At 48.0% G+C, this 60948-nt stretch overlaps 2 protein-coding genes across 2 annotated transcripts; one reads left to right on the top strand and one right to left on the bottom strand.

Annotated features, from left to right (window-relative positions):
• The first annotated feature begins 21518 nt into the window (after positions 1 to 21518).
• JAK3 (Janus kinase 3) lies at positions 21519 to 42821 on the top strand. The gene is made up of 24 exons (XM_033136736.1): positions 21519 to 21728; positions 21994 to 22117; positions 22390 to 22501; positions 22673 to 22818; positions 23585 to 23876; positions 24524 to 24646; positions 25342 to 25499; positions 27538 to 27649; positions 28801 to 28987; positions 29164 to 29288; positions 29652 to 29816; positions 30807 to 30891; positions 32292 to 32425; positions 33206 to 33344; positions 33828 to 33979; positions 35602 to 35752; positions 36278 to 36402; positions 37047 to 37236; positions 37987 to 38111; positions 38452 to 38624; positions 39877 to 39994; positions 41249 to 41359; positions 42429 to 42548; positions 42726 to 42821. Exons 1-23 carry the CDS (start codon positions 21524 to 21526, stop codon positions 42543 to 42545), a joined length of 3369 nt encoding a protein of 1122 aa, XP_032992627.1. The 5' UTR covers positions 21519 to 21523; the 3' UTR covers positions 42546 to 42548; positions 42726 to 42821.
• Positions 42822 to 44474: 1653 nt separating this feature from the next.
• B3GNT3 (UDP-GlcNAc:betaGal beta-1,3-N-acetylglucosaminyltransferase 3) lies at positions 44475 to 59167 on the bottom strand. The gene is made up of 2 exons (XM_033136801.1): positions 59151 to 59167; positions 44475 to 46092 (listed from the first exon to the last, which is right to left on the bottom strand). The coding sequence occupies exon 2, from the start codon at positions 46084 to 46086 to the stop codon at positions 44941 to 44943; it is 1146 nt and encodes a 381-aa protein (XP_032992692.1). The 5' UTR covers positions 46087 to 46092; positions 59151 to 59167; the 3' UTR covers positions 44475 to 44940.
• Between the last annotated feature and the right edge of the window lie 1781 nt (positions 59168 to 60948).

Here is a 60948-nt window from a genome sequence, read left to right on the forward strand (position 1 = left end):
CTGTTATGTACTGAGTTGAATAGGATCCAGAATGCAGCAGTCTGGTTTTTTTTATAAGAAATTTATTGGTATTTGCACAAAATACAAGAAAAAGAATACACACACAATACAATACAACCTACAAAATACAAGACAAAAGAAACTAATACAATACATAAAAACGAAAAAATGAAAAACCTACCTTACATTTAAACACTTATTTAACTATTTTAATCTTATTTATAATCTTACTTGGGGGACTTCCTCACGCCCTCTCTTCTGCGTTCATTTCAAATATACTGTAGTAACTTTGTAACTCTTCTTTTACAACTAATCTTAATCCTTATCTAACATTTTATATCTATCACCTTAATCTTAACAGAAATACAAAAAAAATCACAATTCTTTCTTCTTATATTCTATTTTAAACTAACATTTTAATGCTATCGCCTATAGTGTCCACTGATTTCAATTTCAGATGTTTAACTTTTCACGTCGTTTCAAGTATTCTTTAAACTTCTTCCAATCTTCTTGCACCTTCTCCTCCCTCTGGTCTCGGAGTTTTGCGGTCAGTTCTGCGAGTTCCATATACTCAATTAACTTCATCTGCCAGTCTTCCACTGTTGGTAATTCTTCCCTTTTCCAGTTTTTAGCAATTAAAATCCTAGCAGCTGTTGTGGCATACATAAAAAATATTTTCTCTTTGTTGGGAATGTGAGGATCTGAAAGGGTTACACACAGATCAAGCTACGCCGTCCCACAGGATCTGACATTATATTTTGCTTTGTATATGGGACTTCTGTAATTCTCAGACCGAGTGTGTAAGTTCCTTTGTACCGGAGAGGAGTCATGAACGCTTCATCTCCTGGCATTTGATTTATGCTACGCTGTAATAAATCTGCTTTGCTGACAGAGAAGGAGTCAGTGTACGTTTGTCAAAGACTGCTGTTTTTACAAAGACGATATTGCAGGAGGCTGTGCTTCGGAACGCTGTGCATTTCGACTCTGCTGGTGAAAGTGAAAGTATTTTTGAACTGCGTAATCGGGAAGCCTACCGGACCCATTTTGGTGATTTATGGCTTCTGAACGCGGGGGTTTTATTGCTCCTGACCCCTCGCAACACAAAAGGGAATCTCATGATTGGTCATGCCCAGCAGAAAGGCCTCTGGTTTCTTAGTAAATGTGTTTTTCAACACTTTTTTTTTAAGTTCATTATAAATTTTCTCCCAGAAGTCCTTTACCTTTGGGCACGTCCACCACATGTGATAGAAGATACCTTCTACTTTTTTACACTTTAAGTTCAAATTAAGCTCCGTACTTACAGTGTCCTTATTTTGGGTCCAGATTGAAGAAAAGCGGAGCGCTCAAAATCCGACAGATCCCGCTGCTTCGTGTCCTCGGTTAGAGATGGCTTCTTCAGCGCCGTACCGGAGCCTCACTCGCTCAAGCCTCCCTTTTACAAGGGTTGCTCGAGAGTGAATGCAGCAGTCTGATTGGTCCGCAGGAGCCACCCAATCCAGCTCCAGGTGGAAGTGAATCCGCAACCTGATTGGCATACAGGAGTATCCCGGAATCAGCCAATCACGTGGGGCCCATTGTGTAAATAATGTATATAAAGCAGACGTTTTGGAGGAACTTCTATTCCTTGCTACTATAAACTGAATAAAGAGCATGAAATCCACACTTGACTCCAAGTATATTTCAATCCCGCTTTCCCATTGGACATCCCTATTTTCATCAGAGAAATGTTGGAGGGGATGGAGTTATGTGACCCCCAAACCAAGGAGATAAATAACTGTACAACCTTTAGAAGACATCTGAAGGCAGCCCAGTATAGAGAAGTTTCTTAATTCGGTTGGCAGCCACCCAGAGTGGCTGGGAAAACCCTTCCAGATGGGCAGGGTATAAATAATAAGTTGTTGTTGTTGTTGTTGTTGTTGTTGTTGTTGTTGTTGTTGTTGTTGTTGTTGTTGTTATCTCTTATATATGTTGGAAGCCACCCAGAATGCCTAGGGCACGGGCAGCTCAGACAAATGGGTGGGTATTATTATTATTACTATTATTAAAGACATCCCTGTTTTCATCAGAGAAATATTGGAGGGTATGGAGAGAGTAATAGAAACAATTAACTTGACCGTACAGAAAAATTATTTGGTGTTAATTACTTTATTTATTTTTTAATCTTAACCTTTCTTCATAGGGGAGTTGCTCCAATCCCTGGATTGTTTGGCTTGCTCTCTTCCAAAACTTTTTTCAGATCCTGAATATCCTTTTCAAGAGGCGGCGACCAGAACTGACCACAGCATAAGTCCCAATGCGGCCTTGCCCTGTAGATTTGCATAATTGCATTGCTGGGCTGCCACTATTTGTTTTTGATTCCTTTCCTAATGAAAGAAAAACGCCTTTTGCAAACCGATCAGATCAAACAATGGCTTCTTCCTGGTCTGTGGTTCAGAGTCAACATGGCAAGGTGCACGCACATAACAGGCACAAACTCCGCAGGAAACCAATCCTTCGCCTTTCAGAATTTATGAAATACTAGCTGCCCGGCCATGCGTTGCTGTGGTTTTTTTAGGTTGGTTTTTTTTTTTTGCGTTTTTAAATTCTGACCCCGAAAGTATTCTGGAAGCTCCTGTTTTCGTTCTTCCCTGTCCATGTAGAGTAGGGGTCAGCAAGGGGCCAGGCCGGTGGTATTGCATCACTTGGGACTGTGTGTGTTCATCATGCGAAGTTGCAGCGGCCATTTTAGATGAGGGCACTTGGGAAATATTAAAATGCCTGTGAGTGTGCAGCGGCCATTTTAAGTGAGGGCACTTTATGGAGGCCTACTGCGGGCCTTGCTCTGGGTTTTTTTATTGTAAAAGCGCACCCCCCACTAACAAACACCCCCCTCCTCACAATTAACTGGCCCCATGCTCTACGCCACTAAAAAGAGCATTCTCCCCCACCCCAGTCCCAAAATTACGCACCCCAGCGACAAAATCCCCTCAGAGCCGGTCTTACTCACTGCGACCTCTCAGGCAGCCTTCGGCTTATTTCGCTCCCCCCTCTCTTCCGCAACTGCCCTGACTCCTGCTCCGTCTTTTCCCCACATTTCCACTAAGCAGTTTGTGTCAGAAAGTCCTTGGGTGCTTTCAGATGGCAGTTATAAAATGGTGGACGGGGCATTATTTGTCGGCGCAGGTCTGATGACGTCAGCAGGCAATCCGCCTTTCTATTGGATGCTGTTGGAGTCTTCATTCCTTTTGCTGGTGAGGGATAATAGGCACGCCATTTTTATTTTTTATTTTGCCTTTATTCTATATTTTAGGCATGACAGGTATGGTTTTTTATTTTTTATTATGCTATATCCTTCCTTGATGGTCATGTTACGCTTTGTCCTAAATTTGATGCGCTTTGTTCCAGTGGTTACGGAGCAAGGTGCTGTCGCACGCGCACGCAATGGGAACATTTATATATATATAGATTCTCTGAGGAAACCACGCTTTATTTTAGCACGCAGAATAATCCCAAAAGCTGTATTGGCACTCCCAGACCTTCCAACGTTTCTCTGATGACATACCATTCCATAATGATAATTTTACTATTTATACCCCACCCATCTGACTGGGTTCCTCAGCCACTCTGGGCAACTTCCAACATATATAAAAACATAATGAAGGAGAATGTGCATTGAAGGAGAACTATGTGAAAATAATGTACCAATGGAGTACCACCTATAAAATTAGCAAAGATGTATAGAATTGCTTCAAATGTATGTTGGAAATGTAAGAAGAAAGAAGGCACGTTCTACCATATGCGGTGGACGTGCAAGATAACAAAAGCATTCTGGGAAATGATTTATAATGAGTTGAAAAAAATGTTTAAAATAATGTTTGTGAAAAAACCAGAGATACCAAAGGAGCAGAAATGACTATTTATGTCTTGTCCTTCTTTCTTTCTTTCTTTCGCGATCACTCATAGCCGAGTAAGATTGTCTTCCATAAACACGGTTTTAAAAGTGAGTCCATAAGTTATTGTGAAGGCCAATTCTGGATCCACACATCCTTCCACACTGGGGACATAGGTTTCTGGGCAGGAGTTGATCACGGTTTGGATTTGCCAAAAGTCCTTTCCTTTTAGCACGTTTCTCCCTTGCGTCCTGAGTTCGAATGTCTTCGAAGTCCACAACACCTTTGGTAAAGGCTGTTCTCCAATTGGAGCACTCACAGGGAAGTGTTTCCCAATTGTTGGTGTTTATACTACATTTTTTTAGATTTGCCATGAAAGAGTCTTTAAATCTCTTTTGTTGACCACAGCATTACGCTTTCCATTTTTAACTTTGGAATAGTTGCTTTGGAAGACGATCATCAGGCATCCGCACAACATGACCAGTCCAACGAAGTTGATGTTGCAGAATCATTGGTGATATTTGCTTCTTCCAATACACTGGTATTAGTTCGCCTGTCTTCCCAAGTGATGTGTAAAAATTTTCAGAGACACTGTTGGTGGAATCTTTCGAGGAGTTGGAGATGGCGTTGATAAGTGGTCCATGTTTTACAAGTAAGGTTAGTAGCACAATAGCTTTGTAAACAAGCATTTTGGTTTCCCTGTGAATGTCCCAGTCCTCAAACACTCTGCACTTCAATTGGGAGAGTCGCAGAGCTCAGGAGATGCTGGATTTCAGCATCAGTGTTGGCCCTTGTGGAAAGCTTTATCTTATAAAGACTATTTATGTACGCAGCACAGATGCTACTGGCCCAGAGTTGGAAAGAAAATACAGTCCCAACCAGAGACGAATGGTTGCTGAAGATGATGGACTATGCCAAAATGGCGAGAATAACCGGGCGGGAGAATCAGAAACCAGGAAGAGAAGAACTTTAAGAAGGAATGGGGGGAAATTTTAAGGTATTTAAGAGAACACTGTAAACAACTAAAAACTTTGGCAGAACTTGAGTAACACGTATTGTGTTATAAAAAAAAACTAAGGGAAAGAATGGATTATTATTTTTTAAATAGAGAAAATAAGTGAAGTGGTTGAAAAAAGATTGATAATGGTAACCATGGAAGGGCGGGGGGGGGAGTCAAAGGATTCAGGGAATCCATGAAGATGTTGATGTTTAATGTTTGAGTTTAAATCTGCAATGTAAAACTTAATTAATAATAATAATGAAACATGAAATGTTTTTAAAAAAAAAAAAAAAACCCATCTCTATACAGCACTACCTTTAGATGGCTCAGTGCTGGATAACTCCAGACCCTCTGGGTGATAGGCTGATAAGTGTGGAAAACCTGTTGACGACTCTAAACGGCTGCAATTAGTCTTGCAGGGAAAGGCAAGGGGTGAGATGGCTAAAGATAGCTTTGTCATGTATAATGAGATAAGAATCCAATGTCTTTGTTCAAACCAGGTTTCTCCATGGTTTTAAGTTTGGTGATTAGTTGCAATTCAGCCACTTCTCTTTCCAGTCTATTTCTGAAATTTCTTTGTATTAAGACAGCTACTTTGAGATCTTTTATAGAATGTCCTGGGAGATTGAAGTGTTCTCCTACTGGTTACTCTGTCTTGTGATTCCTGATATCAGATTTATGTCCATTTATCCTTTGGCGTAGGGTTTGGCCTGTTTGTCCAATATAGAGAGCTGAAGGGCACTGTTGGCATTTGATTGCATACACAATGTTGGAAGATGAGCAATTAAATAGTCCTGAGATGGTGTGTTTGATGTTGTTGGGACCAGTAATGGTGTTATCCGGGTTTATGTGGCAGCAAAGTTGGCATCTGGGTTTATTGCAGGCTCTGGTACCAGTGTCCATGTTGAGTCCTGTTTTTGTATTATTGTGGGTGAGGAGCTGTTTGAGATTGGGTGGCTGTTTGTAGGCGATGAAGGGTCTTCCTCCCAGAGCTTGAGAAAGAGAACTGTCATTGTCTAGGAGAGGTTGTAGATCTCTGATGATGCGTTGTACTGTTTTAACTTGGGAGCTGTATGTGATGACTAGTGGTGTTCTGTTATTTTCTTTTTTGGGTCTGTCTTGCAGCAAGTTCTCTCTGGGTATCAGTCTGGCTCTGTCGATCTGTTGTAATACCCCTCCCCACTCCCCCACTATATTTAAGGATCTGGTGACTTCTGTTTCAGTGTATCTGAAGAAGTGTGCATGCACACGAAAGCTCATACCAGGAACAAACTCAGTTGGTCTCTAAGGTGCTACTAGAAAGAATTTTCGATTTTGTTTTGACTATGGCAGACCAACACGGCTACCCACCTGTTACAAGAAAGAAGATTCCATCTAAACATTAGGAATAACTTCCTGACAGTAAGAGCTGTTCGACAGTGGAATTTGCTGCCAAGGAGTGTGGTGGAGTCTCCTTCTTTGGAGGTCTTTAAGCGGAGGCTTGACAGCCATCTGTCAGGAATGCTTTGATGGTGTTTCCTGCTTGGCAGGGGGTTGGACTGGATGGCCCTTGGGGTCTCTTCCAACTCTAGGATTCTATGAAATCAGAAACCAAAACGGCTTCTATAAATCTGGGTCTGTCCCTGGAAAATAGGAGCACTTGGAGGGTTTGCTGTACTAATAACTCCAAATATTTTCACTGCAGAAGGAAATATTTTGTAGAAACCTTTCCCATTAGACAAATCCTTCAAATCTTGTCTTACAGCAGTGTTTTTCAACCACTGTTCCGCGGCACACTAGTGTGCCACGAGATGTTGCCTGGTGTGCCGTGGGAAAAAATTGTTTATTTGATTCCTATTCAAGAGAATTACTTTATATATAGTCAATATAGGCACAGAGTTAAATTTTTTAACATTTTCTAATGGTGGTGTGCCTCGTGATTTTTTTCATGAAACAAGTGTGCCTTTGCCCAAAAAAGGTTGAAAAACACTGTCTTACAGGCACATTTTGTGTATGAATAGGGGAGGTCTGTTACCTGAATTCCAGAACTCAGGTACCGGTATTTCCCATCTCAAAAGACTGGCCAGGTAATGTAATGAGTGACCATCAGGTATCTTGACAGACAGGAGGCAAACCATACTCTCAAATTTCTGTTGCAGGTGCAGATTTCTGTGTGGTGCTTTTGGGTGGTCTTTGGCTAAGGGGCGGGACAATTTCCCAAGTCTTTAAATGTTCCTGCACAGCTTTGTTGGGGGTCATCACCTCATTGCAAAAGAGCAGGAGACTCAGTTGCAACAGGAAAATAAAGATCTTCTTTGCTTTCCTTTGGCTGGTTCCTGCCTCCAGAGTCCCTTGGGGAATTGGGCTGCAAAAACGAACCACTTTATTTCTATAATGGAGCCTAGCCAAGAAGAGCTATAAGCAGCAGCTGAGAATTTGAAGAGGACCTGGGATGTCAGAGGGGACTGCAATAATTAAATTTGTCACCTCCATGACAATAAGCCGCAGATCCTCCAAGTGTCCCTATTTTCCAGGCACAGTCCTGGATTTACAGAAGCCATCCCAGTTTCTGATTTGATCCCGCTCTTTCCTTAGGATATCCCTATTTTCATCAGAGAAATGTTGTAGGGTACGAACTAGCCCTTCATAATTTCTGTTCCCAGGGTGGCTTGCCATCCAAATTTAAATGTTCAGAAAGTGGAGGACTCTCACCTCTCACACCTTTTCCCACCTTGTGAACGGAGCTCCCTGCCAGCCACAGATTTTAGTCCTGCACACCCTTTGAGCCCTCCCCTTTTTAATCTTATCCAGGGCCAAATTGCACATGGGCTTGTTCCTTTATTTGCATCCTGATTTCTCCGAGCCAAGCCCAGATACAACAACTGAGCGGCACGTGGCTTGAGGAGATGAAATACGGAGTCGCGTAGTGATTTCATGCTCTTTATTGCAGCTCATAAAACAGTGAAGGAATTCCCCCCCCCCAAAAAAAAAACACCCCACAACCTCTGGCTTTATATACATTATTTACACAACGGGTCCCATCTGATTGACTGATTCTGCTTCCCTCCTGGAGCTGGATTGGGCTGCTCCTGCAGGCCAATCAGGTTGTTGCGTTCTAGGACCCTACCTGCCTATTGTTCTAGGATCCAAGCTTAGTACATAACATGAGACTTAAACCGTTTCATCGCAACACATCATGTCACTTAGGGAGGTTTCTTCATGCCATTTGAAGTTTGCAGTGCCCATCAATCTTCCTTTAAAGCACAATGGTCGGTGGTGGTAACCTCTAGTCTGGACTACTGCAATGTGCTCTCTGTGCGGCTGCCCTTGAGGTTGGTCCAGAAGTTGTAGTTGGTGCAAAATAATAAGAATTTATTTCTTATATCTGCCCATCTGACTGGGTTGTCCCAGCCATTCTGGGGGATTTCCAGCACATAGAAAAATATAATAATCCCTAAGATTGGGGATTAAAGGGACAGAAATTCCAAAAAAGATGATTAAATTGTCTAGGCACAAAAGTGGAAGGAAGAAGAAGTTCCCACCAAAGAAGAATGGATAAGTAAGGTTGTTTCATTATGTTTTGATATATGTTGGAAGCTGCCTAGAGTGGCTGGAGCAACCGTCAGATGGGCAGGGTACTCGTAATAAAATGGCTGTTGTTGCTGCTGACTGTAAGGTCTTTGACCGCAATAAAGATTGGTTGGTTGGTGGCGGTGGTGGTTTCCTATGCTGAATTGGCAAAATTAACAGCCAAAATAGGAGAACCAAACAATTATTGCTTTGTGGAAGGATAGAACCCTTTTTGGACTATTTAAGGAAATATTGCACTTTGATTAATTCACAGGCAGGATTAGAAATGAGAGAAACAGAAGAAATTAAAGATTACAGTATTGAGAAGGAAGTGCGCAGCAGAGGGGAAGAAGTTAAATCACTGTGGAAAATGGGGTGGAAGTTCGAAAAGATTAATTTATTAGTTGTTGGTATATGTTAAATCTTTGAAAAATTAATTAAAAAATTATAAAAATTAAATAAATACTAAACATTGAAAACTTCCTTATACAGATCTGCCTTCAATGTCTTTGAAAAGTTGTGTAGTTATTTATTTCCTTGACTTCTGCTGGGAGGGTGCCACCACCGAGAAGCCCTTGATTCCTTGAAACCTGACTTCTCGCATGGAGGGAACCACCAGGAGACCCTCAGAAAAAGGCAGAGTATAAATAAAGATATAGCGAGAATGATAAATACAGAGCACAATTTATTAGTAGCATTCTTTGTATTCATTGCATGCCCAAGATCCCAGGCAGGTTGCAACATTTAAGAACGAAATTAAAACAAGGGAAACAGGGAAAGCACCAAACAATGAGATGTTTCATAGGTTGCTGGGTTAATCTCCTTTGGGTGAGTAAAATCTGGGTGCCTTCCCTCAAAATAAATCCCTGCCTGCGCCAGGATATTGGCAGGGTGGCTCTGGGCATGTCCCCACCCCTCTCTCCTTCTATCTCTCTGTCATTTTTCACATGGTTATTGCAAGGAGAAAACAGATACAGCTAATCCCAGGTGCCTAATCTATAATCGCGAATTCTTCCAAGGGACGGATGGTGATTTCCCAGTCAAGGCCCTCATAGCAGGAAAGCAGGAAACTGGAACAAGGAGGAAGGGTGAGGAGAAGCACAGCCTCCCTGCCACTCCTTGTCTCCCATGGAGCAACTCTGGCCTCTCTCCTTCCGCCTTGGCACATGCACAGCAATTTGTAGGAATTTCAGGAGAGAGGCTGCAGCACCCGGATCAGGCCAAACGGGTCCCGTCAAATCCAGCATCCCCCATCTCAACCACATGCCTCTTTTAGGAATCAGACAAGCAGGACTGTTTGAATGCAAAAGCTATGGTCACGGGGGGGGGGGGGAGCAGGGTTTCCTCTGGGGTAGCCCCTCAATTGGTGGAAGCAATCTTTATATAGATATAGATCCAGCACTGATATAATAAGCAGATCCTGCTGGATCAGGCCAATGGCTTACTAGCAGTACATGTGAAAAGGTTCAAGGGGTCTTGGTGGACCACAAGCTTAACATGAGTCCACAGTGTGATGCAGCAGCAAAAAAAGCTAATGCTATTTTAGGCTGCATCCACAGAAGTCTAGTGTCCAGGTCAAGGGACACACCTGGAATCCTGTTTCCAATTCTGGGCACCACAATTTAAGGATGTTGATAAACTGGAAGGTGGGCAGAGGAAGGTAACCAAGGTGGTCAAGGGATTGGAAACCAAGCCTGAAGAGGAAAGGTTGAAGGAGTTGGATCTGTTTAGCCTGGACAAGAGGAAACTGAGAGGAGATGTGATAGCCACCTTCAAATATATGAAGGGGTGTCACCTGGAGGATGGAGAAAGCTTGTTTTCTCCTGCTCCGGAGGGTAGTACTTGAACCCATGGCTTTCAGTTGCAAGAAAGGAGAGTCCGACTAAACATCAGGAAGAACTTACTGACATTAAAAGCTTTTCTACCATGGAAAGGAGGTGGTGGGTCCTACTTCCTTGGATGTTTATAAGCAAAGGTTGGGTGGCCATCTGTCACTAGATGACCCTCAGGTCCCTTTCAACTCTACAATTCTGTTATTCTATGACTAGTTAGTCTCTTTGCCACTAAAAAAACTCAGAGGCTCTGTGCATTGCAGGCCTTCGTGGAGGAAAGCACCTCTGAGTTCAATAGGACTTACTCCTGAGTAAGCCTGCAGAGGGTTTTGCAACCTCACTTCTTCTCTGCTCCCTCTCCCCTCCCTTCCACCATGTCCCAGGTGATTTAAAAAAAACCTGGTATTTAAATTTCTTTCCTATCTCCTGGGCAATCTCCCCAAAGATTATGGATTGCATTGCTTATGCAAAAACACCGAAGAAAGCCAAACAAAAGGTGCTGTCATTAGCCTGACATGGAGCCAAATCTCCCAGAAACAGAGATTATGTTGCCTTTTTCATCTCCAAAGGTGTTCAATGTTGTTGCCACATCATTCTTCAGGAAAAAGAGGTTTGTGTGGGGGGGGGGGGAGTCTTCCTTGATTGCTGCATCAGGCAGAAGGACCACTTGGGGGCCCAAATCAAACTCCTGAAATTTGCAGCCCTAAAGTTCAGAAGCCCTGAACTGGAATGTTTGCTTATGATGGATCTGGAGCAGGATTTGCTCCCAGAGCAAGAAATTCGGTGGGGGTTTTCTTGATTTATATATTTTTCCACATTATTTTTATTAATTTTCCAAATTATTAAAAATCAAACCAAATTAATTTAATTGAATACAATTTCTTAAAATCAGGTTTTCCTGCTCCTGTTCCAAACACATCACCATCATTTATTCACATAGTCACGTCATTTCTTATTCAGAGTCCAGTTGACATCCTTCACTTGCCGTTAAACCATTCTTCCAGCTGGCCGCTTTTTCCACCTTACAAACAAGCAATCCATTTCATGTGTGTAGTAGTCCTGGTGTGCTGGGATGGTCAATGACTATCTTCCATTGTCAAGTTCTGTGCAGTGTTTATCTGGATGGTACAGCATCGCATTCCGTTCCTTCCGCTGTTCGCCAACTACTAGCGTATGAGCTGCGGCCATAAATAATCCGCAGAGTGCATCTCCAGTCTCCGCCAATAAAATTCCGCTCTGGAGTTCTTCCTCAGCACACAGTTAGAAACAAGACATTTTCCTCAAATTCAGCCTCTTTGCCAGATCTGTTCTGCAGCAGTTCATTCTTTTTTCACTACATTGCTCCATCAGCATTCCTGGTCCAGTCCAAGAATAATTTAAATTAAAGTCCATTCAGCCTTGGTTAAGGGGGGGGAGAGAGAGAGAGAGAGAGAGAGAGATAGTGTAAAACCTAGTTAAATTCCTTGTTGAGCATAAATCAAAAGCCTCCCCCCTCTTTTCTGAAGTAACCAACATAGCAGCTGCTACACACGTCTCTTTCATTTTGCACGGGAGGACAAGAAGAAAGGAGACCATTTGAAAACCATAGGAAAGCACAAAGCACCTTGTTCTCCCCTTCCTTTCCTGGCTGGTGTCAGGATTCTCAAGCTTCAAAGAAAACATTCAGATACCTTCAAAGAGCCAAGCCCAGTCCTTTCGGCAGCTGACCGATCGCAGCCTATTAGCATATGTCAGTCCAGGAGCGCCTCTTGGTTAAGGTCAATTGTCCGAATTATGCAGGAACCAAGCACAAATGATGTCGGAGACGGAGGGACACAGTCCCAGGTCGTACCCACTGTGCATTTCAACTTGGCAGACATGGGTTTGAGTGGCACAGCGGGATGCAGTGAGTTCCCCAGACCCACTGAGGGGTTTTGCCTCATCAATTCTGGCTGCCCCCAGCCTGAACCTCCTCACTGAGCTATCGCCATTGAGTTCGTGACATGACCAGAAAGCCTCATTGATTTAAATTTATTTGTTGCATTCATATGCATATTGTTATTGCATTGCCATTTATGTCTCACCTTTCCCTTTTCAAAGGAGCTCAAGGGTGACCCACGTGGTTCTCTCCCTCCTCATTTAATCGCCACAACAACCCAGCGAGGTCGGTTGGGCCGAGAGGCAGTGATCGGCCCCCAAGAGCACATCCATCAGTAAGGATACTGGCCTCTTGGGGAAAGTCACATTATTCTTTTCTTAATTTTATTAAGTATCATGTCCCCAAACGCCTTTGCCTTAGTGCAAGATCCACCACATGTGGTAAAATGACCCCTCATTGGCCTTACATTTCCAATACTTATTTGATACATTTTTGTACATTTCAGCCAGCTTCTTTGGGGGCAAATACCATCTATAAAGCCTCTTGTAATAGTTTTTTGTAAGTCATAACATGCCATAAATTTCATTCCTATTTTCCCAAGCTTTTCCCAGGCAGTCATATCTATATTATATACTTAGCTAACTTAACCATTGTTATTTTTAAATTTTCATCCTTCGTTTCCCATGCTAGCAGCAACCTTGTACATTTCAGAAATTAATTTCTCATCCTTTTCACCTAAACCTGTTTCAAAGTTGGAATTTTGCTCAGCAAATTCATTCTTTAAATCTCTTTTATCAATTTCATTTAACTGAGGATATTAGAACCACCAGGTTTTGCACTTCATCAAACTTTTTAAGCTTATGTTCATTCCTCCCTTCCAAACTGACTCTGAAATTCACCCTTCAAAGGTTATGACAGAAAACATTTGTGGCTAATCTGGGCAAGCTCATTCTTGTGTGACCCACTTCCATCATTCATCAGCCACCCAGACCAAATGCCAGATTGTTCCAGCTTAATGGAGTTAGTTTGGGGAAAGTTTTACCCCCAAAAAAAGCAAAAGCAAAAAGCAAAATAAAACCCCAAAATGATTTCTCGCCCACATTTCTCTTCCCATATGTTTCCAGTGTGGGATTAAGCACCCTTTCCCATAGGATTTTCCCAGGGGAGTCCCCAGGACAGTTTTCTGCACGTTCCTTCCTTCCTTCTGCAATCTTCAGATTGGCACCTCCAAAGGTGAGACAAATCTCACTTCACTCACCTTGATGTCTCCACAAGTAAAGGCCTCTGTCTTATCCTTTTTCACACACTCTCTCTCTTTGTTTCCACAAAGCTAAGGATGCAAAAGCAAACAGGGACTTTTGTCTGGAGATGTTGGCTTTCGCGGCCAACGCCCAAACTCCACCCCGGGGCGAAACCTGCGTGCAAAATGGGTAACTGGGTCAGAGCAAAGGGGTTCTATGACAATGGAGCATCTGGCAAGAGCCTCATCCTGCTTCATCCTGAGGCCACAGCAACCGATACGCTGACAGCAAGCAGGCAACTCTCCAGAAGAAAATACCCCCCCCAAAAAAAAAACCCAGTGAGAAGTTTGGTGTCTGTTTTCTGGCTCTGCTGAGTATGTTCATCTGGAAGGCAAAGGAGCTTCTGCTTCCACAAGCAAAGTATGGCGCCTGGGCAGTGGCATAGCAGGGGTTGCCAGAGCCTGGAGAAAGGAAATTATTCATAGAATCATAGAATGGTAGAGCTGGAAGGGACCCCGAGGGTCATCTAGTCCAACCCCCTGCATTGCAGGAATCCTGCCCAATCCATCGTCCAACCCCCTGCAATGCAGGAATCCTGCCCAATCCATCCCTGAGCTGGGCTCGAATCACCAAGCTTTTAATTAACAGCTAGATGCACTTTCTGCTAGCTCTGATGGGTGTTTCATTCCAAAAGAAGAAGACTGGCAAAGCAAGTTGATGGACTACGCCAAGATGGCAAAGCTGACTGGAAAACTCAGAAACCAAGAGGATAAAAACTTTATTAAAGAATAGGAAAAATTTACGGTATAAATTATCTAGGAGACCACTGTAAGCAGATGGAAACAAGAGCAGGATTTTGACATACCTGTAGTGTAAAAAACATTATGGATAACATGGTTCAATATAAAAATTTGAGTACAGACTAATATGAAGAAGAAGAAGAGTTTGGATTTGATATCCCGCTTTTCACTACCCGAAGGAGTCTCAAAGCGGCTAACATTCTCCTTTCCCTTCCTCCCCCACAACATAGTGTGAGTGGGGCTGAGAGACTTCAGAGAAGTGTGACTAGCCCAAGGTCACCCAGCAGCTGCATGTGGGGGAGTGGAGACACGAACCCGGTTCCCCAGATTACGAGTCTACCACTCTTAACCACTACACCACAGTATGCAGTCGTAGATGTTTAAAATAAGACTCCATGGACAGGATGCGGGGAAGTCGTGAGATTCGGAGAATCTCCACATACAGTATGACTTTATTGATGTGTGTTTATTTGTATTCTTTATTTGTAAAACTAATAAACTGTCCAAAAAAAAAGATTTATTAGATTCCAAGTGAGCAGTACAGTAGTAATGTTTCTATCCCACTTTTGACCTATTGCATCCCCAACACAGCCGAGGTAGACTGCTCCTCAACATGGAGGTTCCACTGCTCTCAGGTGGCTCTCGGTAGCTTGGCCTTCCTCCTTCCACACAACCCGAGGGGGCAAGCAAACCTTCTCCACCTGACCGGAACATACCAGAGAGTAAATCCTATTAAACTCCGTGGGGCTAGGTTCTGAGTAAAAATGCTCTGGGTTGCAGTGTAAGGCTGCCCAGTTACTTGGGAGTAAGCTCCGTTGAATACATTCTGACATTGGTCATCTTGAGCCAAGAAAAAAGATGCGAGGGAAGGGACCAAATGAAATAAGATTTCAGCTGTAAGCAGCCTTGAGTCCCTTTTGGGGGTGGGGTGAAGGCAGGAAACAACAACAACAACAACAACAACACTGGAAAGAGAATTATCATACCAGAGAGTAAATGCTATTGCTATTGAACTCAGTGGGACTTAGTTCCAAGTAAAAATGCTTTGGGTTGCAGTGTAAAGCTGCACAATCTTTATACCCAATTACTTGGTTGTAAGCTCCATTGACTACAGTGGGACTTACTTCTGAGTAGGCAGAGTGAGGCTCCATTTGCAATACAGGTAAAGGAATAAACCCTCCCCATGCTTCCTAAGAAATGGCTGGCTGCAGAATGACTTGCAATGAAAGACTTTAAAGTCGATGGGTGACCTTTTCCTTCAAAATTATGGGAAACTTCACCGTTTCCTTCATTTGGTGCAGGAATTTTATTTTCAGTATAAACAGGACTCTGTTTTAGCTCCTGCACACACCACTTTTAATTATTCTCCAAGATGGGGAGGGAAAAAGGAAAGCGGGACATTCCAGGATCAAATCAGGAACCGGGACGTCTTCTGTAATTCTGCGACTGTCCCTGGAAAAGCAGGACCCTTGGAGGGACTGCATGAGATCCCTTAACTTCAGTTTTGCTGGTTAAAACCCCATGTTGGGTGAAATATTCCAGCGTTGCAGGGGGTTGGACTAGATGACCCTCATGGCCCCTTCCAACTCTACAATTCTGTATACTCTATTAGTACAGAACCTCCAGGCTGAGGGGCAGTCTATCTCTCTGTTGCAGGGTGCAAAAGTCAGAAAGCATCTCTTGCCCCCACAACCCGCTGCTGACGTTCGGCGAGTTCATCTTCCGTTTCCACCATTCATTTCTCAGGTTAGAAATAAATAAAGAGATCTTTATCCTGCTGAGAGCTTGAGGGCCCTGCTCCTGCCTCTATCTACCTGGCCCAAGGTGGGGCCTGACAGGCTTCATAATGACAGCTGCCACGGCTCAGCAAAGACGACTCCTTGTTTTAAATTGTTTTAAATTTTTTTTTTTTTACATTATATCATTTTAAATTCTTGGGGGGGGCGTCTTTCAACGGTTTTCAACTGGCTTGCAAGGGCACTTGGTGGGATGTGCCTGGGAGGAGAGGAGCAGGGGGAGGCCCAATTTCAGCGGTTCTGGGTAGGGGGGGCATGGCATGGGAGGAGGGGCAGGCTGGGTGAGGTGTGCCAGCCCCTCCTCCATCCTAGGGAATTGGGTCTGCGATTGCTGCTGTTGGATGCCAGGTCTGCCCAGAATAAAATCTCCCTCATCCATGATCTGATTATGGATGAGGAGGCTGATCTGGCATGAAACCTGGGTGGGTGAACAGGGTGGAGTGGGTCTCACCCAGCTGTGCCCACCTGGGCACTCACTGCAGCATCAGGCCAGAGTTGAGGGTTGGGGAGGGCGAGTTGCTGTGGTCTAGAGATATTCTCTATCTCCAGGATCTCTGTCCAGTTGGGGCTCCCCACCTGTGGGAACGCTCTCCCCAGAAAAGTTCACCGGCTGTTGCCTAGATTATAGGTAAAAAAAGGTAAAGGACCCCTGGACGGTTAAGTTCAGTCAAAGGCAACTATGGGGTTGCGGTGCTCATCTCTCTCTCAGGCTGAGGGAGCCGGCATTTGTCCACAGACAGTTTTCCGGGTCACGTGGCAAGCAGGACTAAACCGCTTCTGGCGCAACAGGACACTGTGAGGGAAACCAGAGCGCACGGAAATGCCATTTACCTTCCCACCATAGCGGTACCTATTTATCTACTTGCATTTTGACGTGCTTTCGAACTGCTAGGTCGGCAGGAGCAGGGACCGAGCAACGGGAGCTCACCCCATCATGGGGATACGAACCGCCGACCTTCTGATCGGCAAGCCCAAGCGGCACAGTGGTTTAGACCACAGGGCCACCCACACCCCTGTCTTCATTATACACCTTTAAGTGCCAGGCAAAACTGTTCCTTTTTAACCAGGCCTTTGGTTGATCTGACTTTGCCCTGTTTAAAATGTGGCTCTTTTTTGCAGGGGGAGGGGGGAGGGATACTGGGTTATTTTTATTTTTATTATATATATTGTGGTTTTTATGATCTTTTCTGTGAACCGCCCTGAGACCTCTGGGTATAGGGCAGTACAGTGGCACCTTTGGTTACGTACTTAATTCGTTCCAGAGGTCCATTCTTAACCTGAAACTGTTCTTACCCTGAAGCACCACTTTAGCTAATGGGTCCTCCCGCTGCCGCTGCGCTGCCAGAGCACGGTTTCTGTTCTCATCCTGAAGCAAAGTTCTTAACCTGAAGCGTTATTTCTGGGTTAGCGGAGTCTGTAACCTGAAGCGTCTGTAACCCAAGGTACCACTGTATATAATTCAATAAATAAATTATCATCATCACCTGCTCCCCCCCCCTCGCCCTTCCCTGCCTTGACTGTGGTCCTCAGCACCTTCTCCGGCAGCAGTGACAGGAAATGGCTCACAGGCCTCTGAAATTCTCTGAAAACAGGAAATGGGGTCAGGTGCTTTTCGATGTACCAGCAAATCTCATCTCCGAAACCAGACGTTAGGAGGTTGGCCTGCACATCTCTGAGCTCCCTCGAAGGAAGCTCAGCCCTCAGCCGGGCGCCCAGCTCTGGCCCCGGACTCTCCTGGGATCCCTGGGAGAAGAACTTTCCCATGAGAACTTCCAGAGAGGTAAGAGGAAGAGACACCAACCGAAGATAGGTGGCTTATAAAATGAATGGATTGTGCTGAAATGGCGAAATGGGCTGCAAAACGAATGGAAAATCACAGAATGGTAGAGTTGGAAGGGACCTCGAGGGTTATCTAGCCCAACCCCCTGCAAGGCAGGAATTGCAGCCAAACCCTGGGAACTGTAGTTTGTACAGGGTGCTGAGAGTGGCCAGGAGACCCCATTCCTCCTCACAGATCTGCAAGAGTGGTTTAGCAGTCAAACCTTACAGCTAACACAACTCTCACCGCCCTGAACAACCTACACTTCCCAACCTACACTTTCTCTGGAGGGAAGCCATGGAGGAGGTCCCAGGTTCGAATCTCCCATGCCATCTCCAGGTGGGGCTGGGAATGTCCCTTCACCGGGACCCTCGAGAATTGCCACTGCTGCCACTGCCAGTAAGTGCAGAGAATACTGAGCTTGGCAGGCTGAATGGCTGGACAAAGGACCTTCCTGCAATCCCAGTGAAGCCAGTCCTTGAGTCATAACCATGAGGACTAGCAGTTTACTTAGGTTTTTGAAAGGAGAACGGTCTCCCTCTGGAGGTTGTGGACTTTCCTTCCTTGGAGGTCTTTAAGCAGAGGTTGGGTGGCCATCTGTCAGGGATGCTTTAGCTGAGATTCCTGCATTGCAGGGGGTTGGACTAGATGAGCCTCGGGGTCCCTCCTTACTCCACCATTCTAGGATTCTAAGGCAGCTCTCTCAGCTCTGGAAGTGCCCAAACAGCAGATCTACCGGCTTCTGCGCAAAATGATGATTTGTATCACTGTTAGCAGAAAACACCACTTGCCTTCTGATGGCAGAGGCAGATCTTTCTGCTCCCACCTCGCAAATTGTCGGGCAGCTTCAAAAGTGTTGGAGGCCAGAGAACACAGCCAGCCAGTGGTGAAGCTACATGCTCTGCTACTGGGGGCGGAGAGCAGACGGGGTGTGGCTGGCACCCCCTGGGGGCATGAAGCAGGCCCGGGGGGGGGGCATGGTGCGCATCCCGAGGGCGTGGCACACCGCCCGTGAGGATGTGACACATGTTTGGGGGGCATGGTGCCCGGGGCGCGGGGTGTGTGCGGCGCATGTCGGGGGGGCCTGCCATGATAGCACCCTACTGGAATAGTGGTGCCAGCACGGCCCGCTCCTCCGCCAGTGCAGCCAGCCCACCTTTCCTCCCTTTTGCAACCTACAGGTGAAACACGAAAAATTAGAATATAGTGGAAAGGTTCATTTCTTTCAGTAATTCACCTTAAAAGGTGAAACTAATATATGAGATAGACTTATGACATGCAAAGCGAGATATGTCAAGCCTTTATTTGTTATAATTGTGATGATTATGGCGTACAGCTGATGAGAACCCCAAATTAACAATCTCAGCTTTGGGGTTTTCATCAGCTGTATGCCATAATCATCACAATTATAACAAACAAAGGCTTGACATATCTCGCTTTGCATGTCATGAGTCTATCTCATACATTAAATTCCAGTAGCTAATGAAAACAATTGCTTACAGAAACAGAATTTTCCACGATATTCTAATTTTTCGAGTTTCACCTGTAGTGACAATCAGAACAGGAACCAGTGATATCCCCGCTTTCTGTCACTCGTGGGAATTTTTATTATTTCATTGGCATCTGTCTGTCTCCAGAGACCATGAAGTGGGCCTCCAAAGGGATCCTTAGTAGTTGTGTTTGTCTCCTACCTTTGCATCAAATGTGCTCAAGGTGGTGTGTGTGGTTCACCTACCCTGCAAGGTAGGCTAGGCTGAGAGAGGCGGGGACCAGCCCCCAAGGTCACCCCCAGGGACATCCATGGGCATTTCATTCTCCCTGCCTATGCCCTGTCTGGCCAGAGAAGCACATGTCCTGCTTATCTCCTGCTTGGACTACTGCCATGCGCTCTACATGGGGCCGCCTTTGAAGATGACTCGGAAACAACAACTAATCCAGAATGCAGCTGCCGGGATCATATCACTCCGGTCCTAAAAGATCTTCACTGGGTCCCAGTACAGTGGTACCTCGGGTTACGTACTTAATTCGTTCCGGAGGTCCATTCTTAACCTGAAACTGTTCTTAACCATAATAATAATAATAATAATAATAATAATAATAATAATTTATTATTTATTATTTATACCCCTCCCATCTGGCTGGGTTTCCCCAGCCACTCTGGGCAGCTTCCAACAGAACATTAAAATGCAATAATCTATTAAACATTAAAAGCACCACTTTAGCTAATGGGGCCTCCCGCTGCCGCTGCGCCGCCAGAGCACGATTTCTGTTCTTATCCTGAAGCAAAGTTCTTAACCTGAAGCGTTATTTCTGGGTTAGCGGAGTCTGTAACCTGAAGCGTATGTAACCCGAGGTACCACTGTACATTTCTGAGCTCAATTCAAAGTGTTGGTCTCAGCCCAGTATACCTGAAGGAGCGTCTCCACCCCCATTGCTCAGCCTGGACATGGAGGTCCAGCTCTGAGGGCCTTCTGGTGGTTCCCTCCCTGCGAGAGTGAGGTTACAGGGAACCAGGCAGAGGGCCTTCTCGGTGGTGGCACCTGCCCTGTGGAACGCCCTCCCATCACATGTCAAGGAGATGTGTTTTTATTATGTCAGAAGCCACCCAAAGTGGCTGGAACAACCTATTCAGATGGGTGGGATATAAGCAATATATTTGTTGTTGTTGTTGTTTTGAGGCGCTTCTTGAGAGGGTGGCAACCCCAGAAGGAGCCTTTCCCACAGTGCCTCCCCCTTGTGGAACGCTCTCCCCAGGGAAGCTCACTTGGCACCAGTCAAAAATATTGTTCTGCAACCAGGCCTTGGGATGATCAACGTTCTGTGTTTGTGGGCGGTAGCAGTTTGCTTTTGTTTTATTATGTAATCTTTGTTCTCATTTTACGATTTTATGAACCACTCCGTGATCTTTGGGTGCATGGTGGTATTCAAATTTAATAACAAAGAAAGAAAGAAAGAGATAATTGGGTTCCCCTTCTCAGTATATTTTGCCGTTCTTCCAAGCCAAGCATCTGCTTCCAGTTTTAGCCCTTGGACAAAGTAGCAGAGATTTGATTTGATTTTTATTTCATTAATATTCACTTATTTACTGCTTAATGACAGAAAGGGCTTGTGAGTGATTTACAATGATAAAATAACAAAAAATCACAAATGTTGAAACATAAATATCCTGAATTAAAATACACAACAGAACAATCCTGTTGGAATACCAAGATAAATCCATAGTTTTTAAAAATGCAAGGAACGGCCCACTCCCCACCCCATAAAAACCACACAGGAGGTAAAACTTGAGACACTTTTCAAGAGACGAAGGGAATGCCTGGGGACCCCGCAGGCATTTCAGATCCCGTAAGGCTGGTGCCGCCAGGGAGATGTTGTGCTGCCCATTGAGTAAAATCTTGGGGAGACTGTTGGTTCTTGCCAAGCCACATCACTCCACATTGGGATCCTAACAAAGACATCGCATGTATTTGAAAAGCTGGCATTAATGAATGAAGTTTGTCCGTTTTCCCCAAATTAAGAGCTTGAAAGGGATTTTGACTAAATTGATTGCAAAAGTTTTGGGTTTTGTTGTACCACCCTCCTCAGTGGGTCGTGCAGACGCCTGTTCTGAATCATGCTTTTCATAGGGATGAGTTTATGGGAGCTGAAGAAAGTTTGGTGAAACACTGATTTCACTTCGCCTCCGCACAGGATCTGAGCTTGAATTGTGACTGAGAGCTGGGGGGGGGGGGGTCCTGTCACCTCCGACAGGTCTCAGCAATGCCTCCCGTCAAGGAAGAAGAAACCCTCTTGATCGGCAACAGAAGCAGCAACCTCTCCTCCTCCAAGACAGACGGCCTCCAGGTATATCTCTACCACCAGCTGAACGTGGCACCATCAGCCTCGGATTCAGCCGGCACCCTAAACTTCACCTTAGGGGAGTACACGGCCGAGGAGCTCTGCATCACAGCAGCCAAAGCATGTGGTGAGTTTGAAAACTTCTCAGCCGGAGCGTCACTTTCTGCCAGCTCTGATGGGTGTCTCATTCCAAAACGCAGAGAGAGTGTCTCAGCCATCAGGAGACTATCTCCTAAGCAGCCCTTTTATTCTTATTATTATTTTAGATTTATTAGATCCCAAGTGAGCAACAGTGATATCACTCTCCCACTTTTGACATTTCCACATGCACCAGTATCGAAACACAGATTCGGAAACCCAACCTTGCTGACACCTGCCCTCTTCTTCGCCAGGAATCCTCCCCGTCTGCCATTCCCTCTTTGCGCTGGCCAGAGAGGACCTCTCAGGGTGGTACGCGCCCAGTCATGTCTTCACCGTGGATGAGTCCTTCAGCCAAGTGCTCCTCTACCGGATCAGGTAGGGCACAGCTGTAGAAACTCAACTAGGCTAGCTGACCCGCCAGCGCTGGTTCCCTCCTGATATTTCAGACTACAACTCCCATCAGCCACCAACAAATATGGCCATATTGAACTACAACTCCCATCATCCACCAACAAATATGGCCATATTGAACTACAACTCCCATCAGCCACCAACCAGTATGGCCGTGTTGAACTACAACTCCCATCAGCCCTGGCCGAAACACCTTCCCAACCTCCCCACAAAAGATTCTTGTTTTCTCCATGCAGATTTTTCTTCCCCAACTGGTTTGGGTCCCAGAAATCATTCCGCTGTGGGCTGGCCAGCGACCAAGTCAGTCCAGTGCTTGATTACCCAACCATAGACTACCTCTTTGCCCAAGTGAGTACAGCTCCTCCTCCTAGATTCGGGGTGGGAGCAACAACTTGTAGGGTCTCAAGATGACCAATTTGCAGCAACCACTTTCCCCAACTGGGGGTCCTAGGAAATGGGCATGAAATTTATGGGGACCCTGGGAACGTTTCTTTCCCATGGACCCCTTCCTCCTCACAGTCCCGCAGCGATTTCATCAGCGGTCGGGAGGAGATATCCCTGACCATGGAGAACCAGGAGACCTGCCTGGGCCTTGCTGTGCTGGACATGTTGCGGATGTCCAAGGAGAGGAAACGGAGCCTGGAGGAGATCTTCCAAAGTATCAGGTAAGGAGGAGAGGAAGCTCTCCCAGCAACCAGGTCAGGGAGGAGGGATCCATAAAAACCGGTGGCCAAACCTGGAATGGGGGGAAGCTGCCTCCCTCTGGGCCAGACCATTAGAACCGTAGAGTCGTAGGGTCATCTAGTCCAACCCCCTGCGAAGCCAAGGAATCCCTGACAGGGAGCCACCCAACCTCTGCTTAAAGACCTCCAAGGAGGGAGAGTCCACCCCCTCCTGAGGGTGACCGTTCCCCCGTTGAACAGCTCTTAATGTTGATTTTGAGTTGAAATCTCCTTGGAACATGAACCCATTGATTCAGGTCCTTCCTGCCAGAGCAGGAGAAAAGAAGCTAGATATTTGAAGATGGCTCTCCTATCTCCTCTTTTCCAGGCTAAACATCCCCAATTCCTTCAACCATTCCTCATCAGTCTTCGTTTCTAGGCCCTTGATCATCTTGATCGCTCTCCTCTGCACACCTTCCAGCTTGTCAATCTCCTTCTTAAACTGAGGTGCCCAGAACTGTACTCCACATCAGGTCTGACCAAGGCAGCGTAGAGTAATAGGACTCCATAGGATCTGAACACTAGACTTCAAGAAAGATGAACCCCTTGAGCTGAAGCTATGGCTTTGGATGTGTGCTGCAAGAGCTGAGCTGCCCATTAAGCTGAGCTTTGCAAGAGGTCATCTGCAAACCCAGCTCCTTCAGCCGTTCCTGGAGCATCTCCTCCAGTCAGCACACACGCACCTGCCCCTCTCGTCTTTCTGTTCCAGCTACAAGTTGTGCCTCCCAGAGCAGATGCGGCTCCAGCTCCAGGCACAGAACTTCGTCACCCGGAAGCGGATCCGGCGCCAGTTTGGACAGTTGTTGCACAAGGTCAGCAGCCTGCAGACCGAAGTCCGCTTCCTCAAGCTGAAGTACCTCATGGAGCTGAAGGGCCTACAGGGGGCCACCACCGAGGAGACCTTCCAGGCCTGGGTCCCTATGCAGGCAGCGACAGGATCTGCCTGGACCATCCACGTCTCCGGCGAAAAAGGGATCTTGACAAGTCACAGTGGCACCAAGGTGAGGTCAGGCTGAATTGGATACCCTCAGAGGCCATCTAGTCTGACCGCAAACTCCGAACAGGGTTCTCACAGCAACACCTTTCAAGACCCTGCCCCACCCCTTTCCTAGGGCCTCCAGAGCTAGGCGCACTCTACCTCCCAGCCCGATCCAAGGCAATAACTCCACTGACTGCACACAGATTTCCCACACTCTTGCTGCCAGGCAAAGAGAGGCCCAGCTTGTAGCCTGTATGGCATAGTGGTTAGAGCGCTGCACTAGGACCCAGGAGAGCAGGGTTCGAATCCCCACTGTCACTCGGGGGACCTCTGGCCAATTCTTGGCTCTCGACTCTACCTACCTCGTCATGGGGGCTCAATGAGGACTAGGCTTTCCCCCCCCCCAAGTCATTTAGTCTCCACATCAGCCCTGTGAGGTGGGATAAGTCAAGGTGGGATAAGACCGGCCCTCAAACAAGCTTCAGGGATGAATTGGGGGATTCGAAATCTGGGCTGCCCAGAGTTGTAGTCCAGTGCTCTAACCACTGCACCGTACTGCCTCTCAATGGTGACAAACCCCATGCGCAGAGCCCACCTGTCTCCTCAAGGTGAGCCTAACCAGATATATCTCTCCTTTTCGGCGCATGTGCCCCCCTTGCAATCCTTCAGGGAACCCACCTGTTCTGCGACTTCCCCGAAATCGCCGACATCACCATCAAGCAATCCATCCGTGATGGTCAACCTGTGAAGAGCCGCCTGGTCAGCATGACAAAGACAGACAGCCGGGTGCTGGTAGGTGAACCAGCATGTTGTTTTTACTCATCATGGAATTAGAATAATGACATTGGAAGGGACCCCAAAGGTCATCCAATCCAACCCCCTGCACAATGTTCATTGTGGGCTCACTTATGACAGGGAAGGGGTGAGCTTCCCTACCATCCATGTAGAAGGTCCTGGGTTCAATCCACAATGGCATCTCTGGACAGGAGTGGGAATATTGCTGCCTGTCTGTGCAGACAATATTGAATTAGATGAACTCTGCACAAGGAAGCTTCATTTAGCTTTATATGAGGACTGCAATCTTGCTTCCTTGTTAAGGAAAGGACCATAACTGAATGCCAGAGCACTCGCTTGGCATGCAGAAGGTTCACCATTCCTTATTCCTAAATTATTCCCCCCAAAACATATTTTTAAGACCCCTCCCCTCATTTGCAAAAAATAAGTTTGACCCACAAAATGGTAACACCATACTGTCTGGTGTCAAGAGGCAGGGAATTCCCAATGCTCACGCCGCCGTTCTGCCCCTGGCCAGTGCGTTCTGGAATGGCTTGCTTTGCCAGAGAAATGGCAAGATCGCAAATTTTGTACTGGAAAATTTGGCTGCGTGGCATTTCAGGAAGCACAAAAAATCCATCTTGGAAATGCCAACGTGGCTGAACTTTCCTGCTGCCTGTCCATCCATTGTGATTTTGCCTCTTTTCCCGCAGGAGATGGAATTTGGCAGCCTGGCAGATGCCTTGTCGTTTGTCTCCCTGGTGGATGGATACTTCCGCTTGACTGTTGATGCTCAGCACTATTTCTGCCTGGAGGTTGCCCCCGCGAGGCTTCTAGAAGACCTGGAAAACCGGTGCCACGGACCCATCACGTGAGCCACCAACAACCCGCAGAGTGGGGGGGGGTGATCATAGAGCCATAGAATTGGAAGGGACCCCCGAGGGTCATCCATTCCAACCCCCAGCAATGCAGGAACCTTTTACTCAACGTGGGCCTCAAACCCACAACCCTGAGATGAGGAGTTTTGTGCTGTAACAACTGAGCTACCCCAGCTTAGAAGGAGTAGATTTCAACCCCCACTAGCAGGTGGGACTCTGCACCACCAGAAGGAGGAAGGACGAGACGTCAGGCAGTGCTGGGCTGGGCTGGCGATGTCTTCAGATCGTCTCTAAGCCGCAGACTGCAAACCGCATGACTCTCTTCCTTCCTCTGAGGGAGTCGTGAAAAGCCAGTGGGCCTTGCCCAGAATTATAAAATCTTCCAAAAAGCACCTCAAGACTCGGGGCCAAAATTGGGCAGGATCTGCTTTCGAATCAACTAGCAGGGCTATTAATAGAATTATAGAATGGTAGAGTCGGAAGGGGTCCCCATGGTCATCTAGTCCACCCCCCTGCACTGCCTCTCGAGGCCATTTATTGCACTCCTCATTTTATTGGTATGCTGCCTTTCCGCAGTTCAAACTTACGAAATTGCAGTTATTCTTTATTAAATTTGCTAGCCACTCCTTCTTGCCCAGGGCCATCCAAAGCAAACCCCACATACAGACATTAAAACCAAGGAGGGGGGAAATGCATTTCAAAAATCCCTCCCAATCTCAAAAGCCACAGATAGTTAAAGGTTTTTACTCATAAGAATGTCGAAAGAGCCTGCAGGATCAGGCCAATTGCACCCTATTCCCCCAGTGGACAAATGCCCCCAAACAACCTCGGGATCTAGGTAGTCTGCTTCTGGGCCTAGAAGCTCCCTAAGAACCCCAGAAGAGCCAAAGGAATGATAGAATTAGAATTATAGAATGGGGCTTGCCGATCAGAAGGTCGGGGGTTCGAATCCCCGCAGTGACGGGGTGAGCTCCCGTTGCTCGGTCCCAGCCCCTGCCAACCTAGCAGTTCGAAAGCACGTCAAAGTGCAAGTAAATAAATAGGTCCCGCTCTGGCGGGAAGGTAAACGGTGTTTCCGTGCGCTACTCTGGTTCGCCAGAAGCGGCTTAGTCATGCTGGCCACATGACCCGGAAGCTGTACGCCGGCTCCCTCGGCCAGTAAAGCGAGATGAGCGCTGCAACCCCAGAGTCGTCCACAACTGGACTTAACTGTCAGGGGTCCCTTTACCTTTACCTTTAGAGTTGGAAGGGACCCTGAGGATCTGCTAGTCCAACCTCCTGCAGTCCAGGAATAGGCAGCTGTTACCTTCAGGGATTAAACCTGCAGCCCTGGCTCTCACCAACATCCTCAGCATCCTCTTCTCGCAGGAAGCAACACTCCTAAGGGAATCCTGCCCCAAAAGGAAACCTGTAATTTGGGGGGGGGGGTTGCACCCAAGTGCGGCTCTGCATTTGCCGCCTTGAAAAGGAAACACATATATACAGGTGAAACTCAAAAAATTAGAATATCGTGGAAAAGTTCATTTATGTAAGCAACTGTTTTCATTAGCTACTGGAGTTTAATATATGAGATAGACTCATGACCTGCAAAGTGAGATATGTCAAGCCTTTGCTTGTTACAATTGTGATGATTATGGCACACAGCTGATGAAAACCCCAAAGTTGAGATTGTGAATTTGGGGTTCTCATCAGCTGTATGCCATAATCATCACAATTATAACAAATAAAGGCTTGACATATCTCGCTTTGCATGTCATGAGTCTATCTCATATATTAGTTTCACCTTTTAAGGTGAATTACTGAAAGAAATGAACCTCTCCACGATATTCTAATTTTTTGAGTTTGTCCTGTAGGCTATACACTCAATAAATGAATAAATAAAAACCCTGAATTTTGTGTCAAATGTGGGTAGGAGGTTTTACCGCCCAGCTTTCAAACCGGCAAACCAACAGTATTTCCTGCCACTAGATCCCAGCTTCAAATGATGCAAATTATTTTTTTTTTTAATTTATACCTACGTTTGAATTGCAGGTCAGAATTCGCCCAAAACAGACTGAAAATGTCTCAGAACGAAGGCGTAGTGCACATCCTTCGACGAAGCCCAGAAGATTTCGACAGTTACCTGCTCACCATCTGCATCAAGGTGGGAGCCCCGCTTTCTTAGCCTGGTCCCACGGGTGAGGTTTGGGGTGCAAATATTGTTTGGCACTTAGCGGCACCCGTAGAGGAGGCACGGATGATGACGAATGAGGAAGTGGGAGAGAAGGGGACACCATTAGCCAAGAGCCTCGGTTCTATAGCCTCTCTGTAAAGTCTGAAATAAAAAAAGGACTGGAAGAAACTTTTCCTTGTCTTTATAATTTCCTGGGCAACCACTTGGGGGCCACTGGCAACACCCTGACATGTTCACACATTACACTGACCTGCATGTGCAAGCTGCCTTTACACATCCACTTGTGTGAATTCATGCATGCCAGTTGAGAAATACAGGTTAGAATCGTAGAATTGTGGCATTGGAAGGACCCCAAGGGTCATCTAGTCCAACCCGCTGCAATGCAGGAAGGAATCTTTCCCCCAATGTGGAGATCGGACCCACAACCCTGAGGTTAAGAGTCTCATATTTTGTGCACCGACCGTATACTACTTGAGCCTTACTTGCTCATAGCCATACGAGTGTGCACAGCTCCAACTGCCTGTGTGCACTTGTTGGATATAACATGAGACCACCCCTCTGAACATGGAGAGCAAGGGGAAGGGCACTCTGCATATGCTCCATTGCAGCCCACTCTGCTCTGTCCTGAATGCACAACTCCAGAATGGAGTCTGGGTCTGCTTCAGAGTACCCACTGAAATACAAGACCCCTCCCTCTGTCCCCCTGACCCCTCCTCAAAGGACAGATCCCTTCCTCCTATTTTACAGGATTCTGCCTCCACTCTGAATCCCCCATCATTGGAGGCAGAATCCGAAAACTTTGGGGAGTCAACAGAGGCATACGTTTTAAAAGCCTGCATAATGTGGAGCTTGGATCTAGTGGCAGGGAGTTCTGTTGGTTCACCCATCTGAAAGCTGAGTGACTTGGGTCAGTTGCCATCAACGGGCATCACTTGCCATTGAAACTCATTCCAAAAACTAACCCAAAGCAACAGCAAGGATTGCAAATCCTTTTGCAACTTCCATTGCACACTAATTTGGGAAGCAATTACCGTTTTTACAAAACCCTTTTCTCTCCCCCTTGCTCCCCGCCCCGGCCTGCCCCACTGCCTGGGGTCACCCCGCTTCCCCAAACCCCACAGACGGACATCGGCAAGGACTTCAAAAGCCTCTTGATCCAGAAGGGCAGTGACGGCACCTTCTCCACTTCTGGGGTGGCCAAGAAATTCTGCAGCCTCCAGGAGATGCTGGGTGTCTGCCAGCGCTTTAGCCTCCAGGCCGATGGAGCCACCATCCAGCTGGGCCCACAGCGCCCCCCACAGCCCAAAGGTAGGCCCTGCAAAGAGAAATTATGGCATTGTACACCCAGCAGCCCCATAGACCCCATCTGTGGGGATCTTGCCCTCTTCCATTTTCCTGAGGCACCATCCTGCCATGGGATGCCCCAAATCTTCCTGGTCCCATAAACTCCATGTTTTGTTCCTTCTGCCTCTGTTTCTCTGTAGAAAAATCCAACCTCTTGATCGTCCGGGGGGGCACCTCCCACCAGCTGCCCCGCTCGCCCGCTGCCTCACGGAGGGCCGTCAGCCAGATGATGTTCCCGAAAATCCAGGCGGAGAATCTGGTGCAGGTAAGAGGGAGAAAGGTGGACTTAGGTGTCGTGTGTCTAAAACACATAGATCTGCCTGCAACTCCCTGCACAAAAAAATAATAATCCTGGGAACTGCAAAGTTGGGAGGAACCCCAAGGGTCATCCAGCCCAACCCCCTGCAATGCAGGAACACACAGGCAGCTCAAGAATCTCTGGCAGGTGGCCAACCAACCTCAAACCTCTATTTTTGGGGGGCTGGCGGAAACCTGCCTGCCTGCTTTGTGATGGATCATTTCTCCCTCCATTGAAGTCACAAGCACAGTCAAGGGTAAGCTTTTCCTGGTCAGTTGGCAACCCCCAGCGGCACCCTGGCAGTGCCCAATCTTCTTTCCCCCTCGGCAGTGTGAGAATCTGGGGCAAGGGACCTTCACCAGGATCTACCGGGGCTTCAAGCGAGATCCCAAGGAAAGCAGAGAGGAGGAGGAAGAGGAAGAAGACGACTCGAGGGGTCGCCAGATGGAAGTGGCCATGAAAGTCTTGGATGTGGCCCACTGCAGCTGGGCTGAGGTGAGGCCAAGGTGGCGGAAGCGGTGGAGTCCTGGGAAATCGGGACGTGGAGAAGCTGAGCCAGGCATATGAAGCTGCAGAGTCAGGTCCTCAGGTCCATCTCGTTCAGTATTCTCTGCACTGACCGGCAGCAACAGGGCATCAGGCAGGGGTCTACCCTAGATGCCAGTGTGGAATATCAAAAGGAGAGGTGAACTGGGGTTTCTTGGGAGGTCATATCCTGCACTTTCCACAGAATATTCTGTACTTCTGTCCAGAAGAGCAGAACAATTCCCAAATACATGTGTTAAATCTGTCACAATTCTGTCGCATCTCCAAGAATGCATTTTTCTCTTTTGGGGGGTAAAACACTTTTATTGAAAGTTGTTTTGTTTTAACATATTAAACACGGAAACGAGCCTTACAATTGTGCAGAAAAGAGGAAAGGGAAAAGGAATAGAGGAAGTGTAACTGAAAAGACCCTGTATCACAATTAGGTCGTGCATCTCTTGTCATTTATCTGCACATAGAAAGGCCGGCTCCCTTATTTTCTCTACCTCTCTTCCCAATCTCCCACCCTGAGAAAACCTTGCAGGTACCTCCCACCTCTGCCTGTGCTCTTCCTGTGTGTGTCCTCCTTAATTCAAAATAAAGGAACCTTAATAAATAAAAAATAAAAAATTACCCCAAGGGTCATCTAGTCTAACCCACTGCAAGGCAGCAATCTCAACTAAATTATCCATGACAGGTAGCCATCTCAGGCTGGCCCTGGGGCCTTCTGCATGCACAGCAGCTGCTCTGTCCCTGAGCTGCACTCTGTTCCGCAGAGCCACTCTGGCAAATCACATTCAGTTGGGAGCGGGTGTCATTTCGCAATCGTCCGCGAGGTGGCGCTGCTGCTGCGAAAAAACCTCCAGGTGCGCAAGGATCGCGGAGAGGCGCGGAGGGGGGGGGGAGGGAGGGAGGATGAGCAGCGTCTGGTTTTGAGCGCGGTTGTCCTTCTCTCCGCAGCCCTTCCTCGAAGCGGCCAGCATGCTGGGCCAACTCTCGCACAAGCACCTGGTCCTGCTCCATGGAGTCTGCGTGGGAGAAGAAAGTGAGTCTCCTGCACCCTTCCCCACCCCCGCCCCGTCTGCACACGGGACTCCTCCGCTTGCTTTGCACGTCTGCATGTGCGCTCCAATCTGTGTCAGCAACAACCGCTTTTCCCCAAAAGTACAAAAGCTATGCAGTTCAGAGATGGGGTGGGGTGGGGGTTGATTTGCATGCAGGATGGAAATAATTAAAGGGGAGGCTAGGATTGGCCTAGAAAGAGCCTGGCGCCTGGATCAGGCCCAGGGGGGCATCTAGCCCAGCCTCCTCACAGCAGTAAAATGCCCCATAGAACCTAGGAATTGAGATAGACTGCCTCTGGACCTGGAGGTTCCATAAGAGTCCAAGAAGAGACTGCTAGATGAGGCCAGCGGAGGCCCTCCTAGTGCAGGAGCCGACCAGGAGCTGACCAGGGGCCCTGCAAAGGGAAGAAGCCCACAAGGAGGACCTGAGCAAAACTCTCTTCACTTGGGAGCCCCAGGAGCTGGTGCACAGATGCATAGAAGAAGTCGCAAGGGACCACGAGGGTCATCTAGTCCAACCCACTAGAAGATAGTGGGCCATGGAGAGCCCGTTTGTCATGCCAGTTTGTGGTCATCACTAGATCTTCGGGAGAGAGAGAAGATGTCAGCCTTCCCAGAGAGCCAGTGTGGTGTAGTGGTTAAGAGCGGTAGACTCGTAATCTGGGGAACCGGGTTCGCGTCTCCGCTCCTCCACATGCAGCTGCTGGGTGACCTTGGGCTAGTCACACTTCTTTGAAGTCTCTTAGCCCCACTCACCTCACAGAGTGTTTGTTGTGGGGGAGGAAGGGGAAGGAGAATGTGAGCCGCTTTGAGACTCCTTCGGGTAGTGAAAAAGCGGGATATCAAATCCTAACTCCTCCTCCTCCTCCAGACGGGCACCCACAAGGTTATTTGCGCTACAACTCCCATCATCAGAACATTCGGAGAGCATTCAACCAGCTGGTCAGCACTGACTGGCAGCCGCTCTCTGGGGCTTTGGGGCAGGAGACATTCCCATGGGGACTGAAGCTGGAACCTTCTTCCATGATTCTCAGCCATTTCTTTAAAAAACAAAGGTTCTAGTCCTCATGGGTTGTAACGAAGGATGCTGGAGTATGGAGCGTAGGAAGCAGCCTTTTGCAAACTCAGACACCTCGAGTGCAGTATAGTCCATACTGACTGACAGACGCTGGGACCTCCTGCATCTGTAGCAGGTGCTCTACCCACTAGGCTACAGTGTCCCTCCATAAACCAGGAGACTGAGACCTCTAATGGGAGTTGTAGCATCCAAAGGGCACCTAGCCTGGGGAGGCGGCTGGGAAATGGTTTGGGAAGTGGAGAGGGAAGGAGGTGGTGCTTAAGACGCAGGACGGCATGATCTGGCCGCTTTCCTTCCCTGCAGGTGTCATGGTGCAGGAGTACGTCAGGTGCGGAGCGTTAGACAGCTACCTGCGCAGGAACCAGGCAAGTGGGAAAGTGACAGCCACCTGGAAGCTGCATGTCGCCAAGCAACTGGCCTATGCCCTCAACTTCCTGGTAGGTCCCTCGGCAGAGAAGAGGTGGCTCAGTGGGGAGAGAACGGGGCTCTGAATCTCAGGGTTGTGGGTTCAAATCCCATGTCGGGGGAAAGATTCCTGCCTTGCAGGGGGTTGGGCTAGATGTTCCCTGGGGTACCTCTCAACTCTAAGGTAAAGGTAAAAGTAACGAGACCCCTGACCGTTAGGTCCAGTCGCGGGTTGTGGCGCTCATCTCGCTTTACTGGCCGAGGGAGCCGGCGTACAGCTTCCGGGTCATATGGCCAGCATGACTAAGCTGCTTCTGGCAAACCAGAGCAGCGCACAGAAACGCTGTTTACCTTCCCGCCGGAGCGGTACCTATTTATCTACTTGCACTTTGACATGCTTTCGAACTGCTAGGTGGGCAGGAGCAGGGACTGAGCAATGAGAGCTTACCAAGTTGCAGGGATTCGAACCGCCAATCTTCTGATCGGCAAGCCCTAGGCTCTGTGGTTTAGACCACATTGCCGCCCACGTGCCTTGCCTCTCAACTCTACAAGTCTATGATTTTAGCCTGCCAGTCAGAGCCTAGGGTCCCTTTGCCGGACCAAACAGGGCTTTCCCTCTCCTGTGTCATTAAGAAGGCAGCAGTGGAGCACTCTGTTGGTCAGAGTGTGGCACCGATAACGCCAAGGTTGCAGGTTCAAATGGTTAGAGTGGGCGCCAAAAAGAGGTGCTTTGAAGATGTCAAGAGGCAGGGAGTTCCACCGTTTGGGTGGTGGCTGCGTGCACACCCTTGCTTTTTCTCTCCCGGCCACAGGAGGACAAGGCCATGGTGCACGGGAATCTCTCTGCCAAGAAGGTCCTGCTGGCAAGGGAGGGGGATGCTGCCAGCGGGTGCCTCCCCTTTGTGAAACTCAGCGACCCGGGAGTCAGCGCCGCCGTCCTCCCCAAAGACTGTGAGTGGCTGAGTCTCCTTCCTCCTCCCACTGCACTCACAAGAGATGTGGGGGGGGGCTGTCTCCTTGGCCCCCTAACCCTGCCCCTACTGGGCGCACCCACCCCTGCCCTAGAAAAAACATTATTCTGATTTAAAAACACATTTATTCCAAATAATATTTAAACACTTTATTTATTGACTTCTCTCACAAGGTTTGCTTTTGCTTTAATTTTGGTTTTACTTTTAATTAAATAATAATAATCATTTTAAGTTGACATGCTGCTGGATTGCAGGGGAACCTCAAGGCTGTTGTAGGAAAAAGATGAAAGAAAATTGATGACAATTTCAAACATGCAGAAAGTTTAAACTGCCGGAGACTGTAGACTGCAACAAATTGCCCGTTTCTGCTTGCCAAGGCAGACCAAGCACTTGCATGCGAGGAGACACCCTGAGATCTCTGAGGAACCTGCTCATTTCTCTCTTTCTCTGTCTCCCATCCCAGTGCTGACCCACCGGATCCCATGGGTGGCACCGGAATGCCTGGAGGATCCCAAGAACCTGGCGCCCGAGTCGGACAAGTGGGGCTTCGGCGCCACCTTGTGGGAGATCTTTAACGGTGGGAACATGCCCATGAGGCTGATGGAACCCGAAAGGGTAAATTCCCTGGGTGACACCGCCAACCTTTGAGGTTCAGGAGGGGGGGGGGTCTACACCAGCGGACGCCCTTTGCAAAGCCTCTGAGGTGTTAGAAACTCAGATATATAATCTAATTGCCAGATGGCACCTTAAACCTAGGTTGTAGTCACCACAATGTAGTAGTAGTAATAATAATAATAATAATAATAATAATAATAATAATAATAATAATAATAATTTGTATACCACTTTATATTTATAGAATATCTCAAAGCAGTTTTCAAAACATTAAAACACCAAGTATAATAATAATCATAATCATAATCATAATAATTTATTTATACCCCGCCCATCTGGCTGGGTTTCCCCAGCCACTCTGAGCGGCTTCCAACCGAATATTAAAAACAATACAGCATTAAGCATTAAAAACTTCCCTAAACAGGGCCGCCTTCAGTTGTCTTTTAAAAGTAAAGTAGATGCTTATTGCCTTGACATCTGCTGGGTGGGTGCCACTACCGAGAAGGCCCTGTGCCTGGTTTCCTGTAACTTGGCTTCTCGCAGCGAGGGAACCGCCAGAAGGCCCTTGGCGCTGGACCTCAGTGTCCGGGCAGAACGATGGGGGTGGAGACGCTCCATCAGGTATACTGGACCGAGGCCGTTTAGGGCTCTAAAGGTCAGCACCAACACTTTGAATTGTGCTTGGAAACATACTGGGAGCCAATGTAGGTCTTTCAGGACCGGTGTTATGTGGTCTCGGCGGCCACTCCCAGTCACCAGTCTAGCTGCTGCATTCTGGATTAGTTGCATTTTCTGAGTCACCTTCAATCCAGCATAAAACAAATTTAAGGAAAATATTTCAGATTCTTCTCTAAGTGACATTTGGCTTTCCTCAGTCCCCAGTCCGGTGTCCAGAGATCTCCACATGGTTGCAATAGATTACAGTGGACGCTTGGGTAGCAAACATGATCCGTGCGGGAGGCACGTTCGCAACCCACAGCGCCACGTCTACGCATGCACGTGTCGCGATTTGGCACTTCTGCGCATGTGCAAAGCATAATTTAGCGCTTCTGCGCATGCGTGAGCACCAAAACCCGGAAGTAACCCGTTCCGGTACTTCCGGGTTCAGCACGGAGCACAACCCGAAAATGCGCAACCTGAAGCGGCCGTAACCCGAGATATGACTGCAGGGGGTTCAACTAAATGACCAGTGGGGGCCCTTCCAATTGTATGATTCTGTGGTAAATCGCTTCAGGGTTCAGTAAACCAACCAATATTTCGGCTCCTGCAGGAGGGGTTTAATATGTCTTCTTTTCGCCCTGCTCTGCAGCTGACCTCTTGCAAAGCTCAGCCTAATGGGCTGCTGAGCTCTTGAAACACACATCCCAAGCAATTATTCTGGCTCAAAGGGGTATAGCAACAGCAGCAACAGATTTAGCTGAATAAAATAGTTGTGCTTCCTGCAGTAATTTATGCCCCACCCACCTGGATTTCCCCTATCACTCTGGGCAGCTCCCAACAGACTATTAAAAACACAATAAAACATCAAACATAAAAATGTGGGGGTGGGACTAGATGACCCTTGTGGATCCCTCCCAGCTCTACAGTTTGGTGGCTCTATGAACTCCTCTTTCTTTTTGCAGAAGCTCAAGTTCTACCAGGACCGGCAGCAGCTCCCCGCTCTCAAATGGGCAGAGCTGGCCAACCTGGTGGCTCCATGCCTGGATTACGACCCTCGGAAGCGCCCCTCTTTCCGCAGCATCCTTCGCGACCTCAACGAGATCATCACTTCGGGTGAGTCCCAGGGGCTTAGAAGTGCTGTGCAAATTGCAGAAGTATGAAATGTTTTGTGGAAGAAGTAAAAGTGGAATTTACTTAGGTCGTCTGGGTCTCAAAGCAGGAGTTGCAACAGCAAAATGGAGTTGGGTCCAGAGCTGCAATCTCCGTTACAAAAGTACAAAACCTAAGTTCAAAAGTGGTATCTGTGTGGTCAACTTGGAAGCATGGCAACGAAAGAGAGAGATGCCCAGGCAGGAAGGAAGGAAGGATGGAGCACTACAGACAAAGGAAGTGATCTCACAGAGCTGCCTCTCTAGCAATTTTGACTCTGTGAGCCTAGGCTCACCTGGCAAAATATGAATTGCTGGTTTGGCGGCAAGTAGTGATGTACCAAGCTACCTTTGGCCCCCTGCATCACCCACACTGACTGGCAGCAGCAGCTCCTTGCTGCCTCCTGCCCCACCTGGAGATGCTGCAGGGGGCTGAGGCCAAGCTGGTGTCTGCCGCGGAGCATCGGTCCTCAACTTCTGCTTCCCCCAGATTACGAGCTCCTTTCGGACCTCCCGACTGACAGCACCCCTGGAGGCTACGTGGATGTCTCGCTGTGGCAGGATCCCACCCTCTTTGAGGAGCGCCACCTGAAATACATCTCTGTGCTTGGCAAGGTAGGTGGGCTGTGGAGGGTGGGATCTGCAGTGCAGCAGCCTTTGGAGAGGACCGGGAGTTGAATCCCCAAAACCCACTGCAGTGCAGGAATCGCAGCCTCAGTTTGGGGAGAAAAGCATGTCACAGAAGTGTGTCGGTTCATTCCTTTTAATTAAGAGCATTTGCACCCCGAAACGGCTCCCAGAGAGGCTTCCATCCAATCACAGTTAAGGCGAGGCAGTCCCTGCCATTGAAAAATCGCACTGCATGAAAGGAAAAAGGGACGAGGAGGGAAGAGGGGGTGAATGAAGCTCCAGTTCTCAGGCGGCATGATGGGAGTCTCTAAAACTAGGCATGGCCTGGAGAAAGCGGCTACAGAAAAGCTTTTCTCCCTCTCTCACAAGACTGGAACTTGTGCACATCCAACACAGCTGAATGTCAGAAGATGGTCACTGGTCTGAAGTGATTCGGACACAGCCGGAATTGGGGGTGTTATCTACAAGCCCCGTATTTCATGTATCGATTGCTTGGTTTGTGGGGTGCTGCAAAGTGCGCAAAACAACTGCAGAACTTTGTCACGCGTTTGGAGGGGATCCCAGATTTGGGGGTTTGGAGTTAGTTCTCCTGTTCTCGTGTCCTTCAATCTGTGCCTTGCTGTGGGCAGGGGAATTTCGGGAGCGTGGAGCTGTGCCGGTACGACCCGCTGGACGACAGCACCGGGGAGCTGGTGGCCGTCAAGCGGCTGCAGCAAAGCACCTCCGAGCACCGGGCCGACTTTGAGCGGGAGATCGCCATCCTGCGCTCGCTTCACCATGACTTCGTGGTCGCCTACCGGGGCGTCTGCTGCAACCGAGGTGACCCCTAGGGGTGGGTCTGGGAGGGAGAGGGAAAGGTTCAGCGGAGGGCTTTTGAGTTTGGGGGGAAGGTGAGGGAGAGCTGGCATGCTCATCGAGGTATAATAGAATCATAGAACATAGACTGGGACCCCAAGGGTCATCCAGCCGATCCCCATGCAATGCAGGAATCTTTTGCCCAACATGGGGCTCAGTCCCACGGCCCTGAGATTAAGAGTCTCATACTCTACTGACTGAGCTGTCATGAAATCATAGAATAAATCACAGAATTGTAAAGTTGGGAGGGACCCCGAGGGTCATCCAGCCCAGCCCCCTGCAATGCAAGAATCTTTTGCCCAACGTGGAACTCGAACCCACAACCCTGAGATTAAGATTAAGCCCCACGTTGGGCAAAAGATTCCTGAATTGCAGGGGGTTGGACTAGATTTCTTGCATGGTCCTTTCAAACTCTACCACTCTGTGATTCTGTGATGAAGGGTCCTGTGTTCTCCTGGCTGAGCTATCATGAAATCATAGAATTATTGGGGTTCGAACCCATGACCCTGAGATTCAGAGTCTCGACCCCCTGAGCCATAAGGGTTTATAAAATGCTGCCTGGCCTGGAGAAAGCAGAGAGGGGAATGTTTTCCTGCCTCTCGTAACCCTGGAACCTGCCGATTCCCCCCTTTTCTTTCAAGGCCACAAGTGACATTGTTCGGCTCCCTCAAAATTAGCACAAACCTTTTGTGTCTCTCTCCCCCCCAACTTCAGGCCGAAATTCTCTCCGGCTGGTCATGGAGTACCTGCCCAACGGGTGCCTGCGGAACTACCTGCAGAAGAACGGAGAGAGGCTGGACCTCAGGAAACTGCTCCTCTACGCCTGGCAGGTCTGCAAGGTGAGACTAGGCTCCCCTCCTTGCCTGATTCTCCCACCCCTCCTCATTTTACCCCTGCGACAGGTGGGTCAGGCTGAGAGGTGTGGCGGCTGGCTCCCAAGGTGAGCTTGTGGCTGAGTGAGGATTTCAACCCAGCTCCAGCACTATACAGCCACTGCACCAGATTTACTTACAGACAGATTCTAAAAATATGTGCACACTCACCGCCCTCTAAGCAGTTCGCAGAAATATCCCTTTTGCCAAAGGAAGATGGTCCTCATTCACTGCAGAGAGGATTGGGTGAGTGGGATGAATCCTGGGGAGCAGGGCCGAATCCTGACACTCACCTTTGTCCCTGCAGGGCATGGATTACCTGGGTTCTCAGCGCTATATCCACCGGGATTTGGCCACCCGGAATATCCTTGTGGAGAACGAGAACCACGTCAAGATCGGAGACTTTGGCTTGGCCAAGATCCTCCCACAGGACAAGGAGTATTACGTTGTGCGGGAGCCGGGCCAAAGCCCCATCTTCTGGTACGGGGGGGCGGGGGGGAGATCAATGGGTCGGCGTGTTGAAGGGCAGCGGGGTCCCAGCAGTGGCCAGAGATGCAATGCGAGAATGTCCATGCTTTTCAATGGGTCCACCCTGAATCACTGGCGGAGGAAGAGGAATGTGGGGGGGGGTATCGCCCCCGGCAGGGTGGTCCCAGTGGGGTGCCATCACAGCTGCCCCCCCACCTGCCCACGCTGGGCGCCACCCCTGCAGGCTGTGCGCCCCGCCCCCAGGAAGCGTGCCAGCCCCTCCCCGCCTGCTCTCCCTCCCCACCCCGTGCTGGAGCATGAAGCTCTGCCAGTGCCCTGAATAGGTCTTGGTCTGGGGAAATGGGGTTGGTGTCTCCACAGACGTCCCCTATGGCTGGGACTGCCCCTCACCGGAAAACCCTGGAGAGCCACTGCTGCCAGTCAGTCAGTGTAGATGTCAGGAGTGAGGCACAAATCGCGCCAAGCCAGTAGGAGTGAACTGTTTATTAGCAAAAACAGGCTCTGCATGGGGGTCAGGCCTAATGAGCAGAGCAGCCTCATCTCAGGCAGGTCTTGCCCCATGAAATCAGTTGTTGAGTCCAAAAGTCCCCAACTCCCCACAGCCATCTAAATCCACCCCCCCCCACCTCTGTCCCAGAGTTTCCCCCCAAGCAATTGGACACTAAGCCAACCTCTCCTCCGCCCTTTTCATACCTCTCCTGGTTCTGGGAGACCAGTGGGGAGGGGAGCTTCTCGCAGCAGGAGGGAGGGGAGACCCCCGTGGCTCTTCCCCTCTCTGCCTCTTGGGCTCCCTCCTCTTCTGCTTCAGCTCCTGCCTCTGAGTCTGGACTCCTCTCTGCCACAGACTCTCCCTGCTCACTAAACCTTGTTGCCACTTCCCTGGCTTCTCCCTCTGACCCTCATTGTCATCCCACCACCACTCCCTGGGCTCTGGGCCTTCTTTCCCTGGGGGTTCCCTTGAGGGTTCCTCAGTCAGTTCCTCTCACCATTCCTCTGCATCCAGCCAGTCCATGCAACTGCCTAAATCTCCTCCTCTCCCAGGTATTTCCCCAGCAATCTGAGACTGTGCCTGAGTGCAGCCAACCTCTCCTCTGGCCTCTTCATGCCTCTCTTGATTCTGGGAGACCAAAGATCTGCCTCAATCCAAGACAGCTTCTTGGGTGTAGATGAGTCCCTTGTCTATAATGAGGACCAGCATCTGTTTTTAAGGCCCATAAATGGGTGTCTCCCCTTGTTACCCCAGGTACGCACCAGAATCACTGTCCGACAACGTCTTCTCCCAGGAGTCGGACGTCTGGAGTTTTGGGGTTGTCCTTTATGAGCTTTTCACCTACGGAAGCAAAAGCTGCAGCCCCTCAGAGGTGAGAGTGTGTGTGTGTGTGTGTGTGTGCGCAATCCTTTAAGAACTCAAAAAGAGGTTGCTGGATTGGGCCAGTGGCTCACCCACCCAGTCTTCTGTCCTCGCAATGGCCAAATACATCAAAGAACCTGGCAATCCAGATAGACTGCTCCTGGTCCTGGAGGCTCCATCAGAATGTTCCAGATCATCGTTTTATCATATGTGGTGGACATGCCAATTGGCCAAGGCAAAAGGGGGGGGGTGTTAAAGGTCTTTTGTAAAAAGACTGGAACCTTTCTTTTAGGTCCCCAGAGATTTGATTTTTTTTTAATCTGTTTCTTCATGCAACAAAAGTGATGGAATATGCAGAAATGGCAAGTTTAACTAGTAAAATAAAAAAAATTCCTTCCAGTAGCACCTTAGAGACCAACTAAGTTTGTTATTGGTACAGGGGTCAGCAACCTATTCCAGCTGTGGGCCGGTCCACCGTCACTCAGACCTTGTGGGGGCCTAGACTATATATTTTTTGGGTGGGGAATGAACGAATTCTTATGCCCCACAAATAACCCAGAGATGCATTTTAAATAAAAGCACACATTCTACTCTGTAAAAACACGCTGATTCCTGGACTGTCTGCGGGCCGCATTCAGAAGGTGATTGGGCCGCATCCGGCCCACGGGCCTTAGGTTGCCTACCCCTGGGTATGAGCTCTCATGTGCATGCACACAAAAGCTCATACCAATAACAAACTTAGTTGGTCTCTAAGGTGCTACTGGAAGGAATTTTTTAATTTTGTTTCAACTATGGCAGACCAACACGGCTACCTACCTGTAACTAGTAAAATAAGAGATCAGGAAAATATTTGCAGATTATTTGAAGAAACATTGCAAGCAAATTGATAGCTAGCAGGATTAGAGTAAATTCAGCAGCATATAATTAAGTTGTGAGATGATGAGAAAGAATTAATATGGAGTAATTAGAATATGCAGCAGCTGAGCATAACTAGAATGAACCATGGAAGAGGGGGAAGGAATGCCCACATATATATATATATATTCCGGATCAGGCCAAAGAGGGTGCATTCAGCCCAGCATCCTGTTCCTGCGAAATCCTCTTTTGTAGCAACCATCTCTGCCTCCTGTGGCAATGAGTTCCATAGTTTAACGGAGAGGGGCTTTCTTTTAGCTGCCCTGAATCTCCCAGGGTTGAATGCCCACTACTTGCTACACGTGACCCTGGCCTTGTCCTCTGCCTTCTCCCACACCCTCCCACCTAGGAGTTTCTCCGAATGTTGGGGCACAGTAACCCCCCCATGATCGTTTGCCAACTCTTGGAGCTCCTGAAGCAGAGCAAGAGGCTCCCGTCACCCCCCAACTGCCCGGCTGAGGTGAGTCCACAAGCAGAGGGCAATGGATCCGTTCTTGTGCCTGAGATTTGAGGAGGGGTTGGTCTAGATTTCCTCATGGGGTCCTTCCTTCAAGCCTGTGCCTTCTACTCGATTATCTCTGGGGTGGGATTTAGACCAAGTAGGGGCAGGCACTGAGTCCTTCAGTCTCCTTGAGTTAATGGCTCTAAGTGAGGTCTCCCCACCCCAAGAAGCCTGGGAACCATAGTTTACCCCCAACAGAGCTATAATTCCCAGCACCCTTAAACTCTCGGAGAACGTGCATGAAATGTACAGAATGGACACAGCCATGGTGACCTTCCTCTTCAGAAGCTCAGCTGAGCTCAGCTGTAAAGCTAGAGATCACTGAGAGGCAGCATGGCAGAGTGGTTAGAATGCTGGACTGGCGCCTGGAAGAGGCCAGGGTTCAAATCTCCCCAATGCCACCACGAAGCACACCAGGTGTGGCCTTGGGAGACAGTCGTCGCCTTCTCAGCCTGGTCTACCTTGCAGGGTCATTGTGAGAATCAGGATAGGGAGAAAGAGTAAAAGGCGAACAATTTATACAACCTGAAGAGAAATCAGAGCAAGACACTGGTGGAATATGCAGAATTAGCAAGTTCAGCTAGTAAGGTTCAGCCTCCAAGGAGGATTGGAAATGTTAAATTTAAAATTGGAAAATTTAAATTAAAAAATGTAAACATGTTAATATGCTACAGGTTTGGAGTAAGTTCAGCAGCAAGAGTTACCGGCACTTTGAGAAAAGAAGGTATAGAGTAATTATAATATGCAGCAACAAAAGATAACCATGAGAAAATCACGGAAAGGTGGAAGGGTGTGGGAAATTTATAAATAATCTTTTTTAAAAGAATGGGGGGACAGAGAACCATGGACACATCACTGAGCTCCTCAGATAATGGAATTAGATAGATAGATAGATAGATAGATAGATAGATAGATAGATAGATAGATAGATAGATAAATAAAGGATTTATGGAGGGGGGAGGAAAGCCACACCAAACGTTGGCACAGAGTGGAATCGCACCCGGTTCTCCTCTCCTTCTTCCTTGAGGTTTATGCGCTGATGCAATCCTGCTGGTCCTTCTCCCCGGCCCAGAGGCCTCCGTTCTGCAAGCTGGCGCCCCAGATTGAAGCCCTGAGGAGCAGCCGCTGCAAAGTGCGGGGCTAGCAGGTGAGGAAGGCGGGTTGGAAAACTGAATCTCTTAAAATCCAGTTTCCGATGCACAAGCAAAACCAAATGCAACTCTGGAGAGTCTGTCTCCTCTTCTTCCGAGGGGCAGACAGCTCTTGCCCCTGAAGTTCTTCCCAGTGTTGAGTCGGGATCTCTCTTATTGTTGTTTGAATCCAGGGATCCTGTGTCCCAGGACTGACTGCAGCAGAGAAGCTGGCCTTCTCCTCTGCAGAGTCTGGACCGTGAACCCAGGACTTCATTCCACCCCGCTTCCCATGCTGGACGCTTTGGGGGTGGCAAAAGGGGGGGGCTTTCCTCCACCCCCTCTCTTTCCTTCTTTATGGTTGCACAAATTAATAAAATTCTTTAAAAGTTAAAAATAAAGAAACCCGAGCCTGCCTCATTTCTCTTTCCTCAGCTTCTCCAGGACCAAAGAGGATGCAGAACTGAACGGCTGTGAGATTTTGTTTTAAAGAATAAATGAAAAAAATGAATTGAGGACAGACAGACGCTGTCATTTCTTCAGTCAAAATGGAGACAGATTAAAGATATTGCAAACTTTTTGTTCCAGGGTGAGCAGGTGGATGTGGCCCTCCAAATCTCACCGGAAGGCCCTCAGAATGACCCCCAGGCCACACACCCCTCTCCCTAGGCCACACCCCTTCTCCATGGCCACGCCTCTCTCCAGGGAAGTGTGGGGAGGGGGGTCGTCCACCTGGGAAAGGAGCCCATCTGGGAGAAGGAAAACTTCCACTGCCATGCGGGATATTTCAGGAGAATAAAAGTGTCAACCCTGCAGATATCTGGAGAGGAGTCCCTAAGGCAGTTGGATGGTGCCTTGTCCGCCTCCTTCTGGCAACTCCTGCAGTCAAGCTGGTGCCAAACGTCTTGCTCTGCTTTCCTTTTTTACCCCAAGGGGGGGTGTCTCATTGTCTGGGCAGCCCAGGACCCCCAGACACATGACCCAGGCCTGTGCCAAGGGGAGGTCACTTGGGTGCTGTTCGTGCAGCAATTTGACTTCACACACCCTCCCCCCCCCCCGAAGGCACACTCCATTACACCTCAGAAAGAGCAACGGCCAAGATCAAACAATTGCAGCCCTGCGGTACAAATTGAGCAACAGATGTCAGGAAACTTTGTGATGGATTGCTCGTAATTATGGCGATCGTTCCTGGCTCTGGAACAATGGCAGCTCCTGTAAGGCAGCACACACCCTGTTTACCTGACCTTTCCAAAGGACATCCTGCTTTAGCGTCTGTCGATCAAGCAGGAGGATGAAAGGCCAAAAGGAAGCAATTATGTAAGCAAGGGTGAGCACAGCACCTGAAGGCAAATCCAGGCAGGAACCAGTGCAAATCATAGCATCCTAGAGTGGGAAGGGGTCCCCACCCCAATCCTACAAGGAAGGCTAGGCTGAGAGAGAGAAGAGAAAGACTCCAACCACCTCGAAGGTGCCAGTGTGGTGTAGTGGTTAAAAGCGGTAGACTCATAATCTGGTGAACCGGGTTCGCGTCTCCGCTCCTCCACCTGCAGCTGCTGGGTGACCTTGGGCTAGTCACACTTCTCTGAAGTCTCTCAGCCCCATTCACCTCACAGAGGAAGGGGAAGGAGAATGTGAGCCGCTTTGAGACTCCTTCAGCGGGATATCAAATCCAAACTCTTCTTCTTCTTCTTCACTGAGCATCACAGCTGAGTGGTGGGATTCAAACCTTCGTCCCTCCTGGGTCCTGGTCCAACACACCAACCACTACTGCCTTTCTTCGTTTGCTGACATGGGAACAAAATATCACCCACACCAGCCTTATGGCCACTCACCACCCCAAGGTCACCTCACCAAGCAGGAACTCAGGGGTGCCATTTGCCCAACCCAAACCACAGCTGCCTCTTTTCCACAAGGAGGACAGAATCATAGAATCTTAGAGATTAAGGAGTTTTGGGGTTCCTGGGTGCAGCACGTCCTACCAGGAAGACCCCAGAGGAGTGTTGCATTGTGGGTCAGGATTGTCAAAGCTGCTACAATTCAATTCTTTATTGCCATCCCTTTTGCAAAGGCTTTCCCCTTCGAAGAAGTCAAAGCAGTCCAAGAGAAGCCAGCTGCACGGAGCCATCTGTTCGGCTTACACTGAAGGGCTAAGGGCGAAGAATAAATTACCCCAACAAGCCCCACCCCACCCATAGCTGCCGCAGCCCCTCAAATACAGAGAGACACACCCTTCCTGCAGTTCTCTGTCCAGGGGAGAAGAGTTCGAGAGAGAGGAAAATCCCTCAAGGAAACATTGCCCTCTGCTGCAGGACACGAGTTTGAGAGAGGAGCAAATCCTGCAAGGAAAGGGCATCCTCCATTGCAGTTTCCCCCATTTGCACACACATCCAAAATCCCACCCCCCAGGCCTCAGAGGTTTTGGTAAACAACTTTCTTCCCGCAGACCAAGTCTGGCTGATGGATGGCATCCCACATCACCAGCATCTCGTAAGGAACGAATCGGTGCACCAGGAGCAGCTCCTTGTAATAGCAGGGGTCGAAGGACTCGAGCTTGGACGAGGGCACGCGCACCCCCACCGTGCGGATGCCCATGTGCGAGGCGGGCGCCAGTCCCGCCCTCTCCAAGCACATCCCCAGGTAGACGTCATCGATGGGGAATAGCTCAATGCCCAGGGATTTTTGGTAGATGGTCCGCGAGGTGAAGCCGGACATGAGGAGCCCTCCACCGCCGCAATAGGGCGGGTACGACTTGGAGGTGGTCACCTGCTCAGGGACGTAATACTTGCTCCACTTCTCACGGATGGGGCCCACATTGGTGATCAGCTGCCCCACAAAGAGATGCTCATCACCCGCACCCGGGATGCCGAGAAGGTAGTGCACCATGTTGTCCGTGTTGGCGAAGACGTCGTCGTCCCCATTGAAGACGAACCGCACACCCGGGCAGCGAGCCTCCATCCAGGCGTGGAAGAGGACCTGCTTGAGTGTCAGGTTGAAGAAGCTGTCCTGGAAGCCCCACTGCAGGATGTCCCCGTGCTCCTCCGTCTCCAGCCTCAGCAGCCGGCCCAGCTTGCGGGCATCACGGGCATTCCCCGGGACCCCCGCCAGGAAGACCCTGCGAATGTGGACGCCCTCAAAGGTCCGCTCGTGGCCCCAGGTCTTGCGGATGATCTCACGGCGCTCATAGTTCCCTGGAGAGGACTTGATGGCCAGCAGGAGGAAGACCTCGTGCGAGAACTCGGGGCGCCCGCATTTCTCTGGCAAGTCCAGGAGCAGCGGGAACGCCTTGCAGTGCTTGTAGCGCAAAAAGTCCTGGATGTGGCCCGGCAGCTTGGCAAAGCCAGGGACACTGGCCACAGAGACGTTCTCACGGCACTCAGCAGCGGGGCTGTGCCAGGGCTGGGTGGTGGCAGCAGTTGTGGGTGGACTTGGGATGGCGGCTCTGGGCTCTGTCGAGACAGCAGGGTCCTCGTCGGTCTGGAGGAGAAAGAAGAGCCCCATGAAGCCCACCACACCCAAGACGGCAGCTTCCACCTTGTAGCACCAACGCCGCGACATTTCCACCTGGGAGAGAAGGGGAGAACAGAGTGGGTGAGAGGCACACGAGGCATTCCTGTGTTGCAGGGGGGTTGGACTGGATGACCCTTGGGGTCCCTTCCAACCCTACAGCTCAGGGAATGAGGTTGATTCTCTCTCACACACATATGCCCACCTAGGACTGATCCAGGCGTGAACCAGGAGTAAATCACACCATGCAAATAGGAGTTGACTCTTTTCTAGCAAAAACAGGATCTACACAGGGTGTCAAGCCTAGTGAGCACAGCAACTATTCCCCAGTAGTTCTTACCCCCATGAAGCAGTTACAGATACTGAAGATCATCCCCGCCTCCCCATAGCCATCTAAATCCCCTCCTCTCCAGAGTTTTCCCCAAGCAATTGGAGACTCCACCTACGTGTAGCCAACCTTTCCTCCGCCCTTTTCATGCCTCTTCTGGTTCTGGGAGACAAAGGGGGGACGGGAGCTTTGCACCACAGGAGGAGGAGACCCTCCCTCTTCTCCTGCCTCAGATTCTGGACTTCTCTCTGCCACCAACACTCTCCGCTCGCTAAGCAGTGTTACCTCTTCTGCTTCCCACCATACTCCTCCTCATCATCTCCTTCCAGCCATTCATCATCGTCCCACCTCCAACCCCTTGTTTCTGAACCTTCTTCCTATGGGGGTTCCCTTGGGTGTCCCCAGCCAATTCCTCCCACCTCAGTCCCCTCCTCTTCAGGACTTTTCCCAAGCAATCTGAGGCTATGCCTGGGTGCAGCCAACCACACTCTTCATGCCTCTTCTGGTTCTGGCAGACCAGTGGGGAGGGGAGTTGGTCACAACAGGAGGGGGAGATACCCGTGACTTTTCCCCAGCCAGACTCCTCTTAGCCTCCTTCCTCTCCAGAAACCTCTTCTGCCTCTGGTTCTGGAATGCTGTCTGCCACAGACTCTCCTCACTCACTCACTAAGCCCTGTTGCCTCTTCAGCTTCCACCACCTCCTCCTCCCATTCTTCTCCCTCCTCGTCTTCCCACCACCAATCCCCTGGCTGTGAGCCTCCTTCTCTGTGCCCAACCAGCCCATCACAGCAGGACCATCCAAATGTCCTTCTGGCTGGCTGGCTCAGTGGCCCTATAGATGCTATGGAGTCCAGCCAAACCTTCATCACGCCCAGTGCTCAGGGATGATGAATACCATCCAAAGATCCTAGTCCTCATGTTTTCCATAAAAAGGGTGACCAGTGGGGAACTGCGCCTGGTGATCGGATTAAGTTGACAGTATTTCCTTGGACTTTGCTATTTTAACTCACGTGCAACTACTCATCCCACATGCTTATTTTACGGTTCTGCTTTTCCTCTTCTAATTTTTGCCTGTTGCTGCAACCATCCTCTCTGTTTTATATACATTATAAAAAGAAAATTGCAATAATAAACTTTACCCCAAAGGGTGTGGGTGTGTGTTCGGCAGGCAACACACGGAAGAGGACAGGCTCCTCACTCTTGATGGAACCCATCCCAGTTTTGGAAGGGCAAACATTCAAAACTAGCACTAGGATCATCCTAACCCCAGGGCAGAGGAGGAAATGCTGGGCAGGGAGCAGGAGGAGGAGGAAGTAGCAACCAGGGCTCCGTCCAGAGGGAAGACTGTGCAAATGGGAGCCTCGAGCGCCTTGCTTTGACCTCACATCAACCATGCAGTTGATCCTAGCAAAGCAACATAATAATAATAATAATAATAATAATAATAATAATAATAATAATAATAGTCTTATTTGTACCCTGCCCAACTGACTGCGTTGCCCCAGCCACTCTGAGCAGCTTCCAGCATATACAAAATAACAATTATCAAAAAACTAAAATTATGGTCTTTGCAAAGAGGCCCAAAACATATGTGTGGTCTATAGACGGGCATAAGATTGAACAGGTTACCTGTTTTAAATATCTAGGTATAGCCCTGCACTCATCAGGAAGTAGGAAGACCCATGGCATGTACGTTGCAGGGAATGCCCAGAGAAGTGCCAATGTACCTCAGGTCTAAAGGTGGGAATTATATACCAGCAGCCTTAAAGTTGTTTGAGGCCAAGTCAATTGCACAATTGCTATATGGTGCTCAATTAGGCCCATTTACCAACTATGCCCCTTTAGAGGTGGTGCAATCCAAATTCCTAAGATCTGCTTTACAAGTACCCAGATATGTCTCCAATGCCACCATACGCCTCGAGACTGCAGTTCTAAGAATCGAGGCAAGAGTGTGGCTGGCCATTTTAAATTACTGGCTGAGACTAGTCTTCTTCCCGAGTGGCCTGGCTCCGTTGACCATCAAAGATGACTTCCAAACAACATGGAAAGGAGCAGTGGGAAAAATAATAGCAACCCTGGGATTTAATCCACAAACCCTGCTTGCCATGGGGTATGAAGGAGCAAGAAACACTATTAAACAGCGAGTGGTAGACACTCAAAGACAAGCTGACTTGGCCAGCTCCCCAAGATTTCTGATTAGTGAAAATAGACGATATTTGACCACCCAAATGCCATACGTAGCTAATCTTGAAATTCCAAAGCAGTGAAGGGCATTCACTTTGGCCCGATGTCGGGCATTACCTTCAGCAATGCAAGAAGGCCGTTACGAGAAGATACCCCATGAAGAAAGGAAATGCCCTTGTGGTGCGGGGCAGCAGGAAACATTAGAACATGTCTTCTTCTACTGCAAGTATTATACGGACGTCCGAGCAAGGTTTATCCAACCCATTTTAGATAAGTCTCCTGGGCTTTCAGAACAACATAATATCTCATTGCTATTACAGGATGAAAGCCCAGAAATCACTTACGCTGTCGCCAGATTCTGTGCAGCCTTGATAGATATACGTCGAAAGATGGTCTGTGATGTAAATCGACTTTAAATAGTGGCCTAAAACATTGTTGGATCTATATTTTAGTAGCCTATCTCATAGAACCGATACCCGAGTCTAAATTTTATTAGTTATATCTATGTTTAATCAATGATTTTAAGGACATGGTTTAAGTTGGGCTGGATATGTTGAATATGCCCTCATCATGTAATGAGTACCCATTTAAACATATATTTTTTACATTGTTTTTATAAATGTAAATATCTTGTTTTATACTGGTCTGTGACCGAATAAAGTACATTCATTCATTCATTCATTCATACAAAATAACAACAACAACAACAACAACAACAACAACAATAATAATAATAATATACATCGAGCATTAACAAACCTTCCCCATACAGGGCTGCCTTTGGAGAGCCTCGTGCTCCACTTCCCACTCTGCACGTGAACAAAGGTGTTCTTGTGCAATTGGAGAAGTCCGTCAAGGAAGGGTGAGAAGCCGCAAGCAAGTCAGTTGTCTTTCCTGACCTGCAGAGTGCAGAGGACACTCTAGCCTTTCGTGGCACAAAATAGGCAGACTGCGGAGAGGACTCCTGTCCGTCTACGTAAAAGAATCATAATTTAAATCATTTTATTCTTTCCACCCAGCCCATCTGGCTGGGTTTCCCCAGCCGCTCTCTGTTTGAGACGCCTCCACGAAATGGCTTGGAGCAGGAGGTGCTTTCGTCAGCAGCCCCCAGAGGAAGGACCGGGGTTGAGGGGGCAGAGCACTTGCTTGGCATGTGTCAAGGTCCCAAGCTCAATCCCAACTGGCAGTCTCTCCAGGTGCTTTATTTTAAAATTATTTATTTAATAACATTGTATAGCACCCTTCATTCAAAGATCACGGGGCAGATCACAACATAAAAACACAAAACAACGTCCTTTGCCAGGCGCCTTCCACAAATGGTGAGCCGCGGCAGAAAAGGCCATGTTCTTTAGCTGCCACCTTCCAGACCCGTCTTGGAGGAGGCGCACAAAGACTGCCCTCGGAGAAAGATCTCAGGGTCCAGGACGGGTTATTATTATTATTATTATTATTATTATTATTATTAAACAAATTTGGCAAAACAAATTGCCAATCAATACCATCAGTTACATTTTTCTCCCCTTTTTATTCCCTTCCCTCAGCTCCCTTCTACAATTTATTTATACATGTTATTTTCTGCATGTTATAAATTTGTACATATCATTACTTCCTCTATGTATCATGTGTTCTACTAATAATAAATTTGTGAATGTTTATTCAAAACCTGCCAAAGAGTCCAGATCATTTTGTTGTCTTTTTAAGTAGTTTGTAAAAAGTTCCCATTCTTCTTTAAAGTCTCGGTTGTCCTTCTCACATAGCTTATATGTTAACTTTGCCAATTCCACACAACTCTTCAGTTTTTCTTGCCATTGTTCTTTCGTCGGTATTTCCTCATTCTTCCATTGTTGTGCCAGCAAGACTTTTGCCGCCGTTGTAGCATACATACATGAATAGATTCTTTATTTTCTTTGGCAGATCTTGTCCTAAAATCCCTAACAGAAATGCTTCTGGGTTTTTTTAACAAACGTCATTCTAAACATTTTTTTCAGTTCATTGTATATCATCTCCCAAAAAATTTAACTTCTTTACATTCCCACCACATGTGATAAAACGTACCCTCTTTTTCTTTACATTTCCAACATATATTTGATCCAGTTTTGTACATTTTTTGCTATTTTTACTGGTGTAATATACCATCTATACATCATTTTCATGTAAAATCTGTAAATTTCAGATCTACTTTCCACAGTTTCTCCCAATCCTCAAATTGTATGTTATGTCCGATATCTTGTGCCCATTTAATCATTACTGATTTGACCTCCTCATCTTTCGTTTCCTATTCTAACAGCATACTATATGTTTTCTTCAGTAACTTTACATCTTCTTCTATAACCTCCTGTTGGAATCTAGAGGTCGTGTAACTAAACCCCTTTTTTTGTCTTCCTTGTACAGCTCATTTAATTGTCTGTAGTACAACCAACTCTGAAAATGTTCTTTAATTTCCTCATAATCTTTTAATTTCCATTTGCCTTCTTGGTCTCTCAACAAGTTTCTGTATGTAGGCCACTTTCAGGGTCCGGGGCGGTTTATACGGGGAAAGACAGTCCAGTACTGCAAGAAGCAAAGATCACCCGTGCCAAAGCAATGATTCTTCAACATCAACTTTGTTGGACTGGTCCTGTTGTTCGGGTGCCTGATTATCATCTCCCACAGCAACTACTCTATTCTGAACTCAAGAATGGAAAGCAAAATACCGGTGGACAACAAAAGAGGTTTAAAGATGCTCTCAAGGCAAATCTTTTAAAATGTAGTATAAACACCAACAACGGGGAAACACTGGCCTGTGAGCACTCCAGTTGGAGAACAGCCTTTCCCAAAGGTATCATGGGCTTGGAAGACACTTGAACTCAGGACCAAGGGGAGAAACGTGCTAAGAGGAAGGCATGCTTGGCAAACCCTCACTGTGATCAACTCCCACTCGGAAACCTGTGTCCCCACTGTGGAAGGACGTGTGGATCCAGAATTGGCCTCCACAGTCACTTACGGACTCACTTTAAAAAATGTGTTTATGGAAGACAATTTTACTCAGCTCTGAGGGATCGAAGAAGAAGATGATGCTGTCCTGAGCCGTTTCAGGTGTTATAGCTCAAAAGCAGCACTTTGAATTGGGCAGCTCCTAATGTCAAGAGAAAATAACGGCAACTTATCTGCAAAGGCATTCCCAATCCCCAGCCACTCTGGGCAGCTCCCAACAAAATATTAAAAGCATCATAACACATCAGACATTAAAAACTTCCCTAAACCGAGTTGCCTTTAGATGCCTCTAAAAGTCAAATAGTTGTTCATTTCCTTGACATCTGGGGGGAGGGCATTCCACAGGGCGGGCGCCACTACTGAGAAGGCCCTTTGCCTGGTTCCCTGCAACTTCACTTCTCGCAGGGAGGGAATCACCAGAAGAACCTCAGAGGTGGACTGAACGATGGGGGTGAAGACACTCCTTCACCTATACTGAGTCGAGGACATTTAGGGTTGTACAGGTTAGCACCAACACTTTGAATTGTGCTTAGAAACGTATTGGGAGCCAATGTAGGTATTTCAGGACCGGTGTAATATGGTCCTGGCAGCCACTCCCAGTCACCAGTCTAGCTGCCACATTTTGGATTAGATGTAGTTTCCACGTCACCTTCAAAGGTAGCCCCACGGAGATTGCATTGCAGTAGTCCAGAGCATTGCACCACAGTCCGCGGGAAGAGAGGGTCTCCGCCTGCGTACCAGGTGGAGCTGGTAGACAGCCGCCCTGGACACAAAATTGACCTGCGCCTCCATGGACAGCTGTGAGTCCAAAATTACTCCCAGGCTGCGCACCTTCTCCTTCAGGGGCACAGTTACCCCATTCAGGACCAGGGAGTCCTCCACACCTGCCCACCCCCTGTCCCCCCAAAACAGTACTTCTGTCTTGTCGGGATTCAGCTACAATCCGTTAGCCGCCATCCATCCTCCAACCGTCTCCAGACACTCACACAGGGGTCCCGCTCAACTCTATGAGCCTAACTCGCAAACAAAATACAATAATGCTGTAATACTGACTGCAACACCATTCTTTGTAGCCCAAAACTGTGCGTTGATGGAGGGGGATAGTGGAGCAGAAGACTCTTACTCTCAGGGTCATGGGTTTGAGCCCCACCTTGGCCACAAGATGACACTCAGGGTCCCTTCCAACTCTACAATTAAATTTTAAAAAACAACACCATCACTGCAGGCTTGTCCTTTTGCACCTGGAGGGCCTCTCCTTCTCTTCATCTAGGCAAGCTCAGGACTTTTAACACCCTGCCTGACTTTCCAAGGCCCCTGAAGGACTAAGTCAGTTTCGCACATGACAAGAGACATGAAATGGTTAAGTCTCCCTTAGTTTCCTTTTCTCTGACCTGCGGTTATAATTACTGTATTGGTTATAATTACTGTATTCTCAGATCCTCTTCCTCCTTCCCAGCCAAGACTCGGTCTGTGTGTGTGTGTGTGTGTGTGTTGTGGCAACGGTGCCAAGTGCTTGTTATATCTCCCTGTTTGCTTTCTCCAAGCCACAGGCTCCAATTAAAGGAGTTCCCAACCGACTCCTTATCTGGCAATACAATACTTCATCTGCACAGGTTTCAAAGTGCAAAGGCAGCAAGGGACAAATTCCCAAAATGCAAAAAAGAAAAGAAATGGAGTCATAGAATTGGAGGGTTGGAAGGGACCCCCAAGGGTCATCCAGTCCAACCCCCTGCAGTGCAGGAAGCACAGGTAGAGAATCCCTGACAGGTGCCCCCCCCCCCGACCTCTGCTTAGAAACCAACCAACGCTTTCTTTCATGGGAGTCCACTCTGCCAGCAAAGGACTCTTACCCTCAGAAACATCTTCCTGACGATAAGCCGGAATCTCCTTCCTCACCCTTTGAATCCGCCAGTTTGGATCCTGCCCTCCGGAGCAGCAGGAAACAAGCCGGTTGCATCTTCGACTTGAGCAGCTCTTTGGTCTGTTTCAGAGAAAGGAACTCCCTGCGCCCCGCGGCAAATTTAATTCCCGGTTCCAAACACTGAGCCTTCCTCTTCTCGTCTGTCCTCCTGTTTTGCTCCAAAGTCCAACCAAGAGTCTTGCACCTGGCCTCCGCTTGCACCCAAAGCCATTGCTTCTGCTCTCGCTTCCCTTTCTAGCTATGTTGGGGTCTGTTTTTCAACCTCCAAGTTCAGTCTGACACTTTCCGGAAGGCATTAATAACTCGGTTTCCTGCATCGACTTTGTAAAGGCACAAACAGACCTCAGACCCGTTCGGAAATGCTTTCTTTGCTGTATTTATCCCAGGGTGCTTCACTGATCAAAACACAGGGTGGGGGTTGGACTAGATGACCCTGCAGTGGCTTTCCAGCAGGTTTCAGGATTGAACCTGAAAAATTCTGCAGGAGCTAAGTTTCTAGACCTCATGCTTTTGGGGGAAAAGGATGGGTTTGAATGGAACGCCAGAAGTTGCCTTGCACTGAGTCAGACCAGGCCTAATGAGCATCTCTCCCCAGTAGGTCTTGCCCCAATGAGGCAGTTGCAGACCCTCCAAGGGTCCCGGTTTCCCAGGGACAGTTCCAGAACTACATAAACTGTGCCAGTTTCCCTCTTGACCCCAGAATGTCCCGCTTTTCCTCTTTCCTCCATGTCTCAGAGAACAATTAAAAGTGGTCTGCATGTAAGGTGCAAAAACAAAGCCCTGTTTATCTGGAAAATAAAATCCCTGCACCAAATGAAGGAAACAATGAAGCTGGCATAGGGAGCCCTGCCTATAATTTTGAAGGCAAGGTCTGGAGTCTGTTTGTGCCTTTAAAAGTCTTTCATTGTAATGCTTCCACAGGCAGCCATTTCTTGGAAACACAGGGAGTGTCTCTTCCTTATTTGTAACAGCAAGAGCAGATCGACAGTGGAACAGACTCCCACAAGAAGTGGTGGACTCTCCTTTCTTGGAGGTTGGATGGCCATCTGTCTGCGATGTTTTAGCTGAGTTTCCTGCATTGCAGAGGGTTGGACTGGATGACCCTCAGGGTCCCTTCCAGCTCCACATTTCTATGATTCTCCCTGTTAGCAGTTCCTGCATTGCAGGGGGTTGAATGAGATGATCCTCAAAGTTCCTTCCAACTCTACATTTCTATGATTCCATACACCTGTCTTCTCAGGGGCTGAAGATCCCTAAGAACTGAGGAATCCAGATAGACTGTCCCTGGACCTGGAGGTTCCAAAAGAAGAGCTGGATTGCTAGATCAGACCCCAAAAGGGCCCATCTCCCCTCCTGGGGATGCCAGGCACTGGGATTCAGGAATATACATTGCCTCTGACTGTGGAGCACAGCCACCCTGACTAGTAGCCATCGATAGCCCTCTCCCCCTCCATGAATTTGGCCAATCCTCTTTTAAAGCAATGCAAGTTGGTGGCCACTCCTGTGGCAAGGAGTTCCACAGCTTAACTGAGCACCTGTGAGAGCAGGAGCTGGCCTGATCCCCTCAGGTTCTTCTTCTGTCACCCGTGGAATGTTGCAGGGCTGCAACAAAACCAGAGGCAGAGTCAAAAAAGGGACCCCTCCCTCATCGTGCAGACCCCACCTCAAGTCACATTCCAAGCACACCTGCCCCACAGCATTCACCTTTGCATCGCACACAAAACTGGCCCCAAGAAAAATCCAGCCCAGGACATTCTGCGAGCTCAGAATGCAGCTAAGCTGGTTTCTTTGCAGGTGGAAATTGCCATGAGCTTCTTTGGACTCAATCCAAGGTAGCCAAAAATGAGGCGAGGTCCACCCAGGGCAGTCCTGTATGGTGAGGAGGTCAGCCATTTCACACAGAATCATCAAACTGGAAGGGGTCCCCGAGGGTCATCTAGCCCAACCCCCTGCAATGCAGGAATCTATCACCCAACATGGGGCTCTAACCCAATACCCTGAGATTCCAGTTGTATAGTTCTGATAATCTAGCTGTGATTCCTAGTTGTGAACTGGTTCTCAAAGCCACTGCTGCCTCCACAAATCTCAGCTAGATATGAACCATGACAGGGGGTTGGGCTGGATGACCCCGGGGAGCCCTTCCATCTCTACTGTTCCATGAATGGCCTAGCTCAGCAGAAGGCAGCTTTGGCTACATCAACCTGTCCTGTTTAATTCTTTTTGGTAGCCAAATTCAGGGTGACCTCTACTCAGAGTAGACTCACTGAAACCAGAGCAAGCTCAGTGAGCCATGCCAGCTGATTTGGGTAGGTTCTGCTCCGAGTGAAGAAGTGGAGGAAGAAGTGGCTTAAAAAAAAAAAAAAATTATTTGTTGCAAACTGGACCAAAAAACAATTTCCAGAGAAAAAACGAATAAATCTATCCTCTGGGGAGGTTGCCAAATCTCACCGTAGAGCCACGGCTGGTTCAGTCCCCAGGAGTCATAGTCCAGCATGCTGTTCTGACAGCAGCTGACCTATTGCCACTCTTAGGAAACCCCATAAGCCGGATCTGGGTGCAAGAGCAACTCTCCCCTCCTGCGGTTTCCTGCAACTGGTGTCCAGGAGCATTGATACCTCCGACTCTGGAGGGCAGAGGAGCATGAAAAATAAAAAAAAACGCCAATGCTATTCTAGGCTGTTGCAGCTTAGAAGTTTGATTTATTCACATATTTAGGCCTGGAATTAGATGGAGTGCGTACAAACCTGACAGCCTGGTCATCTCATTGGGGGTTTCTTCCCCACTAGAGACCAAGGCATCTCCAGAGGGGAAATGTCAGGTTCTGCACTTAGGCAGGAAGAATGAGATGCACAAATATAAGATGGGGGACACCTGCCTTGCCAGTAGAATCATAGAATGGTAGAGTTGGAAGGGACCCCAAAGGTCATCCAGTCCAACCACTTGCAATGCAGGAATCTCAGCTAAAGCATCCAGGACAGATGGCCACACAACCTCATGTAATGAGTACCCATTTAAACATATATTTTTTACATTGTTTTTATAAATGCAAATATCTTGTTTTATGCTGGTCTGTGACCGAATAAAGCACGGGTGTCAAACACAAGGCCCACGGGCCGAATCCGGCCCGCCAGACCTCATCATGTGGGGCGGCAGCGCGGAGGAGGCACCCCCCCGGGGGCGGGGTGTCGTGACGTTGCGTCGTGATGTCACGACACAACGTCAGGACTGAGTGCGCACGTGCGTGCGCACTCCGTTGCTGGGCTCCCGCTGCTGCTGCCGCTTCCGCAGCGACTTTGCAAGCCCTCTGAGTGAAAAAGTGGCTTGGGGGGGGCTGCCATGCGCGATCGGCAGCTGCCCCCAAGCCGCCTTTTCATCCGGCGGGCTCGCAAAGTCGCTGCGGAAGCGGCAGCAGCAGCGGAAGCCCAGTGACAGAGTGCGCACGCGCGACATTATTACTTACATTATTACAAAAAACAGTCATAATTGAATGCAGTGACAATAATTTATGATAATAAAGAGTGGACACATAGTCCTACAGATACAACCGGCCCTTTGAGGGTGACCAAACTGCTGGTGCGGCCCCCGATGAATTTGAGTTTGACACCCCTGTAAAGTATTCATTCAGTCAGTCATTCAGTCAGTCAAACCTCCAAGGAAGGAGAGTCCATGTGAAAAGGATTGAGGGGTCTTGGTGGACCATAAGCTTAACATGAGTGAACGGTGTGATGCAGCAGCAAAAAAAGCTAATGCTCCACAGAAGTCAGAAAAAAGCTAATGCTCCATCGAGGGAAGTCATAGCCCCACTCTAGTCTGCCCTGATGTTGGGAAAGATGGAGGGCACAAGGAGAAGGGGACGACAGAGGATGAGATGGTTGGACAGTGTTCTCGAAGCTACTAACATGAGTTTGGCCAAACTGTGGGAGGCAGTGAAGGATAGGCGTGCCTGGCGTGCTCTGGTCCATGGGGTCACGAAGAGTCGGACACGACTGAACGACTGAACAACAACAATTCTGCCTTATTCAGGTCACACCTGGAATACTGTGTCCAATTCTGGGCACCACAATTTAAGGAGGGTGTTGAGAAGCTGAGACATGTGCAGAGGAGGGAGGCCAAGATGATCAAGGGTCTGGAAAGCAAACCTGATGAGGAGCGTTTGAAGGAGCTGGGGATGTTTAGCCTGGGAAAGAGAAGACTGAGAGGAGATATGAGAGCCACCTTCAAACATCTAAAGGGCTGTCATATGGAAGATTGAGCAAGCTTGGTTTCTCCTGCTCCAGAGAGTAGGACTTGAACCCATGGCTTCAAGTGACAAGAAAGGAGCAGCTCTCCGTCGTTTTAGTCCAACCTGGAGATGCCCTCAAAGGATTGACTTCATGTCCCCCTGCATGTGGAGTGAATGTTCTGCTGAGCTCAAGTCTTCCCTAGAAATGAAGAAAGATTCTAGTCCTCTTGGTTCCCAACAAAAGGATGGCATAAATAGGAACAGCGGCCACTGCTGAGTCTTCCAGCTCAGGAATGTCCACACTGACTGGCAGCAGGTCTCTGGGATTCAAGGAAGGGTGCCTCTTCCAGCCCTACCTGGAGACACTGTGGGGTTCAAATCCCCCCACTTGGCCACGAAAGGTCTGACTTGGGGAGCCAGCCATGTGGCCTCTCAGTCTAGCCTACCTCAAAGGGTTGTTGTACAGTTCACATATATATATAGAGAGAGAGAGCCACATTCCCCCTGCTCGCTGGCTGGGATCTTTGGAAGTCACTGCCTCAGGAAAACAGCCCAGATCCTTCCTGGCTGAAGATTTCCCTGTTCCAACAGTCTTTGGGGAACCCTTTAATAAAAAGGTTGCTGCTGTTTCTATTGCACATTTAAAACAGATTTTATAGATCTATATAGTCTTATTTCTATCAATGTTTAACTGCTTTTTAATGATTCCCCCCCCCAAAAAATGTGATTCTTGCTTTTATATATCAGCTGCCTTGAGTCCCTTTCATGTGGGGTGTAAATAAATACATAAGGAATAAATGAAAGCACCTTCTGGAACAGCCTCTTCTAGCTCTTCCAAACTACAACTCCCAGAGGCCCCAAGCCAGCGCTGCACGGAGGAAATGAATCCCTGCAGGGCTGATCACGGCTGTGCCTGTTTACTGCTCAGTATGGCTCTTCATTTTTTTGGATTATTTAATTTTTATACCATTCAACTCTCGCCAGTTTTTTAAAACAAACAAACAAACAAACAAAACCTTCATCCAGGAATAGCGTTTAACAGCTGCAAAGATTTATAATAGCTAAAAAGCAAACACTAAGATTATAAAGCAATAGCTAAAAGGTAAATGCTAAGGTTATAATAGCTTAAAAGTGTTTAAGATTATAACAGCTAAAAACGGGAAAGCACGTGTCCCACTACACCTGAATGGGTTGAGAAAAAGCTGGAAACTCTGAGTAAGATAATTAATTGCAACCAGCCCCACGTGTTAATGGGGAGGAAATTGGTTTTTGAGGTTTTTTTTGCCATGTTTTGGATCAACAAGTTCAGAGACAAAGTCCAGCCTAATGCTGCACTGAACCTGCTGTGTCAATATTTCTTTATCATGGGTTTACTGTGCTTATCTGGAGAATAATTTCATGCATCTACAGACACACACCCTAATTCTAATTGGGTTTTGTTATCCACCCCCCACAAAAGCACCACCAACGCTTCTGAATGGACTCACCCAGAGACTGAGCCTTCTCTCCGGCAAAGAGTCCGTCTGCCTCGCGCACCTGGTAGCCTGACTCACCTGGGCAGGTAAGGGGGCGGGGCCAGGCACGGCCAAGGGGCAGGGCTTGAAGGCAGCACCCCCACCCAAAGCAAGGTCGGCTCCAAGCACCCCCCAAAAGGAGGGGGGAAGCAGAGCGAGGTCCTGCCTGGCTTTCTGAAAGGAGAGCCTGATAAGATTACAGGTGTGTGTTTGAGCGAGAGAGAAAAGAGGAATAATTTCAAGGGCGTGGAGGAAGGTAACCCAATCTCCTAGGCAACACCTGTGCGGCTTAAGTTTGCCTCGTTGGACCCACAGGGTCCAATTTTGTCTTCTCCCCACCCCGTTTTTGAAAAATAATAGTAGCAGTAAATAAATGAATCAGAGTGTTGGAAGAGACCCAGAGGGTCATCTAGTCCAACCCCCTGCAATGCAGGAATCTCAGCTAAGGCAGCTGCTTAGAGCGCAGCGCTGACAACGGGCAAGGTTGCAGGTTGGATCCCCGGCGCATGGGACAGCTGCCTATTGCTGCCTTGCAGGGGGTTGGACTGGTTGACCCTCGGGGTCCCTTCCAGCTCTACCTTTCTATGATTCCCTGACAGTATTCATGTTTATCATGCTTTTTATCATGTTTTTATTACTGGTGCAAGGTGATGTACACCACCCTGGGATCTTTTGATAAAAGGGTATATAAATGGAATAAATTATAATAATAATGTTGCAACAATATGTAGCTAAGAGTGTTATGCATCAAACATCAGTGCTTCCTATGCAAAAAGGGGGGGGGGGATAAAGGGGGGAAAGGAAACAGACTTTTAAAATTATTATTTCATACAATTTATCTGCCGGTTGGTTGTAAAGGGAAAGCGGTCTGCAAGGAAGATGAAATGATAACATTATTACTGAAAAATTAACCTGGCTAATTAAACCACCTGTTGCCTTTTAAACGGGGAGTGTTGTTTTCATTTGTGACTTTGCTATGTAATTTTCTGTTTTTATATTGTACACCCCCCTGTGATCCTGAGATGAACAGCAGTATGTAAATGTCGTAAGTAATAATTTAAAACCTGCAGAAAGTGTGCAAACCACAATAGATTAAAACTTTAGAAAGAACACATCTTTTAACTGCTGCAAGAGTACAGTGCAGTTTGGCAAACAGCATTATTGGGGAAAGTGACTCAAAAATCACCAGCAGCAAGGAATTAAGATTAAATTGCGAGTGGTTAACTTCTACTTGGGAACCGAAGTCCGTAACGAAGTCTCTGTTGGTGATTCATAGAGGCTTCGTAAAGAATCACAGAATCATAGAATCGCAGAGATGGTAGGAACCCTGAGGGTCATCCAGTCCAACCCCAAATGGGGCTCGAACCCAGGACCTGGAGATTGAGTCTCTGCTCTCCCAATTGAGCTATCCCAGACTGTTCCACTTGCCTGCGCAGTGACTGAGCTCAGATAACCACAATTACAAAATGTATTATTTGAGTGACTGAGAAAGCCGAAGGGATGGCTATTCTTTGAAACTGATTTATGACTCTTGGCTCATCTGAGAATAAAATTGTATATGTTTAAAATGTTGAAACTTAATAAAAATAAAATTGGGGGGGAATGAATTGAGGGGACACCAAACTAGGAGGGGTCACAGGAGATTCAAAATGACCATAATACAATGCAGACCTTGGTGCAAGCTAACAAAATGAATTTCAGTCTGGGCAGATGTCAGGTTCAGCACTTGGGCAGGAAGAACCAGATGCACAAATACAGGACGGGGGACACC

This window comes from Lacerta agilis, chromosome 18 (genome assembly GCF_009819535.1).
Source record: "Lacerta agilis isolate rLacAgi1 chromosome 18, rLacAgi1.pri, whole genome shotgun sequence".
In the NCBI taxonomy this organism is placed as follows: Eukaryota; Metazoa; Chordata; class Lepidosauria; order Squamata; family Lacertidae; genus Lacerta; species Lacerta agilis.

Excerpts from the sequence above, each read along its gene's own strand:
- JAK3 (XM_033136736.1), top strand. The coding sequence starts at position 21,524 with ATGCCTCCCGTCAAGGAAGAAGAAACCCTCTTGATCGGCAACAGAAGC. Across the intron at positions 33,345-33,827 it reads CGCCGTCCTCCCCAAAGACT|TGCTGACCCACCGGATCCCA; the intron begins GTGAGTGGCTGA and ends CTCCCATCCCAG. Across the intron at positions 35,753-36,277 it reads CAACGAGATCATCACTTCGG|ATTACGAGCTCCTTTCGGAC; the intron begins GTGAGTCCCAGG and ends TGCTTCCCCCAG.
- B3GNT3 (XM_033136801.1), bottom strand. The coding sequence starts at position 46,086 with ATGTCGCGGCGTTGGTGCTACAAGGTGGAAGCTGCCGTCTTGGGTGTG.